The following is a 72,089-nucleotide window of genomic DNA, read 5'->3' on the forward strand; positions in this document are numbered from 1 at the left end:
GGGGTAGAAGTGGGAACAGGGGGAGGGAAGAGGGCTTATGGGACTTTCCGGGAGTGGGGAGCCAGAAAAAAAGGATATAATTTAAAATGTAAATAAAGAATATATTGAATAAAAATAAAAAATAAAAAAACCAGTTGAATAAAGAGGAAAAAAGAAATGGCAGAAAATGAGTGGGGATTTAGGTTCATTTTTTATTTTTTATTTATTTTTTTATTTTCTAAATTCTTTGTTTGCATTCCAAATGTTTTCCCCTTTCCCGGTTCCCCCCTCCCCATATGTCCCATAAGCCTTATTCTCTCCACCCATTCTCCAATCACCTCCCTTCTTTTTCTCTGTCCTGATACTCCCCTACAATGCTAGATCAAGCCTTTCCAGCATCAGGGCCCTCTCCTTACTTCTTCATGGGAGTCATTTGATGTGCTAATTGTGTCTTGGGTTTCAGAGCTTCTGGGCTAATTCATATCCACTTATCAGTGATTGCATTCTATGTGTATCTTTTGTGATTGGGTTACCTCACTTAGGACAATATTTTCCAGTTCCAACCATTTGCCTAAACATTTCATGAATTCATTGTTTTTAATTGCAGAGTAGTATTCCATTGTGTAAATATACCACATTTTCTGTATCCATTCCTCTTTTGAGGGACATCTGGGTTCTTTCCAGCTTCTGGCTATTATAAATAAGGCTTCTATGAACATAGTGGAGCATGTGTCTTTATTGCATGCCGGGGAATCCTCTGGGTATATGCCCAGGAGTGGTATAGCAGGGTCCTCCAGAAGTGTCATGTTCAGTTTTCTGAGTAAATGCCAGACTGATTTCCATAGTAGTTGTATCATCTTGCAATCCCACCAGCAGTGGAGGAGTGTTCCTCTTTCTCCACATCCTCGTCAACACCTGCTGTCTCCCGAGTTTTTAACCTTAGCCATTCTGACTGGTGTGTGGTAAAATCTCAGGGTTGTTTTGATTTGCATTTCCCTAGTGGCTAATGATGTTGAGAATTTCTTAAGGTGCTTCTCGGCCATTCCAATTTCTTCAGGGGAAAATTCTTTGTTTAGGTCTGTACCCCATTTTTAATACGGTTATTTGGTTCCCTGGGTTCTACCTTCTTTAGTTCTTTGTATATATGAATTATTAGCCCTCTATCGGATGTAGGGTTGGAGAAGATCTTTTCCCAATTTGTTAGTTGCCATTTTGTCCTTTTGACAGTGTCCTTTGCCTTACAGAAACTTTGTAATTTTATGAGGCCCCATTTGTCAATTCTTGATCTCAGAGCATGAGCTTTTGGTGTTCTGTTCAGGAACTTTTCCCCTGTGCCCATGTCCTCAAGGTTTTCTCCAGTTTCTTTTCTATTAGTTTAAGTCTGTCTGGTTTTACGTGGAGGTCCTTGATCCACTTGGAGTTGAACTTAGTACAAGGAGATATGAATGGATCAATTCGCTTCTTCTGCATGCTGACCTCCAGTTGAACCAGCACCATTTGTTGAAAAGGCTATCTTTTTTCCACTGGATGTTTTCAGCTCCTTTGGCAAAGATCAAGTGACTATAGGTGTGTGGCTTCATTTCTGGGTCTTCAATTCTATTCCATTGGTCCAATTGACTGTCACTGTGCCAATATCATGCAGTTTTTAACACTGTTTCTCTATAGTATTGCTTGAGGTCTGGGATACTGATTCTATACGATTTTCTTTTTTTTTATTCGATATATTTTTTATTTACATTTCAAAAGATTTCCACTTTTCTGGTTCCCCACTCCCTGAAAGTCACATAAGCCCCCTTCCCTCCCTCTGTCCTCCCACCCATCCCCTCCCACTTCCCTGTTCTGGTTTTGTCTTATACTGCTACACTGGATCTTTCCAGAACTAGGGGCAGTTTTCTATTATACCTAGAGCATAAATGAGTGTAGTTGGATCTATTAATTTCTTAATGATTGCTCAATCCATATCCTCACTTGTGCAGGATCCCTTCTATACAAAGCAGATTCTCTTGATACTAGCAAAGTATATTAGGCTTCTGGTGAGGATTCATGATATCAGAAAACAAGTAACGATCTACCTGCAAACAAGTGGATATGGGAATAACCTGAGGATTCTCGTGGGAAACATTAGCTTCAGTTAAAAAAATGTCAGAAGTATGTGTCCTGGGACAAACATGAGAAAAGTTGAAATGAAGCAACGTCCTGGGCAATTACAGAATCTGAATGACATATTGCTGGTTTCCTCGAAGGACTTGTTATCAGCATAATTTTGCAAGAGTGAAATAATAGTGAAAAAGCACTCCATAGAAATGTGCACAATGAGTTCCTTGTTCTCCCCTTGACGGCTCCAATACACATGCGACTACAAAATCAATTTAGAACTTAAATTGTCCCAAAGGAAACATGAAAACCCTTTCCTAACTTCTGCTCAGGTACTCATAACATCTAACAAACTCCTAGACATCATCACTAAACACCAGAAAGTAAAAATGGAGATTGCTCTGGGGATAAATGATTTTCCTTCATCAGAGGTATCCCAAAGTCACCATGCAGACAAATAAACTGACAACACAGATGACACAATAAAAACCTTTTTGAAGGATGCCATGTCCAGGTACCCTACTATTCTATGAGACTATAAACCTGGAATTTGTTGGCTTACCTTCACAGCATTGAATAGAGATTTAAAACCATTCTGAAAATTTTTGCAATCTTTCTCAGGCAAAGAGTGCAACTTCTTCAATGAAAAAGGCACTACAATATATGCCTCTATAGGAGCTGTGTTCCTGAGCTGGCCATCAGATGAGCATCTTCTTCCTGTGTCTCAGAAGGTAGGATTCTTGCAACCATAGACTTCTTAACATTCTCTTCTCCCTTCTTCAGTGTACATTGTCATCTAAACCAACACAAATCATTAACTCTTTTTGAAGTTAATGCAGTTTAACTCGAATAGGTTGTTTTACCTCAAAGAAATGTCTGTTTTCTGGTTTCACACTTAGCTGAAAACAGCATTCAATGTAACATGAGATGTTAAATTTTATCTAATGGACTTAGGCCCTGGTGTTCCTTTAGAAAACATATAAACAAGTAAAATGAAGAAAAAACATCAGCTTGCAAAGGGTGTAATATTGATTCTGTTAATTTTGGAGGGAAGCTGGAGATGATGCAGGGAAGATGCTGGCACCTGACTTTTTAGAACAAAAATTAAAATTGGAAAATAACATGAATAAATGAAACTTGTTAGCAAGTGGTTTTTTTCACATGGAGGACAAATAGGTAAATGTATGTTCATCTTTGTGATCAAAATACAGATGACTTTACCAGAAGTATTTTGTATTTTATTGTGTGGTCAAGTATATGAAAATTTCTCAAAAGCCCACAACTTAATATTTTCACATTTGAATTCAGTTACAAAACCTTATTGATTATCATATGTAATCATACATCTTATTAATGTACACATTGTTTTTTAACATGTTACATAATATGAGGAAATTGTATTAATTATTTTTATGGTGCATTTTTCTTTTCTTTTCTTTTTTTATTGACCAAGTTATTTTACTGAGTAAGATACATTGCACTTACAGCCTCCTCTCCCTCCTAATTATATTGAATCCTGATGACAAAATCTGGTGAAGGACTCTTTACTTTATTACTGATTAAGTGATTATACTGATTAATATACATTTGATTTGCAGTCTCTCCTCCCTATTAATTGTATTGAATTTTGATGATGGAATCAGATGCTCATACTAGTTAGTCTCCTGTCTTTATTTGTATGCAAAGCCCAATGTGTGTTAAAATGTATGTTATTGTGTATGTTTTTGCCCTAGATGACCATAAAGATATAATTGCAATAAAAATTTATCTCGAGGCAGGAGTACTTCAAAAGGTATAAACTATCATTCTGAGTTACTGTCCATGCATTGTTCTACAGGTAACGTTCCTATATTGTGATAGAATAGTGTCTCAATTATCAAGAAATTATTCCAAATCACTTGTAAGCGTGAACAATAGAACAGAGTCCTGAAGACAGTAGTGTTCCACCTAACCATCACTCCAGGGCTGAGTAAGGGCCTCTCCATGTCTGCTCATGGTAAATCCCTGAAAACCATTGAGGAAGTGGCTCTTCAGATCCTCTTGCTTTGCCAGTTTGTGGTTGGAAGTTTGGCCAATGTCTTTCTGTTTTTTTATAATTTTTCTCCAGTCTTGACTGGTTTTCAACGGAGGCCCAGGCAGGTGATTTTAAGCCATATAGCTGTGGCCAATGCCTTGATTCTTGTCATCACTATATTTCCAAACAACATGATGGCTTTTGCTCCAAGAAGTCCTCAAACCGACCTCAAATGTAAATTAGAGTTCTTCATTCGCATGGTGGCAAGAAGCACAAACTTATGTTCAACCTGTGTTCTGAGTATCCATCAGTTTGTCACCCTTGTTCCTGTGAAAAGAGGAAAACTTATACTCAGAGCAAGTATCCCAAATTTAGCTAGTTATTCTTGTTACAGTTGTTGGTTCTTCAGTGTCTTAAATAACATCTACATTCCAATTAAGATCACTGGTCCGCAGAAAATAGACAATAACAATGACTCTAAAAGCAAGTTGTTCTGTTCAACTTCTGGATTCAATTTAGGCATTGTCTTCTTGCGTTTTGCCCATGATGCCACATTTGTAAGCATCATGGTCTGGACCAGTGTCTCTATGGTGCTTCTCCTCCACAGACATCGCCAGCGAATGCAGCACATCCACACTCCCAATCAGAACCCCAGAGGCCAAGCTGAGACCAGAGCAACCCACACTATCCTGATGCTGGTGGTCACATTTGTCAGCTTTTATCTTCTAAATTTTATTTGTATCACCTTTCAAACCTTTTTAATATATTCTCATCAATTCCTGAGGCATTGCAGTGAAATTTTGGTTGCAGGTTTTCCCACTGTTTCTCCTTTACTATTGATCTTCAGAGAACCTAATCATCCTTGTTCTTTATGCTTCAACTGTTAAAATCCAGAGTCACTAAAAATTACAGACACAGAAGACAGCTTTACTAATATTATTAAATACTCCATTCCATAAATATGTTTTCAATTTTTGTATGAACAAGGTATGGCACTCACTGCTGTAATTGTTAAAAAGTAAGGTTATAATCATTTGTTGATGTGAGTAGATTTCTGGTTGGAATCTGACTGACACAGTGAGTTTTTCACCATTCTCTATTTTCTTGTATATAATTTCACTCTGCTGCAGGCTGGTCTAAAACAGATGAAAACCATTTTCCCTAAAAAGTTTAATGTGCTATAAGGTCCTGATCAAAATCTTCTTTTCCTTTTAACTTAACACATTAAACTTCAGATAAGAACAAAAATCACTCTCTATATTTCTCCATTTGAACAAATAAGAATATATTGTTATGATTAAGTGTTTTTAAAGATTAACTGTTTGTTAATTTTTCATATATTGCATGTCATTCCATTTTAGTTAGGAATATGCTTTGTTCTTTTGGACTCCACTGGGGTGATAGTCAATCTTGAACCTCATCCTTTCGTGCTCTCTTGAGCAGTGCAAGATGCTCAAAACATCAAGAGTAAAGAGAAAAATAGGCAACAGCAGTTCATGTTCAGGAACTTTAAGTGGTTTAGGACTCAGGATCAGGGAGGATACCAGGATCCAAATTGGACATTTTCTCCTGAAAGTTCTTGGCAATGCCCTCACTCTGGCCCGTGGTGAAATTGTGTTTCCAATCATTAGAATCACCTGCCCATCAGACAGGAGACAAGAGGTGTCAGTGGCTTCCTCAGTCACAAAATTATTTTCTTAGATGATCATAGTCAACCATTTAACCTTTGTGCTGCAAGACAATGTCCAAAGGTAGCAGAGCTCACACGATAATTTTTTTGGAGTAGTTGTAGCTGTCAGTATGATGAAACCCAAAAATCTGACTTGTCCTAATTACATCTGTGAACAAAGAAATATTTTACAATTTTTAATGTGTATCCAATTAGTATATATTTATAGGGACTCCCTCACCTTATTAAGAGTAGGTGCTACAGATTGAGAAAAAACTCGGTACTAATCCCAGATCTGACAGAGGGGTAATATGCCAAATATATTAAGAACTCAAGAAGATAAACTCCAAAAATAATTACAAACATCACAGTTGAAAATGAAGTATGGAACTAAACAGATTATTTCCAACAGAGGAATCTTGAGTGACCGAGGAACACTTAAAGAAATGCTCCAAACCTTAGTGATCAGAGAAATGCATCTCAAAAGATACTGATTCTATTTTATACCAATCAGAGTGGCTAAGATCAAATACTCAGGTAACCGAACATGTTACCTGATGTGTAGAAAGATGTGTAGAAAGACAAACATTCTTACATTGCTAGAGGGATTGCAAATTGGTAGAACCATTCTGGAAATCAGTCTGGAGATTTCTCAGAAAATTGGAAATAGATCTATCTGAAGACCCTGCTATCATACTCTTTGGCTTATACCCAAAAATGTTCCACCAAGCCACATGGGAATGGGCTGCCCTATGTTAATAGCATCCTTATCTGTGATAGCCAGAAGGTGGAAACCACCAAGATGTCCCACAAAAGGAGAACAGATAAAGAAAATGTGGTTTATTTACACAATGTTATACTATTCAACTTTTAGAAATAAAGAAATGAGTTTCACATCAAATGGATAGAGCTAAAACTTATCATCCTGAGTGAAGTAACTCAGTCTCAAAAGGACTAGAATGGTATGTAGTCACTAATATGTGTATATCAGCCAAAAAAAATTACAGTATATCCAGATTAAAATCAACAAAACTAAGGAAGTTTAACAAGTCAAAGGGCATAAATGAGGATGCTTCAATTGTGCTTGGGAGGGAGAATAAAGAGATCACTGGAGGCAGAGGGAGGGAAGGGAAATGGGGAAAGTTATCAGGTATTCAGAGGTAGAGGAACAAGAGAGAAGACCTGAGGTCCAGTAAAATGAGTAGAAATATGCAACTTCAGGGAGTAAGAGCTGGCTGGATCCTCTAGAAGGTATCAGAGATCTGAGAGGTGATACACCTTCTGGAATCAAAGGGAGGGACCACAGATGAAACGCCCAACAGTGGGGAGAGGGGAATTTGTAGAGTCCTTTGTAGAGTATAAACAAAGAACATCAAGTGCAGAGATGGGATTGCCAAATCCCAGAAAAGATAACCCAACTCTGACCCTGAATTTTTCCTGTCTAAAAGAACTACAAAGACAAAACTGAAAAAGAGACTGAGGGAAAAGAGGTACAGTGACCCATCCAACTTGGGATCCATCTCAATGAGAGACTCAAAGGCGTGGCACTATTACTGTGGCTGTGGTGTGCTTGCATACATGATTATAGCCTAGCTGTCTTCTGAGAGGCTCCACAAGCAGATGACTGAGACTGATGCAGATAATTATACCCAACCAGTGGTCTGAAGTCAAGTAACCCTGTGGTTAAATTAGGGGAAAGGCTAGAAGAAGCTTAGGAGGAGGACAAGTAGTCTCAACTAGTACAGACTCCTGACATCTCTCAGCCAATGAGCTATCAACCAAGCAACATATGCTAGCTGCACTCTTCCTGTCTAAAAGAGCTGCACAGACAAAAATGAAGAGAGACTGAAGAAAGGAGTCTATCATGACTATCCTCTGAGAGGCTCTACCAACAGCTGGCTGAAACATACATAGAAACTTAAACCTAACCATTGGACTGAACTTATTGACCACTGTGGTTGAATTAGTGGAAGAATTGAAGAAGAGGAAGGGGAAGGTGACCCCATAGGAAAACCAGCAGTCTCAACTAACCTGGACTCCAGGGAGTTCCTAGAGATTGCCAAGGAGTTAGGCAGCATACACAGGCTGGTTAGAAACCCCCAGTACATAATATAGCTGAAGTTTGCTTGTTCTGGTCTTAGTGGGAGATGTGCTTAATTCTTGAGAGGCCCCAGGAAAACTTGAGGCCTGCTGAGGGGAGCATACTCCAGGAGTCAAGGAGGCAGAGAGGTGGGATGAGCAACAGCAGGAAAGGAGACTGGGAAGTGGGGCAATGGCTAGAAGGTAAATAAAATGATAATAATAATAATAATAATAATAATAATAATAATAAAAGAAAAATGGATATCATATGTCTAGAGCTGGAGTTACAGAGTTATGCCTACAAATACAGTTTCTATGAATCAACTTCTGATCCTCTGTAAAAGTGGCCATGGATCTAATCTGCTGAGCCGTCTCTAGCCCCATCTGAAATTTGTCTGAACCATTTTATTTTTCATTTCCAATCTGGCGGGAAAGTCACTGCAAACACCTTTAGTAAAAGAGCTTGAAATAATTGAACAGGAAACAACAGATTGTACATTCTATACTGAGGAATAGAATCACACTGAGTTACAAATTGATACTGAAGCTTCAAGTACCTTTTCATAGACTTGCACCAATATTAAAACTGACAAAACTATATCACCATATCTTGGTCATAACATTGGCAATAATAAGAGGCTATAAGACAGCTCAGCAGGTAAGGCACTCAACTTAGAATTGATTACCTGAGTTCAAGCTCTAGGGCCTATACTCTGAAAAGCAGTCTTGCAATTACTCAGAAAATTGCAAATACTTCTACCTGTGGACCCAGCAATACCACTCCTGGGCATATACCCAAAAGATGCTCCAATGTATAGCAAGAACACATGCTCTACTATGTTCATATCAACGTTATTCATAAAGGCCAGAAGTTGGAAACAACAAAGATGTGGATGTAGAAAATGTGGTACATTTACACAATGGAGTACTACTCAGCTATGACAACGACTTCATGAAATTTACAGGCAAATGGATGGAACTAGAAAATAACATCCTGAGGGAGGTAACCCAGACACAATAGAACACTCATAGTATGTTCACACTGATATCTGAATTTTAGGCCAAAAGCTCAGAAGAGCCACAATACAACCCAAAACCCATATGCAGCTTAAGAAGAATAAAAACCAGAATATAGATGTTTCAGTCCTACATAGATCGGGGAACAAAATAATCACAAAAGCTAGAGAGACTTGGGGGGAAGAAAGGAGGGGCAGGGAAAAGGAGGGCAGGAACATGCATTAGAAGGGACAGGAGAGACGTATAGAAGGTCAGAAATTTGAATAGAAATGTGTAGCCGTGGGGGATGGGATACTTGGTGTTGCCACTACAATGTCCCAGACTCTAGGGAAGGGAATGGATCCTGAGAACCAATGGCTATGAAATTAGCTGCAATGCCAAACAAAGGGGAGATTCAATATGTAGAGACCACCTCCAGTAGATAAACACGGCACCTGGTTAAGTTATGGGGTCCACCCATCTCAAAATTTTTACTCCAGCAATGTTTCTGTCCAAAGAAAAAACAGGGACAAAAAATGCAAGAGACTGAAGAAAAGGCCATACAGAGACGACACCATATAGGGATCCATCTCATCTGCAGAAAACAAACCCCCATACTCTTGCTGATGACAAGAAGCCTGATTTGGCTGTTCCCTGAGAGGTTCTATCAGCACCTGACCCATACAGATGCAGGTACAGATACTCACATCCAACCATTGGACTGAGCATGTGAACCCCAAAGGAGAGCTAAGGGAAAGACTGAAGGAGCTGAAAGGGATTGCAACCCCATAAAAAGAACAATATCATCTAACTGGAGCGTGCAGAGCTCCCAGGGATTAAACCACAATCAAAGAGTATCATAGATGCTGCCAGGACTCCAGACACATATGTAGCAGAGGATGGCCTTCTCTGACATGAAGAGGATGGAAACTTGATGACAAAGGTTAGGGGGATGCTAGAGCAGTGAGGCAGGTGTAGGTGAGTGGGTGAAAGATCAATCTCATAGAGGTAAATATGAGAGGGGAGAAGGAGGCAAATGGGGGGTTGAGGAAAGGTAACTGGGAAGTGGAATATCATTTAAAGTGTAGATAATAAAAGTGATTAATAAAACAGTTTTTTAATAAAAATATTTTTAAAAATCTGGTACATCTATACAATGGAATAATATTCAGGTATTACAAACCAAGGCACTATGAATTTTTCAGGCAAATGAATGGAACCTGGGACTATCACACTGAGTCAGGTAACCCAGTCCCAAATGGACATCATGTTTTCCTTTTGGTTTTTTGATAGTGGGTTTTCAGTGTACCTACAGTTCTCATTAAGCTGAATCTGTAGGACAGGCTGACTGAATCAAGATCCACCTGCCTCTGACTCCCTACTGCTGGGTCTAAATAAAGGCATGTATAACTACAGCCCTGCTCCATCTGATATATATGTACAAATTCGACATGTTTCAGTTGTACTCAGCAATAATATATTCAACTTTTTTCAGCAGTGTTAGACTGATAGATGTCCGTTCACATTCTGTTTCCATCTCCGTCTCTGCCTCTGTCTGTTTCTCTCTCTGTCTCTGTCTCTGTCCCCCCTCCCTCTAAATGAGTTGAATGTTCATCTGTCCTTGATGACTGTAAAGTACCTGTTTTTAATATGGATGAATTCACTTCACTCTCTTTTCTGGATTCAAATGATTGCCAAGAACTTGACCCATCTTTTGCAAAATTTAACTTGTGTCCTGGAGGGAAGGGATAAAAGAGTATTAAAACCTAGTGCTAATAAAAATTGTTGAAGTATGTAAGTGTTTCCATGCAAATCAGGTTCCAAAACTTTCTGACTTCATGATCCTTGCCAGTCTCAAAAGCTGACAACCAAACCCCAGTGTTCAAAGATAAAATGGATGTGATAAAATACCTAGTTCATAAGTCGGTTTCCTTTGTCCAAAGAATTTTATTTTTGAATGTACATGTGAGTTTCTGACTATAGATCTTTACACATGAATACAGTGCCTAAGAAAGCAAGAAGAGTGAGTTGAATGTCTAGGACCTAGAGTTACAGACATCTGTGAACCATCTGGTGCTGGAAACCAAACTCAAGTCCTCTAGAAGAGTAGTACATGCTCTTAACAGTTGGGCTATCTCCGCATCCCCCAAGAAACTGTTTTACAAGATTTTCTAGAGGAACTTCTGTAAGATGTTAGAAAAGGAAACCTTCCTTGGGTAACTACCATTTCTATTATCTGTTCTTATTCACACACAAGTTGGTGTTGATGTTGCTACTTATGTACATTTTAATATCTTCTGTCCTTTTTTGGCTGCATCCTTGATCATGTAGGCTCACCTTACTCTATTCCTTTGTATATGAAGAAAAACAGAAGAGAAATCCCCCCTTTCTGTACTGTGGGCTTCTCGACCTCTGGAATGCTTATTAGTCAGTATTTTGAATTGCAAAATGAAACAGAGCAGTAAAATATCTGCGTGAGTTCCCCAGCCATTATGAACAATACATGAATTCACAGATATTACAGAATGTATTACTTAAAGATAAAGTGGTCATTAATGAAACAGAATGAAATTAGAAAAGTTCAATGAACTGAATGAAAAAATTAAAATACAGACAACTTTGGGGTACAACGAAGATAGTTCTAATGCAGAAGCTGAAAAAGAAACAGACAACTTTTTTATTTGTATTAGGCTCATGGGTATTCAGGTTGACCCATATTTCTATAGTACCAGGGTGAGAAACAGTCCTCAAATGTGGTAAGACCTGTAGTAACTTGGGAATATTTATATTCACAGAGGCATTGGGAGAAGCTAAGGACTGGGACTGGATCTTACTCTTGTGAAGGCTCACAGGAATGTAGAGAATTCTAGAACACATAGTAAAAGTTTTCAGATATTGCAGGTAGCCTGGGCTCAAAATGGACAGTGTCAGCCCTCCCAGTCAGGCTCATTTAAATTGGTGTGCCCATAGAACAAGAAATCAGAAAGCGATTATGGAGTGAAGAGATTCTAAGGAAGCAGTGATGGGACATGGATGGTATCAAGGAGTGAAGAGGAATAATGAAATAGGAATGAGGGGATTTTGTAGAGGGTAAGAGGGCACAGTAGAGAAGGAATTAAGAGAAGAAATAATACTAAAGAACTTGAAAATGACATATAGAAACCTACTACTACAGAAGGTTTTATATATGTGTGTATGTGTGTGTGGAGAGAGAGACACAGATAGAGGGGTAGGGAAGGAGAGAGAGAGAGAGAAGGAGAGAGAGAGAGAGAGAGAGAGAGAGAGAGAGAGAGAGAGAGAGAGAGAATGAACCCTGGCTTGCTCATTAAGAGCACTTGACAGTCTTGTAGAATGCTCAGATTAATTTCTCAGCATCTACATAGGTGACTCAGAACAACCTATAATTCCAATTACAAAAGATTAAATGCTCTCCTCTGGCCTTACAGGCTTATTAGTACTCTTAGGCACATGCATATACATATAAAATATCTTTTCCAATGTATATATGCATATAATTATGTAAAAAGACTTAAAGTTGACTTACCTCATACTGGAATGGAACAAAATAGCACAGCAACACACTATAGGCCAGTGATAGGTATGAGTTATCTCTTTTTGTTGATCAAGGGAAACTCATAAAGTTACCCAAATGTGATGGCTATTCTCAGTTTTCTTCATTACCCTCCAGGACTTTAAAGTAAGATCTTATCCTTCTAGTTATAGGACAGAGAAATCTAGTTAGTACTGATCTAGAAGCACCTTCACTTTTGGCTAAATATGGCAATGCCAGAAGATTCTACTTACACTCTAGGGAGAGAAAGGCATTCAACAATCTTATACAACTGAGATCACTATAAGCTACAATAATACCTGTTCTGACAAGATTTGGCCTCTCATGCAACAATATCATGAAAGTTATTTGAGTAATCAACCACTTTTTGTTTTTAGTTAAAACCCAGAACACAAGTTAGGATGTTGAGAAAAGAGGAACATCTATTCGCTGTTAGTACAAGTTTAAACTGGCCCACCCACTATGAAAATTAGCTTGTAGGCTTTCAAAAGCAAAAAATGACAGTGCTACATGGCCTGTAATGTGCCTAACAGATTGTATATCTGAGACACGATTTTGTGTTCTAATATCTAAGAAACCAATGAAGGTGTCTATTATAAAGGATGGATTAATGGGCAGAAGGATAGTGGAAATGTGATATTTCCACATTTATCACATTTGAATTTTGTACATACTAAAAAATAATACTTTTGTAAAAATGGATAGACTGTAAAATATAATATAAGCCATATTAAGACACACCCAGAAATACACACTATGCTCCCTTTCACATATAGATCCTAGCTTCAATTCTTTTTTATATTTCTGTGCTTAACTTATAGCATCCATATAAGTAAAGTAAGAAAGTCATCATGACAGATGGGGTGAAAAGAAGTACTGCAGGTGTAGTAGTCAGTAAAATTTATATGTTATGGGTGAATATTAGCTATAAATAGGGATGGTGTTAGGACATAGAAGAAAGGTAGGGTTTGTTGTGGTGTCAATGAAACCTAAAATTATATAAAAGGCTATTGAAATGGAAATTTCTGGCTCTGTTGGACAGCCAGATGTATTATTTTTTATTTTTTTTATTTACATTGCAAATGATTTCCCCTTTTCTGGGTCCCTACTCCCCGCAAGTCCCATAAGCCCTCTTCCGTCCCACTATTCTTCCATCCCCCCTTCCCACTTCCCTGTTCTGGAATCCCCCTATACTCTTGCACTGAGTCTTTCCAGAACCAGGGGCCACTCCTCCATACTTTTTGGACATCATTTAATATGTGGATTATATCTTGGGTATTCCAAGTTTCTAGGCTAATATCCACTTATCAGTGAGTACATACCATGATTGAACTTTTGAGACTGGGTTACCTCACTTAGTATAATGTTCTCCAGCTCCATCCATTTGCCTAAGAATTTCATGAATTCATTGTTTCTAATGGCTGAATAGTACTCCATTGTGTAAATATACCACATTTTTTGTATCCATTCCTCCGTTGAAGGACACCTAGGTTCTTTCCAGCTTCTGGTTACAACAAATAGGGCTGCTATGAACATAGTTGAGCGTGTGTCCTTATTGCATGCTGAAGAATCCTCTGGATATATGCCCAGTAGTGGTTTAACAGGGTCCTCAGGAAGTGACATGCCCAGTTTTCTGAGGAACCGCCAGACTGATTTCCAAAGTGGTTGCACCATCTTATAATACCACGAGCAGTGGAAGAGTGTTCTTCTTTCTCCACATCCTCGCCAACACCTGCTATCTCCTGAGTTTTTGACCTTAGTCATTCTGACTGGTGTGAGGTGAAATATCAGGGTTGTTTTAATTTGCATTTCCCTAATGATTAATGATGTTGAACATTTCCTAAGGTGTTTCTCAACTCTCTGAAGTTCTTCATGTGAAAATTCTTTGTTTAGCTCCGTACCCCACTTTTTAATGGGGTTATTTGTTTCTCTGGGTTCTACTTTCTTGAGTTCTTTGTTTATATTAGATATTAGCCCTCTGTCGGATTTAGGGTTGGTGAAGATCCTTTCCCAGTCTGTTGGTTGACATTTTGTCCTTTTGACGGTGTCCTTTGCCTTACAGAAACTTTGTAGTTTTATGAGGTCCCATTTGTCAATTCTTGATCTTAGAGCATAAGCTATTGGTGTTCTATTCAGGAACTTTCCCCCTGTGCCCATGTCCTCCAGGGTCTTCCCCAGTTTCTTTTCGATTAGTTTCAGTGTGTCAGGTTTTATGTGGAGGTCCTTGATCCATTTGGAGTTGAGCTTGGTACAAGGAGATAAGAATGGATCGATGCGCATTCTTCTGCATGCTGACCTCCAATTGAACCAGCACCATTTGTTGAAAAGACTATCTTTTTTCCACTGCATTCTTTCAGCTCCTTTGTTGAAGACCAAGTGACCATAGGTGTGTTGGTTCATTTCTGGGTCTTCAATCCTATTCCATTGATCCGCATGCCTGATATTGTACCAATACCATACAGTTTTTATCACTATTGCTCTGTAGTAGAGTTTAAAGTCTGGGATATTGAATCCCCCTGAAGTTCTTTTACTGTTGAGAACAGTTTTAGCTATCCTGGATTTTTTGTTATTCCAGTTGAATTTGAGAATTGCTCTTTCTAGCTCTATGAAGAACTGGGTTGGGATTTTTATGGGAATAGCATTGAATCTGTAGATTGCCTTTGGCAAGATGGCCATTTTAACTATATTAATCCTGCCAATCCACGAGCATGGAAGGTTTTTCCATTTTCTGAGATCTTTGATTCCCTTCTTCAGAGATCTGAAGTTCTTGTCATATAGGTCTTTCACTTGTTTGGTTAGAGTCACCCCAAGATACTTTATGCTGTTTGTAGCTATTGTGAAGGGGGTCATTTCCCTAATTTCTTTCTCACTCTGTTTATCCTTTGAATATATAAAGGCTATAGATTTGCTTGCGTTGATTTTGTAGCCAGCCACTTTGCTGAAGTTGTTTATCAGCTGTAGGCGTTCTCTAGTAGAGTTTTTAGGGTCACTTAAGTATACGATCATATCATCTGCAAATAGTGATAGTTTGACTTCTTCCTTTCTAATTTGTATCCCTTTGACTCCTTCTGTTGTCTAATTGCTCTAGCTAGGACTTCAAGAACTATATTGAAAAGATATGGAGAGAGGGGGCAGCCATGTCTAGTCCCTGATTTTAGTGGGATTGCTTCAAGTTTCTCTCCATTTAGTTTGATGTTGACTACCGGTTTGCTGTATATTGCTTTTACTATGTTTAGATATGGGCCTTGAATTCCTGTCCTTTCCAAGACGTTTAGCATGAAAGGATGCTGAATTTTGTCAAATGCTTTTCAGCATCTAATGAAATGACCATGTGACTTTTTTCTTTGAGTTTGTTTATGTAGTGGATAGCATTTATGGGTTTCCTTATATTGAACCATCCCTGCATCCCTGGGATGAAGCCTACTTGATCATGGTGGATGATCGTTTTGATGTGTTCTTAGATTTGTTGGGCAAGAATTTTATTTAGTGTTTTTGCATCGATATTCATAAGGGAAATTGGCCTGAAATTCTCTTTCTTAGTTGGATCTTTGTGTGGTTTTGGTATCAGCGTAATAGTGGCTTCAAAGAAGGAGTTGGGTAGTGTTCCTTCTGTTTCTATTTGGTGGAAAAGTTTGAAGAGTATTGGTGTTAAGTCTTCTTTGAAGGTCTGATTTCCTTATATTGAACCATCCCTGCATCCCTGGGATGAAGCCTACTTGATCATGGTGGATGATTGTTTTGATGTGTTCTTGGATTCAGTGGGCAAGAATTTTATTGAGTATTTTGCATCGATATTCATAAAGGAAATTGGCCTGAAATTCTCTTTCTTAGTTGGATCTTTGTGTGGTTTTGGTATCAGCATAACAGTGGCTTCAAAGAAGGAGTTTGGTAGTGTTCCTTCTGTTTCTATTTGGTGGAAAAGTTTGAAGAGTATTGGTGTTAAGTCTTCTTTGAAGGTCTGATAGAATTCTGCACTGAAACCATCTGATCCTGTGCTTTTTTTTTGGTTGGAAGCCTATCTATGACCCCTTCTATTTCTTTAGGGGTTATGGGTCTGTTTAGATGGTCTCTTTGATCCTGGTTTAATTTTGGTAATTGGTATCTGTCTAAGAAAATGTCCATTTCCTCCAGATTCTCCAGTTGTGTTGAGTACAGGTTTTTGTAGTAGGATCTGATGATTTTTTGAATTTCCTCAGTTTCTGTTGTAATATCTCCGTTTTCATTTCTAATTTTGTTAATTTGGATACTTTCTCTGTGCCCTTTGGTTAGTCTGGCTAAGGGTTTATCTATCTTGTTGATTTTTTCAAAGAACCAGCTTTTGGTCTTGTTGATTCTTTGTATGGTTGTCTTGGTTTCTACTTGATTGATTTCAGCCCTGAGTTTGATGATTTCCTGTCTTCTCCTCCTCCTGGGTGAATTAGCTTCTTCTTGTTCCAGGGTTTTCAGTTGTTCCGTTAATCTTCTAGTGTAAGCTCTCTCAAATTTCTTTTTGGAGGCACTCAAAGCTATGAGTTTTCCTCTTAGCACTGCTTTCATTGTGTCCCATAGATTTGTGTATGTTGTGCCTTCATTTTCATTAAATTCTAAGAAATCTTTGATTTCTTTCTTTATTTCTTCCTTGACCAAGGTATCATTGAGTAGAGTATTGTTCAGTTTCCATGTGTATGTGGGCTTTCTGTTGTTTTTACTGTTACTAAAGACCACTTTTCTTCCATAGTGATCTGATAGGAGGCATGGGATTATTTCAATTTTCTTATATTTGTTGAGGTCTGTCTTGTGACCAACTATATGGTCTACTTTGGAGAAGGTACCATGAGGTGCTGAGAAAAAGGTATATTCTTTTGCTTTGGGATAAAAAGTTATATATATATATATATATATATATATATATATATATATATATATATATATATTATTAACTCCAATTGGTTCAAAGCTTCAATTAGTTTCATTGTCTCCCTGTTTAGTTTCTGTTTTCCTGATTGGTCCATTGGTGAAAGTGGAGTGTTGAAGTCACCCACAATTATTGTGTTAGGTGCAATGTGTACTTTGAGCTTTAGTAAAGTTTCTTTTATGAATCAGGGCGCCTTTGTATTTGGGGCATAGATGTTTAGTATTGAGAGTTCTTGTTGGATTTTTTCTTTGACCAGCAAGTAGTGACCTTCCATGTCTCTTTTGATGACATTAGGTTGAAAGTCAATTTTATCTGAAATTAGAATGGCAACTCCGGCTTGTTTCTTAGGACCATTTGCTTGTAGAATTGTCTTCCAGCCTTTTATTCTAAGGTAGTTTTTGTCTTTGACATTGAGGTGTGTTTCCTGTATGCAGCAAAATGCAGGGTCCTGTTTACATAACCAGTCTGTTATTCTATGTCTTTTTATTGGGGAACTGAGTCCATTGATGTTAAGAGATATCAAGGAGTAGTGGTTAGTACTTCCTAACATTTTTTATTTTAATTTTATACATGTGTGGTTATCCTCTTTGGGTTTGATGAAAGAAGCTTTATATCCTGCTCTTTCCAGGGTATAGTTTCCCTCATTGTACTGGTGCTTTCCCCTATTATCCTTTGTAAGGCTGGGTTTGTAGAAAGATATTGTATAAATTTGGTTTTGTCATGGAATATCTTGGTTTCTCCATCTATAGTAATTGAGAGTTTCTCTGGGTATAGTAGTCTCGGCTGGCATTTGTGTTCTCTTAGAGTCTGCATGAGCTCTGCCCAGGATCTTCTAGCTTTCATGGTCTCTGGTGAGAAATCTGGTGAAATTCTGATAGGTCTTCCTTTATATGTTACTTGCCCTTTTGCTCTTACTGCCCTAAGTATTCTTTCTTTGTTTAGTACATTTGGGGTTTTGATTATTATGTGACAGGAGGTATTTCTGTTCTGGTCCAGTCTGTTTGGAGTTCTGTAGGCTTCTTGTATATTCATGGGCATCTCTCTCTTTAGGTTAGGGAAGTTTTCTTCCATAATTTTCTTGAAGATATTTGCTGGCCCTTTAAGTTGTAAATCTTCACTCTCATAAATACCTATAATCCTTAGATTTGGCTTTCTCATTGTGTCCTGGATTTCCTGGATATTTTGGGTTACAAGCTTTTTGCATTTTGCATTTTCTTTAACTGTTGAGTCCATGGTTTCTATGGTATCTTCAGCATCTGAGATTCTGTCTTCTATCTCTTGTATTCTGTTGTTGATATTTGGGTCTATGGTCCCTGATTTCTTCCCAAGGTTTTCTATCTCCAAAGTTGTCTCCCTTTGTGCTTTCTTAGTTGTTTCTACTTCTGTTTTTAGATCCTGGAAATTTTTGCTCAGTTCTTCCATTTGCTTGTTTGTGTTTTCCTCTAATTCTTTAAGAGATTTTTGTGTTTCCTCTTTCATGACTTCTGCCTGTTGATCAAGGTTCTCCTGTATTTCTTTAAGTTATTTTTGCATTTCCTCCTTATTGGCTTTTGTATTCTCCTGAATTTCTTTCAATGATTTTTGTGTTTCCCTTGTAAGGGCTTCTAATTTTTGATCCATTTTCTCCTGAATTTCTTTAAGTATGTCCTTCATGTGTTCCTGTACTAGCATCATGACCAGTGATTTTAAATCCAAATCTTCTTTTTCTGGTGTGTTGGGGTATCTAGGACTTGCTAATGTTAGAGAATTGGGTTCAGATGCTGCCATAATGCCTTGGTTTCTGTTAGTAATGTTCCTACGTTTGCCTTTAGCCATCTGGTTCTCCCAGGAGTTAGATGGTCTTATTGTCACTGGCTGGTGCTTCAACCTACTGTGGATCTTTAAGATTATCTCTGCACCACTGGATGACTGGGTTTCTTCTGGCACAGATTACTGATATGATGACTTCCTCTTTTGTGCCTTTGGAGCCCTTCTCAGTCTTGCCTCAAGCAATGTTATACTTAGGTTGTCAAGGTCAACCAGGTGTTCTCTGTCTGCTCTATTATGGAGGGAAGAAGTTGTGGTGGGGGTCACCCCCTCTGTTGATTCTCACATAGGACACAGGTCCTGGGATGGACTGGCTTGCAAATGAACCACCTATGTGCTCAGTTCCTGAGTGCAGGCAGACACCTGGTGTTTTGCACCACCAGAAATCTCAAGCTCAGGGTGATACAGTACCTAGTGATCCTTTTGTGTCCCTGCAGGCAGCGAGTATGGCTGCAGGGCTTCTTTCCTCCGACAGCTCCCTGGGAAGGACTCCTCCCTGGGAAGGACTCCGGCCCTGAGCCAGGCGGCGGGCTGGCAGACAAAAGCCCCACCCAGATGTATTATATGATGTTTTTCTTGAAAGTGTCTTGTGGGAAGATGTTTTACTAAAGCAGACAGCAGACACATGTGAGCCTCTTTTGCTGAGAACACATGGTTTTGTTCTGGAAGCTGTGTGGTGAAAGGACACGTGAGGTTTGCAGTAGCAGATGCATGAGTGGACACGTGGCATTTGAAAAGAGTTGAATTTCAACCGAATGGACAGTAGATGATCCTTGTCCTACTACCCATCTTCCTCCAAGACCTTTAGTTGTTGAGCTATAAGGGGAGTTGAATCATTTAAGAACCCTTAATAAAGTTGCTTTTGAAAAATATAAAACTCCAAGTTATATTATAACCCATTATTGTATAAGCTAAATTTTGAAGGTTAGAAATTTTTTAATGTTTTACAACATATGTGGATATTGCTTATCTAATAAGCCATCTGTGTCTAAATAAAAATCCTAATGCCAACCTCTTATATAAAATGTTGAACTGAGAATGTTCAGAGGCTTCCAATGTAAACACTATTACCATTGGTCCTTGTCATCCACTAAAGGACATGATAAATCCTTACTGCTGAAGAAAGCACACACTGGTTGATTGACAGGCAGTCAAATCACTAAAATGTCAAATACTGCATGGACATGACTAATAAAAGTGGCATTTCCAAAGTTTCCAGTTTACCTTGTGAACAGATGAATCAGAGTACATCTTCCCTATATAAATGTTTACTCTGTCCATAAACTTGGGACAGGAGCTTTGGAACTTCTCATTTTTTAATTTCTAGGGTACTGAAGTTTCATAAATTTTCAGAGTCTTGAGAGTCTCATTACTTTCCCTTTTCTTAGGAGCCCTCCTTACCCCTCCATTGAAAAATATTACAATCTGAAGGATATAATTAAACAAGTACAAAACAAAATCAATGAACAAAAATCAATACACATCTACACACCCGTATTGACTCCTTTGAGGATGAAGTCATGAAAAAAAATCCCTTTCAAAATATCTTACAAAATAACCAGAGGAAGTAGAAAGATGTATTGATCGCTAAGATTAGTTGCTGCTGTGCCAGAGGACTTACATTCAAATCCAAGAATTCACATCAGCTTCAAAGGATCCCTTAAGTTCTTCTGGCCCCATGTGCTTCCACATACGCATGGGTACAGACAGTCCCATGAACAAACACAAATAAACGAATTTTTTCAATGCCTATAAATACATAATAAAGGAAATTAAATAATTCTGCAAAAGAACATTTAAAACACTGGCAAAGTAAATTGAAAATGACCCTAATATATATAAAGATGCCTATGGTATTGGGTTCACAGACTAAAAGTATGAAAGCCAGTATAATTTAAAAGTAGTCTCCCTTACTCCAATGACTTTCTTCACTTAAAAAAATTCTAGAATTTCATGTACCTACAAATCAGAAGAACAAAACATGCCCAAATTCAAATCAAGACAGGAGACAAAGACACCACATTACAAATTATGCACTATCTAATTTCAAATTACACTTCAGCATGGTACTCTCACGAAAAATTCAGACACAGAGATTTATGAAGGAGAACCTAAGACCTGGAAATATACTTAATTATAACAATGTGCCTTTTTCTTCCGTGTATTTATTTATTTTATGTATATAAGTATTTTCCCTATAGGTGTGTATGTGTACCACATGGATTCATGGTGCCATCAGATGTCAGAAGAAGGTATCTGATCCACTAGAACTGGAGTTTACATGCTTGTGAATCTCTATGTAGGTACTTGGTATTAAACCTGGATCCTCTGCAAGAATAATAAATACTCTTAATCATAAAGCAATCTCTCCCCCAACTTGCTGTCTACCTTTTGACAATCATTCCAAAAACCACTTGTTAGAATAAAGAGAGAATCTTCAAGAAAAATTACTAGAAAACTGGAAATCCATGAGCAGGATAATGAAATTAGATTGCCATTTCTCATTCTGTGCAAAAATCAATTCAAAACAGAAATAATACCTTACTGCAAGGTTTAAATTGCAGAAATTAATAAGCCATAGATGCACAGAGTGATCCACACAGGGCACCTGTGCACTCAGAATGTAAAGGTCATTGCCCTAATTGACCCAAAAGTTTATTGACACAGCACCCAGTACCCTAAAGCTACCAAACCTCACTGCGTGTACATGCATTAATGGAGACAGAAACACAAGCCTATGATAGGCCACTCCAACATAAAAATACCTTATATGTCAAAGCCCTGATTTCACTGTACCCAAAACTCTGATAGGTACAGAACTTCAAGAATCTTACTCACAACTGAAGGTAGTGATTTATAACATTGCTGAACCTGACACCAATCCCAGCCTCTGCAGAACCACATGAAAAACTCAAATAGAAATCAGGTCAGGAGCTAGCAACTATGATGATCCAAGTATCTACAAATGCACCACAAACCACCAGTCAACCTTAGAACCCCATTGCAAAAATCTACAGTTCTCACTCCTCAGATCACAGTACTGTGTTTCCAACAAATGAGGCACCACTTTCTTTTGCAGAAGGATGTAAAGCACCCCCCCACAGTCCTGAAATCAAAAAGTTTGAGTCCAGAATATATAAAGAAAACAAAACACTGAATGCCACAAAAACAAATAACTTGTATTAGTTTGGGTTCTCCAGAGTCACAGAACGTATGGATAGTCTTTATATAGTTAGGAACTTTACCAATGACTTACAGTCTATAGTCCAACTCCCCAACAATGATCAGCAGCAGCTGTGGATGGAAGTCCAAGGATCTAGCAGTTTCTCAGTCCCACGAAGTAAGCAGGCAAGGAAGAGTGAGAGCAAGTCTTCCTTCTTCCAATGTCCTTATATATCTCCAGCAGAGGGTGTAGCCCAGATTAAAGGATGTGGATCTCCAGCAGAGGGTGTGGCCCGGATTAAAGGTGTGTGCTTCCATACCTTTAATCCCAAATGATCTTGAACTCGGAGATCTCCTTGTCTTAGCCACTATACTTCAAGGTCTCCATGCCAAGATCCAGGTCAGAAACTTATATCTCTGAGCCTCCAAATTAGGATCATAGGTGAGCCTTCAAATTCTAGACTGTAGTTCATTCCAGATATAGTCAAGTTGACAACCAGGAACAGCCACTACATAACTCAAATAAAATTGTGGCATGTAACTAAATAGAGGGGTCTGGAAAGATAAAATATGAATATTTTTAAATGTACAAAGTTCTTTCTTATCACAAAAATGCAAGATAAAGTAACTTTAAGCATGTATTTTTCCTAAGTAAGAATTGTGAAGAGTATTAAAACAAATGGCAGCAAATACTCGTGCCAACTGGCACCATCACTACGGAAAGCAGTGTGGAAGTTTCTCTCAAAATCCTGAAGATAGATCTTCCAAAAATTTACTATCTCACTGTACACACATGCCTAACTTGGCCTACTACAGAGACACTTGTTACACACTGCAGATCTATAATAGCTAGAAATTGGGAACAGCCTAGATTTCTATTTACTTACTGATGAGTAGACAATTAAAATGTGGCACATTTACATAATAGATTGTTTCTCACCTGAAGAGAAAAAGAAAATTTAGAGGCAAATGATAGATCTACAAAATTTATGCAAAGTTTGGCAACCCAGGACCAGGAAGAAAGTATTGCATTTTTCCTTCTAATGTGAATGCTTTTGTGCTTTACACCTGTGTGCTTCATTTACAATACTGAAATAGTATAGGTAAAAGGGAGTATGGGAAGAGAGTGATGATCCAAGGAAGAAAAAATAAAAAATTTTGTTGGAAAGGGATAAAAATAGAATAGGATTATTAAATGGGAAGTGGGAAGTGAGGACAAGATAAATGAGGGAATGTGTGGAGAGAAGTGTAACACTAAAGGCCTTCAAAAAAGTTATTTCAAAACCTACTACTCTAGAAGATTCCCACTATATATGTATAGTATATATATTAATTTTATGTAATGTATTAATATGATATATCAATATATAATATATATTAACATATGTATATCTTAATATATACATGCATATATATGTTATGTGTATATGTATGTATGTGTGTGTGTATATATATATACACATATATACACAATAAGAATACAAGTAAAGTTGCGAAATAATGGGGGGTTGCAAAACGCCAACTAGACATCATAGAGTACCACATAAAGTCCCAGCACCAAAAATGGCTTACATCTTTTAAATTGTTTGCCAAAAGGATCTCAGACACATACACCCAAATACATGCTGCTGATTATGCTCCACAATTTTATAGCAAGATCATATTACTAAAGATACCTGTGGTGGCTTGAATGAGAATGGCCTCAGTATGCTCATAAACTTGAATGCTTAAGGAATGGCACAATTTCCAAGGATTAGGAGGTGTGGCATTGTTGGTGTAGATGTGGCCTTGTTGGAGGAAATTTGTAACTTAGAGTGAGCTTTGGGGTATCCAAAGCCCATCTTAGGACCAGTGTTTCTTACCTCCTGCTGCCAGTGCAAGAAAAGATCAAATAAAAGGATGTTAATAAAATTTTAAAATGGCATGAATAAAAATGAGATATCTTTAGAATAAGGTAAAAATAAGAAGGTTAGATTTCAAGAGAACATGTGCAGAGGAAGAGAGGAAGAAATAGACTTTCTAGGCTCCATCTTTAGTTCCAAACCTCCACCTGCAATCTTGGATTTATACTGCCCTTCCTGCCTACCTTCCATGATTTTGAGTCCTTCACAGCCATGAAAGTGATGGTTTGATATGATCTCAACCCTAGGACAGAGCCAGCAGGGCATGGGCCTCCACAAGTGTTGATAATTATCAGGCAGTATTCTCTCTGGCAAGGTTATTGGAGAATGTCCTCTCTGCCAAAGTTAATGACGCCTAGGAGGTAAGAGCATGTCTATGTCCTTAGCAAAATGGTAACTGCTGTGACCTTAAGAACATGTCTTAAGACAGTAGGAAAGAACACTGACGAATTCAAGAATAAAAACAGGATTTCTCGCCTATTTAAAATATTAGGCTGTAGTATGAATTATATGAAAGACTACATGTACCAAAAAGAACAGAAACAGCTGCACTATGAACAAGCTTGTCAAAAAGATACAAAGGCAGTCTGATACAAAGGCAGGGCAGAATCCTGAATTCAAGTTCATCCTTGGATGAAGAGAATTTAGACCTAAACATGTGGGAGCAGTGATCTCAGTGCAGGCTCCTACCCAGCTAACTTATTGTCTCTGCTTTCAAAGGCAGGCAGACAGATCTCTGTATTTATTTGCAATATTAAGAAAAAGATGTGCTTTCTGTCTTTTCCTAGAGTCAAGGGGTCTAGTTAAAAAAAAATTTACTCATGGGATAATCAAAAGGGAACCTGGAATGGATGATTGAATTGGCATATAAATAAAAAAATGGACTTTGGTCTGTTACAGCTGAGCAAGAAAGTAATATTCTTTGAAAAAACCCAAAATAAGAGAGCCACAGAAGCATAAAAATAACGTAAAAAATAACAGGAAGCAACAATCGCTTTTCCTCAATATCTTTTAATATCAATGGAATCAGTTCCACAATAAAAAGACATAGACTGGATATGTAAACAAGATCCAGTATTTTGCTACATACAAGAAACACACCTCAGTGTCAAAGACAGGCGCTATGTCAGAGTAAAGGGCTGGAAAATAATTTTCCAAGCAAATGATCCCATGAAACAAACTGTAGTAGCCATTCTAATATCAGATAAAATCGACTTTCAACACAAAGTTACCAAAAAGGATAAGGATGATATTTTCCAGACCAAACCATCACAAAAGAATACACATAGAATGCAATCTCTGATAAGTGGATATTAATTAGCTCAGAAGCCCTGAATACCCAAGGCACAAATTGCATAACAAATGACTCCCATGAAGAAGTATGGAGAGGGTCCTGATCCTGGAAAGGATTGATCTAGCATTAGTGGGGAATATATAAGGACAGAGAAAAAGGAGGGAGGTGATTGGAGAATGGATGGAGAGAAGAAGGTTTATGGGACATATGGGGAGGGGGGATCTGGGAAATGGGAAATCATTTGAAATGTAAACAAAGAATATAGAAAATAAAAATATTTAAAAAAGAATAAAAAAAAAACAAAAAGGATAAGGAAAAATACTTCATACTCATCAAAGGAAAACTCTACAAAGAACTGTCAATTCTGAACATCTATGCTCCAAACGCAAGGACATCCGCATTCATAAAGGAAACTTTACTAAGGCTCAAAGCACACATTGTACCTCACACAACAATAGCGGGAGACTTCAACACCTCTCTTTCAATAGACAGATCGTGGAAACACAAGCAGAACAAAGACACAGTGAAACTAACTGAAGTGTGGACAAAGTGTATTTAACGATACACTTTAACAGATATATATATCTATAGAATATTTCATATTAAATCAAAACAATATACATTCTTCTCAGAAACTCATGGTATGTTCTCCAGTTTGACCATATAATCAATCACAAAACAAGCCTTAACCAATACAAGAATATGAACATAATCCCATTTATCTTGACAGATTACCATGGACTAAGACTGGTCTTCATTAAGAGCAAAAACAACAGAAAGCCCACATGCACTTGGATATCTACACAATGATAACTTAGTGAAGAAATAAAGACAAAAATTAAAGACATTTTAGAAATTAAGGAACATAAAGACAGAATATACCCAAATCCCTGGGATGCAAAGAAAGCTAGAGAAAGTGTACACTAGCAGATTAACAGCACATCTGAAAGCTCTAAAAAAAAAGATACTTTTGTGCACAAGAAGAAGCAGAAAGCAGTAAATAAACTCAGTGCTGAAAACCAAGTAGAAACAAAAAGAACTCTAAAAAGAATCAACAAAAATTGGAAGCTGGTTCTTTGAGAAAATCAACAAAATAGATAAACCCTTAGCTAGACTAACCAGAAGACACAGAGAGAGTATCCAAATTAACAGAATCAGAAATTAAAAGGGAGTTATAACAACAGAAACTGAGAAAATTCAAAAAACATCAGATCCTACTACAAAAGCTTTCAAACAAAAATCCTGTCAACAAAACTTGAAAATCTGGATGAAATGGACAATTTTCTAGACAAATACCAAATACCAAAGCTAAATCAAGATGAGATGACCATCAAAAGAGTCCTATAATTCCTAAAGAATAGAAACAGTCATTAAAAGTCTCCCAGCCAAAAAAGCCTAGGTCCAGATGGTTTTAGTGCAGGATTTAAACAGAACTTCAGAGAAGGCCTAATACCAATACTCTTCAAACTATTCCATAAAATATAAACAGAAGGAATACTACTCAATTCGTTCTATGAAGCCGTAGCTACACTGATATTAAAACCTCACAAAGACCCAAGAAAGTAAGAGAACTTCAGACCAATTTCCCTTACAGAAATACATCAATGTAATTCATTATATAAACTCAAAGAAAAACACCACATGGCCAGCTCATTAGATGATGGCAAAGTATTTGACAAAATACACCCCTTAACGTTGGAAAGATCAGTAATTCAAGGCATATACCTAAATATAATAAAAGAAATATACAACAAACCAATAGTCAACATAATACGAAATGGAAAGAAACTTGAAGCAACCCCACTAAAATCAGGGACAGGACAAGGCTGCCCACACTCTCCCTATTTATTAAATATCATACTCAAAGCTCTATCCAGAGCAAAAAGACAACAAAAGGAATTCAAAAGGATACAAATTGGGAAGGAAGATGTTAACATATGACTATATGCAGATACTAGGATAGTATACATAAGTGGCCCCCAAAATTCTACCAGAGGATTCCTACTGCTGATAAAAAAACTTCAGCCAAGTAGTTGGATATAAAATTAACTAACTCAAATCAGTAGCCTTCCTCTACTCAAAGGAGCAACAGGTTGAGAACGAAATTAGAAAAATGACACGATTCAGAATAGTTACAAGGTCAAAAACTCAGGAGACAGCAGGTGTTGGTGAGGATGTGGAGAAAGAGGAACACTCCTGTACTGCTGGTGGGGCTGTAAGATGGTACAACCACTTTGGAAATCAGTCTGGCGGTTCCTCAGAAAACTGGACACTTCCGGAGGACCCTGCTATACCTCTCCTGGGCATATATCCAAAGAATTCCCCGGGCATGCAATAAAGATACATGCTCCATTATGTTCATAGCAGCCTTATTTATAATAGCCAGAAGCTGGAAAGAACCCAGATGTCCCTCAAAGAAGGAATGGATACAGAAAATGTGGTATATTTACACAATGGAATACTACTCAGCAATTAGAAACAATGAATTCACAAAAATTTTAGGCAAATGGTTTGATCTGGAAAATATCATCCTAAGTGAGGTAACCCAATCACAAAAGAATACACATGGAATGTAATCTCTGATAAGTGGATATTAATTAGCCCAGAAGCTCTGAATGCCCAAGGCACAAATCGCATAACAAATGACTCCCATGAAGAACTATGGAGAGGGTCCTGATCCTGGAAAGGAATGACCTAGCATTGGAGGGGAATATAAGGACAGAGAAAAAGGAGGGAGGTGATTGGAGAATGGATGGAGAGAAGAAAGTTTATAGGACATATAGGGAAGGGGAGATCTGGGAAAGTGGAAATCATTTGGAATGTAAACAAATAATATAGAAAATAAAAATATTTTTTTTAAAAAAAGAAAATAAAGACAAACCTTAACCAAAAAATGGGGTACCAGTGCTAAACAAATAATTCTCAGCTGAGTAATTTCAAATGGCTGAGAAGCACCTAAAGACATGTTCAACATCCTTAGTCATCAGGGAAATGCAAATCAAAACAACCCTGAGATTCAATCTCACACCAGCCAGAATGGTTAAGATCAAAAATTCAGGAGACTGCAGAAGCTAGCAAGGATGTGGATAAAGAGGAACACTTCTCCATTGCTGCTGGGATGGAATGCCTGTATACCAACTCTGGAAATCAATCTGGTGGTTTCCCAGAATATTGGAAATAGTTCTAGTGGAACTAGTTCCAGCTATACCACTCTTGGGCATATATCCAAAATATACTCCAACATATAACAAGTAAATATGCTCCAATATGTTCATAGCAGGCTTTTTTTTTTAATAGCCAGAAGCTAGAAACAACCCAGATGTCCGTCAAAGGAAGAATGAATACGGAATATGTGATACATTTACACAGTGAAATATTACTCAGCTATTATAAACTATGAATTCATGAAATTCTCATGGAAATGGATAGAACTAAAAATATCATCCAGCGGGAGGTAACTCAGACAAAAAGAAGACAGATGGTAGGTACTCACTGATAAGTGGCTATTAGCCCAAAAGATCAAAATACCCACAATACAACTCACAGACCATATGAAACTTATGAGAAAGAAGATCAAGTTTGGATGCTTCAATCCTAATTAGAAGGGTGAACAAAATAATCCTTAGAGACAGATGGAGGGAGGGACCTGGGAAGGATTGAGGAGGGGAGGGGAAGGAAAAAAGAGGGAACAGAAGCAGGTATGGAAAGAAAGAGGAGATAAGTACAGAGGAACAGGAAATGAACAGAAATATGTACTAGTGGAGGATTAGGAACTGGGGATAGCAACTAGAAACTCCTAGACACCAGGGAAACAAGAGGTTCCCACGACCCAATGGGGGTGACATTAGCTAAAATAACAAAGGGGAAATAGAACCTCTAGAGACATTCTTCGCGAGGGAGACACAGCCCTGGTTGAGGGATTCAGACACCAACCCATCTCAGTAGCTTTAACCCAGAATTGTTCTATCTAAAGGAAATGCAGAGACAGTAAATGGAGCAGAGTCTGAAGGAAAGGATATCCAGAATCTGCCCTACTTAGGGATCCATCCCACCTGCAGACACCAAACCCAGACACTATTGCTGATGACAAGAAGCATCTTGCTGACAGATGCCTGGTGTAACTGTCCTCTGAGAGGCTCTGACAGCATCTAACTAATACAGATGCATATGTAGATACTCACAGCCAAACATTGCACTGAGCCCAGAGACTCCAATATAAGAGTTAGGGGAAGGACTGAAGGAGCTGAAGGGGATTACAATCCCATAAGAAGAACAACAACATTAACAATCCTGATGACTCAGAGCTCCCAGGGACTAAACTACCAAACAAAGAGCACACATGGAAGGATCAATTGCTACAGCTACATACATAGCAGATGATTGCCTTATCTGACATCACTGGGTATTCACTTGGTCATGTGGATACCGGATGCATGAAGTGGATACTAGAGCAGTGAGTTGGGACTGGGGTTTGAACCACTGCCAAAATAAATTAAAAAATCAAAGTAAAAATTTAAAATTGGGACAGTTCAATATACTACAGATTATCATACATTTGGAATAATATGAAACTATGTATCTGTGAAGATGGATGAAAATTTCTAAGCTAGACTTGGTGGCACATGTCTGTAACTCAAGTCTTTGAAGGGCATAGACAGAAAGATCAGAACTTGCAAGAATTTGATCACACTGCAATATTGTTTACTGAAAAAACATATCTGGTTGTGGTGTGACTTACCCCAAGTATACAACTTTAATCTGAAAGTATTGCAGAATATTTAAACACACAGTGAGATTGAGTACTGGATAAACTTTTTCTAATTCTGTTGTGTCTCAATTGTATTATACACCTTAATCCGAGAGCTTTCTGTTTCTTGTAAACAATATTGAATAAAGACAACCACAGGTCAAGAGATGGAGGAAGCAACCAGTTGACAGGATGTGAACCTAGGAAGAAAACATAGTGAATGTAAAGAAGTCAGGAGGATGGATAGAGAGACACCCAAGAAGTAGAAAGGAGAACCATTCAGTTGGAAGGGTATTCAGTTGTGTGAAGAAGGTGAACTGGTTTTTCCCTACTAGGAGCTAGGTTGAAGAAGATGGTATTCCCGTCTACTGGGGCATCCAGCCTTCTAGGGACCAAGGGCCCCTCTTCCCTTTGATATCCAACAATGCCATTCTCTGCTCTATATGCAGCTGGAGACTTGAGTCCCTCCATGTGTACTCTTTGGTTGGTGGTTTAGTCCCTGGGAGCTCTGGAAACACAGGATGGTTCATATTGTTGTTCCTCCTATGGAGCTCCAAACTCCTTCACCTTCTTTGGTCCTTTCTTTAGCTCCCCCATTGTGAACCTTGAGCACAGTCCAATGGTTGGCTGAGAGCATCCGTATCTGTATTTGTAAGATACTGGTAGAGCCTCTCAGGAGACAGCAATATCAGGTTTCTGTCAGCAAGTGCTGGTTGGTTTCCACAATAGTGTCTGGGTTTGGTGACTGTATATGGGATGGATCCCAAGGTGGGACAGTCTTTCCTTCAGTCTCTCTCCATTTTGTATCTCCTCCCATGGGTATTTTGATCCCCCCTTTAAGAAAGACCAAAATATCCATACTTTGGTCTTCCTTCTTCTTGAGCTTTGTTTGGGCTATGAATTGTGTATTGGGTATTCCAAGCTTCTGAGCTAATATCCACTTATCAGTGAGAGCATTCCATGTGTGTTCTTTTGCAATTGGGTTACCTCACTCAGGGTGATATTTTCTAGTTCCACCCATTTGCCTAAGAGTTTCATAAATTCATTTATTTAATGGCCAAGTAGTACTCCATTGTGTAAATGTACCACATTTTCTGTATCCCTCTCTGTGTTCAGGGACATTTGGGTTCTTTCCAGTTTATGGCTATTATAATATAATAATAAGACTGCTATGAACATATTGGAGCCTATGTCCATATGACATGTTGGAGAATCCTCTGGGTATATGCCCAGGAGTGGTAGAGCTGGGTCCTCAGATAATACTTTGTCCAATTTTCTGAGGAACTGCCAAACTGATTTCCAGAGTGGTTGTACCAGCTTGCAATCCCACCAGCATTGGAGGAGTGTTCCTCCTTCTCCACATCCTCTCGAACACCTGCTGTCACCTGAGTTTTTTATTTTAGCCATTCTGACTGGTGTTGGGTGGAATCTCAGGGTTGTTTTGATTTCCCTTTCGTTGATAAGTAAAGATGTTGAACGTTTATTTAGGCGCTTCCTCAGCCATTTGAGATTCCTCTCTTGAGAATTGTTTGTTTAGCTCTCTAGGCCATTTTTAATTGGATTATTTGGTTCTCTGTATCCTAAATTCCTCAGTTCTTTGCATATATTGGATATTAGCCTCTATCGGATGTAGGCTTAGTAAAGATTTTTTCCGAGTTCTTTGGTTGTCATTTTGCCCTATTGACAGTGACATTTGCCTTACAGAAGCTTTGTAATTTTATGATGTCACATTTGTCAATTCTTGATCTTAGGCATAAGCTATTGGTGTGTGGGAAAATTTCCCTTGTGCTCATTTGCTTGAGACTCTTCCCCCACTTTCTTATCTATTAGTTTCAGTGTATCTGGTTTCATGTGGAGATCCTTGATGTACTTGGACTTGAGTTTTGTACAAGGAGATAAGAATGGATTGGTTTGCATACTTCTGCATGCTAACTGCCGGTTGAACCAGCACCATTTGTTGAAAAGACTATCTTTTTTCCACTGGATGATTTTAGCTCCTTGATCAAAGATCAAGTGACCATAGGTATAAGGGGTTCATTTCTGGGTCTTCCATTCTATTCCACTGATCTACCTGCCTGTAATTATATCAATACCATGCAGTCTTTATCACTATTGCTCTGTAGTGCAGCATGATTTCCAGGAAGCTGATTACCTCTGAAGTTCTTTTATTGGTGAGAATAGTTTTCAATGTACAGGGATTTTATTATTCCAGGTGAATTTGAGAATTGCTCTTTCTAACTCTATGAAGGATTGGGTTGGAATTGTGATGGGAATTACATTGAAAATGTAGATTGCATTCAGAAAGATGTCTACTTTCACTATATTAATCCTGCTAATCCATGAGCACAGGAGATCTTTACATCTTCTGAGAACTTCTTTGATTTCTTTCTTCAGAGACTTAAAGTTCTTGTCATACAGATCTTTCACTTGCTTGGTTTGTGTCACACCAAGGTTTAGAGTATTAAGGTTTAGTCTATTGTGAAGGGTGTCATTTCCCTTCTTTGTCAGCCTATTTATCCTTTGAGTAGAGGAATGCTACTGATTTGTCTGAGGTAATTTTATATCCAGCCATTTTGCTGAAGTTGTTTACCTGCTTTAGGAGTTATCTGGTGGAGTTTTGGGTGTCAGTTAAGTATATTATATTTCATCTGCAAATAGTGATAGTTTAGCTCTTCCTTTTGTATCCATTTGACTTGCTTTTGTTTTGTAATTGCTCTACCTAGAACTTTAAGTACTATATTGAATAGATAGGGAGAGGACAGCCTTGTCTAGAACCTGATTTTAGTGGGATTGCTTAAGTTTCTCTCCACTTAGTTTGATGTTGGTTGCTGGTTTGCTGGATATTGCTTTTATACTGTTAAGGTATGAGCTTTGTATTCTTGATCTTTCCAAGATTTTTAATATGAAGTGATGCTGAATTTTGTCAAATGCTTTTTCAGCATCTAATGAAATGACCATGTGTTTTTGTCTTTGAGTTTGTTTATATAGTAGATTACAACGGTGGGATTGTTTATGTTGAACCATCCCTGCATCCCTGGTATGAAGTCTACTTGATCATGTTGAATGATCATTTTGATGTATTCTTGGATTCGGTCGGCAAGAATTTTATTGAATATTTTTGCATCAATTTCCATAAGGGAACTTGTTCTGAAGTCCTCCTTCATTGTTGGATCTTTGTGTGGTTTTGGTATCAGCATAATTGTGGCTTCATAGAATGGATTGGGTAATGTTACTTCTGTTTCTATTTTGTAAAATAGTTTCAAGAATATTGGTATTAGGTCTTCTTTGATGAACTGATGTAATTCTGCACTAAATTCTGGTCCAGGGCTTATTTTGGTTGGGAGACTTTTAATGAGTGATTCTATTTCTTTAGTGGTTATGGAACTCTTTAGATGGTTTATCTGATCCTGATTTAACTTTGATATTTGGTATGTGTCTAGAAAATTGTCTAGTTCATCCAGATTTTCCAGTTGTATTTTGTAGTAGGCTTTTGTAGTAGGATCTAATGATTTTTTTGGATGTCATCAGTTTTTGTTGATATATCTCCCTTTACATTTCTGATTTTGTTAATTTGGATACTGTCTCTGTGACCTCTGATTAGTCTTGCCTAATTGGTTTATCTATCTTGTTTATTTTCTCAAAGAACCAGCTCCTGGTTTGGTATAATTCTTTTTGTTTCTACTTGATTGGTTGCAGATCTGATTTTTATTATTTCCTGCCATCTATTCTTCTTGGGTGTATTTGCTTCTTTTTTGTATTTTCTTTTTTTCTTTTTTGTTTTATAGCTTTTAGATGTGCTGTTAAATTGTTAGTGTATGCTCTCTCCAGTTTCCTTTTGGAGGCACTCAGGGCTATGAGTTTTCTTCTTAGACCTGCATGCATTGTATCCCATAAGTTTGAGTATGCTGTAGTTTCATTTTCATTCAATTCTAAAATGTCTTTAATTTCTTTCTTTATTTCAATCCTAGTTAGGATTGAGCAGAGCATTGTTCAGCTTCTATATGTATGTGGCCTTTCTGATGTTTTTGTTGCTATTGAACAACAGTCTTAATCTGTAGTGATCTGATAGGAGGCATGGTATTATTTTCATCTTCTTATATCTGTTGATATCAGTTTGTGGCTGATCATATAGTCAGTTTTGGAGAAGGTACCATGAATTGCTGAAAAAAAGGTATATTCTTCTGATTTAGGATGAAATTTTATATAGATATCTGTTACATCCTTTCAATCCATAACTTCTGTTTGTTTCACTGTATCTCTGTTTGTGTTTCCCTGATCTATCTATTGATGAGAGTGGGGTATTGAAATCCCCCACAATTAATCTGTGAGGTATAATGTGTGCTTTTAACTCTAATAAAGTTTCTTTTATGAGTATGGGTGCCCTTGCATTTGGAGCATAGATGTTCAGAATTGAGAGTTCTTCTTGGTAGATTTTTCCTTTAATGAGTGGGAAGTGTCATCCCTTATATTTTTTGATGGCTTTTGGTTGAAAGTGGATTTTATCCAGTATTACAATGGCTACTGAGACCATTTGCTTAGAAAATTATTTTCCAGCCCTTTATTCTGAGGTAGTGTTTGTCTTTGACACTGAGGTATGTTTCCTGTATGCAGCAAAATGCTGCATCCTGTTTACATATCCAGTATGTTAGTCTATGTATTTTTATTGGGTAATTGATTCCATTGGTGTTACGAGATATTAAGGAATATTGATTGCTGCTTCCTGTTAATTTTGATTTTTTTTTTTATGTTTGTGTGCTTATCCTCTTTTGGGTTTGTTGAAAGAAGATTACTGTCTTGCTTTTCCTAGGGTGTAGTTTCCCTCCTTTTGTTGGCATTTTCTTATCCTGTTATCCTTAGGTTTGGTCTTCACTTTGTGTCCTGGATTTCCTGTATCTTTAGGTTAGGAACTTTTTGCATTTGCATTTTCTTTGACTGTTGTGTCAATGTTTTTTTATGGCATCTTCCCCACCTGTGATTGTCTCATCTATCTCTTATATTTTGTTGATGATGCTTGCATCGATGACTCTTGATCTCTTTCCCAGTTTTTCTATATCCAGTGTTGTATACCTTTGTGATTTCTTTATTGTTTCTATTTTCATTTTTAGATCCTGAATGGTTTGTTCAGTTCCTTCAACCATTTGGTTGTGTTTTCCTATAAATCTTTAAGGGATTTTTTTTTGTTTCCTCTTTAAGGCCTTCTAACTGCTTACATGTGTTCTCTTGTATTTCTTTAAGGTGGTTATTTATGTCCTTCTTAAAGTTTTCTATCATTATCACGAGGTGTGATTTTTAAATCAGTCTTGCCTTTTCGGGTGTGTTGGGGTAACCAGGGCTTGCTGTGGTGGGAGATCTGGGATTTGATGATGCTGAGTAGACTTTGGTTTCTGTTGCTTATGTTCTTTTGCTAGCCTTTTGCCATCTGGTTATATCTGGTGTTAGCTGGTCTTCCTATCTCTGACTGTGGCTTTTCCATCCTGCAAACCTGTATGTCAGTACTCGTATGAGACCAGTTCTCTACAGGAGGAATTTAGGTATGGAAGCTGTGCTACAATGTCGGTTCTGGGGTGCAGACTGAAACCAGAAGGATCCTATCCCCAGCTGATCCTTGGTTCCTGTGTCTTGATGGCTCTGAGTGGGTCCCTCTTGGGCCAGGACTTTAAAGAGAGTTGGTGGTCTTACCTGTGCTCAAAGGTATGTAGGCCTTCCTGGGAGGCCAGCTCTCTCCTGGCAGCATTAGCGTATGTTGCAGAGCTCTGAATGCAGACTGAAATCAGAAGACTCCTATCCCGGGCAGAACTTTGGTTCCTGTGTCCTGTGGGTTCCGGGCAGGTTTCTCTGAGCAGCAGTGATGGTCCTACCTGCACTCAGAAGCCTGTATGCACTCCTGGGAGGATTGCTCTCTTCTGGCACTATTTGAGTATGGAGCCATTTGGCAGAGGATGGTCTCCAGTCACAGACAAAAACCAGAATGCTCTCATCCCAGGCTACCGCTGGGTTCCTGTGACAGAGGGTTCTGGACTCCTTCCTCTGAACAGCAGTAAAGGCCCCACCTGCTCTCACAGGCCTGTCGGCACTTCTGGGAGGATATCTATCTCCCTGTGCCACCTGGTTTTGGAGCCCTGTGCCAGAGGATAAACACTTGATTTTAAAACAACAGTTAAATACTGAATTTGTGGCCAGCACAGGGTTCAAGAGATGTTGTCTCAGTCAATAAAACCTTACCATAGTCGCCTCAGATATTACAGAGACACGCCTGGAAAACCTCAATAAAAAATCTTCCTGTCCTACAGTGGCCTGGAGGCACATCTATGGGGCACTTTTTAAATTGCTAATTGGTCTACAATGGTCTTGCCTTTTTCCTGTGGGTAATGTGATCCCTAGGTAAGTGGCCCCTTGTATAAGGAAGTTAGAACACAGAGGCAGCAAGAAAGAGAACAGCCTTCATCTGTGGTTTGGGCTCCATTTCCTATCTCTAGGTTTCTGCTGTGGCTTTATTTTTTACAGGTGGTAAAATGTAAGGGAAAAGAAGCCCTTTCCTCACAAGTCAGTTTTGGTCTTGGTGTTTATCACAGCAACAGAAACCTAACTGAGGAAAGGCCTAAATAAGACTAGATAACACTCAGGCCTCATTCCCTTGAATGAACCTTCCATTGGTTTACACAATAAAGACCAATGTTTCAAGAAGGTCTAATTCTCTGCAGGAATGATGCTGCCCTAAACAGATTTTTGCCATGAATTTTCTAAGATTAACCCTATTTGGTAGTCATTGAAGGTGGCCAGGATTTGTTGTGAGTCCAGCTTGCCTTGAGATCAAAGCACCCCTGTTACCACACTAGACAGGCTCAGCAGAGCCATCCACCATGGCATGGCATCTGAATGACACATCATCCCTAACAGATAAGCAGACTGAAAACACTGACAAGAGTCAAAGGTCATCCTCTAGAACTTCCTCCACAGGTGGGAATGGGCATCTGGTCTTACTGTTTGATCATCAGGTCCTAAGATGGCAGGGTCTCTATGAGTCTCTCTAGAAATTCAGCATGTGGAGCTGCTGGGACAGGATTCTTCCGATCGCCGTTTGCACCAGGGAGCCAGGCAACTCCATGGCCTTCTGTGCATAGACTCTGCCAGAAGATTGATAGTCTCCAAAGAGTATGGACATAGGGTTACAGGCCCACAGGAGGGACAAGTTCCAGTCAGAGACTGCAAGACCAGCTAACACCAGAGATAACCACATGGACAAAAAGCAAGCACAAGAACCCCACTAATGGAAACCAAGGCTACTTGGCAACATCAGAACCCAGTTCTCCCACCACAGCAAGTCCTGGATACCCCAACACACCAGAAAGGAAAGAGTCAGATTTAAAATTGTATCTCATGATGCTGATAGAGGACTTCAAGAAGGACATAAATAATCCCCTTAAAGAAATACAGGATAACATAAGCCAACAGGTAAAAGACCTTAAAGAGAAAACACAAAAATCCCTTAAAGAATTATAGTAAAACACAATCAAGTGTAGGAACTGAACAAAACCATCCAGGATCTAAAAATTGAAGTAGAAACAATGAAGAAATCACAAAGGGAGACAACCCTGGAGATAGAAAACCTTGGAAAGAAATCAGGAGTCATAGATGCAGGCATCACCAACAGAATACAAGAGATAGAAGAAAGAATCTCAGGTGCTGAAGATACCATAGAAAGCATTGACAGGACAGTCAACGAAAATGCAAATGCAAAAGGCTTGTAACCCAACACATCCAGGAAATCCATGACGCAATGAGAAGACCAAATCTAAGGAATATAGGTATAGAAGGGAGCAAAAATTTACAACTTAAAGGACCAGCAAATATGTTCAACAAACTTATAGAAGAAAACTACCCTAATCTAAAGAGAGAGATGCCCATGAACATACAAGAAGCCTACAGAATTCCAAACAGACTGAACCAGAACAGAAAGTCCTCCTATCACATAATAATCAAAACTCCAAATGCACTAAACAAACAAACAAAGAATATTAAAAGCAGTAAGGGGAAAAGGTCAAGTTATAAGGTAGACTTCTCATTGGATATGATGAAAGCTAGAAGATCCTGGGAAGATCTTGAACAGACCCTAAGAGAAAAACAAATGCCAGCCCAGGCTACTATGCCCATCAAAACTCTCAATCACTATAGATGGAGAAAACAAGATATCCCATGACAAAACCAAATTTACACAATATCTTTCAACAAATCCAGCCCTACAAAGGATAGTAGATGGAAAACGCCAACACAAGGAGGGAAACTACACCCTAGAAAGAGCAAGAAAGTAATCATCTTCCAACAAACCCAAAATGTAACTGCATGCAATTACATCAAACAGGTTAGCTGGAAGGGAAGCTGGGGATGTATGGGAAGGAGGAGAAAAGAGATGGAGACTCTCAGCTACTCAAAGTTTAATGGAGGGCTCAGAATTTTAAGGTTTCAGGCAAGACCCTTCCCCAAACTTCCAGGGTATATTCCTGGAAACTTGTCTGGCTGTTCTCTGAGCATTGGCTCCTCTGCTCAGGGGTCAGGTCACCTGCTTAATTCAGGAATTTGTAGATCTGGAGGAACAATGAATTTCACCTTGGTCTAAGTGCTCCACCCTAGGTGGCTGGGATTATGACCAACAAAGGAATCTCAGCTCAAAGGCTGGGAGAGGAACTTCACCTTGGTCAATGTCACATTCTTGCCAAGTAGTTTGGCACCCCAATAAAGCTCTCTACATATTCTCCCTTTTTATTAGTTTTAAGATGAGAAGGAAACAACCAAGTGGACAGACATCCATCTCAGGGTGTGGGCATTAGCTACGGAGGGGAAATGCTGACCTGGTCCTCCTAAATACTTTATGGTTTAGTTTTATGGAGGGGAGGGTCTAGGCTTCCTTGTTGTAATTCTAAGGAACGCCTTTAAACACCAACCTCTATGCAACCAGGTTTGCTTCACAGGGGACTCAGAGGCAGAAAACATGGTCTTGCCCTTGCAGTTCTTTGCCTTGCAACTCACACTGGTGCCCATGTCTGCTCATAAGCAGACACACATAGATCAGAGTTCTATGTGGTTCCTGTACGAGATCCACTTGTATAGGTTTTGATGCGAAGGAGTTGATTTGTTGCCAAACATCCTGCAAGTGTCTTTAACAGACATGCCAGTTTTCAATCTAGGTGAGCCTGGGTGGAGACAGCCAGTCTGCTTAAAATACAAAGTCAAGAGTTAGAAACAAAACAGGATTAACTTTTCTTTGGATGGCCCAAGGTATCCAATTCAGTTGCAAATTAGCAGGTATCATACACAAAGTTTGGCTTCCCAGTGTGGGGGAAGTGGCTTTGAGAATCAACAGAGAGACTGTTTTTTCAGGTAAGAGCCAGGTAAGCCAGTTTATCAAGTTTTTTAGCCATCTTTTTGTGATTGGAATCATACTTACTAGAAGATCCAGTCTGATGAGAAACTGGAAGAAAAATTTTTGGTGAAAATGTAACAAAGTTTTCTCTTCTCAACCACATAAATGGTAGTCACTTACCCTGGAGTGTCGTGGGAAACAGAGCCTTGTGTCACAGTATCCCAGTGTCAGTTAGAAGCTATCATTTTATTCTTTGACCCATTCAGCAGGTCCAGTTATTCAGGGTTCTGAAGGGGTGCTACCTGAGGGTCAAAGGGGGGAGGGAGAAAGGAGACCAGGCAAGGGGGGTTCAATTGTCGAGGTCTTGTTTAATTTTCCGGGGTACACAGGTTTTAAGCTGTCAGAGGAAGGGCTCACCTCAAGGCAAGAACAAAGGAGGGAGGGGCATTCTTGGCAGTATCAGCAGGAAAAAATAAGGGTCCTCTGGTGGAGACTTCTGATGTTTGCATAGTCTGGAGTATCCCTCAGTTATCTCAAGGATCCCTTTGACCAGCAGTTCATGGGGAGAGCCTCTTCTTTGTTTTACTCAAGACCTTTGCCCTGCCAGCCCTCCAGGCTGTTAGTGAGGGTCCATTATGGCTTCCCACAATTCTTATTACTATGAATCTTAAAAATGGATCTTATTTACTTGAGTATGAATAAAGCAGGTTCTATTAACCAATACTTATTACAGAATGTTTGTGTCCAAGGGAAAAATAAACCATATTATCCATTCACTAACATATGAATGAATGTTAGTGTATGCCAATTAGTTATTGGAAACTTGACATAAGCTGGAGAAATCTGGGGAGGAATAAGGAACTCAAGAAGTTAGACCCCAGAAAACCAAATAACCCTATTAAAAATGGGGTACAGAGCTAAACAAAGAATTTTTACCCGAAGAACTTTGCATGACTGGGAAGTATCTTAAAACATGCTCAGCTTCATTAGTCATTAGGGAAATGCAAATCAAAACAACCCTGAGATTTTACCTTACACCAGTCAGAATGGCTAAGATTAAAAGTTCAGGAGACAGCAGGTGTTGGCAAGGATATGGAGAAAGAGGAACATCGCTCCACTGCTGGTGGGGTTGCAAATTGGTGCAACCACCCTGGAAATCAGTCTGGTGGTTCCTCAGAAAACTGGGCACCTCACTTCCAGAGGATCTTGCTATACCACTCCTGGGCATATACCCAGAGGATTCGCCAGCATGTAATAAGGATACGTGCTCCACTATGTTCATAGCAGCCCTATTTATAGTAGCCAGAACCTGGAAAGAACCCAGGTATCCCTCAACAGAAGAATGGATGAAAAATATATACACAATGGAGTACTATTCAGCCATTAGAAACAATGAATTCATGAAATTCTTAGACAAATGGATGGAGCTGGAGAACATCATACTAAGTGAGCTAACCCAGTCTTAAAAGATCAATCATGGTATGCACTCACTAATAAGTGGATATTAGCCTAGAAAATTGGAATACCCAAAACCTAATCCACACCTCAAATGAGGTACAAGAAGAACTGAGGAGTGGCCTGGTTCTGTAAAGACTCAGTGTAGCAGTATAGGGCAAAACCAGAACAGGGAAGTGGGAAGGGGTGAATGGGAGAACAGGGGGATGGAAGAGGGCTTATGGGACTTTTGGGGAGTGGGGGGCCAGAAAAGGGAAAATCATTTGAAATGTAAATAAAAATATATCGAATTTAAAAAAAGAAAAATTATTTTTAAAAAAAAGAAGGAAATTAGTTGGCTTGTAGGTAAGTCTATGGGGGAGCATTGTAATTGCATGATGCCCTTGGGTATGAGAATAAATATATATATAATATACATATAATATACATAATATGCATATAATATATATTTATATATTTTATATAGATATAAATATACATATAAAATATATATGTAATATATGTACATTTATATACATATATATGTATATTATACACACACATGTATATATATATGCTCAGTCGAGGAAAGCAAGCCAGTAAGCAGCTTTATTTCATGGTATCTGCCTTATTTCTTGCATCATGAGTCCTGTCTTGAGTTCCTGCCTTGACTTACACTTATGGTAGGCTGGATTGGGAAGTGAAAGCCAAAAAATCCTTATCTTCCCCAAACTGTGGTTGTGATGTTTGGAATCCCAGAAAGCACAGTAATACAGTAAGCATGCCCAGTGAAGGATAATGGTCTGCATCCTGTTGTAAATCAAGTGATTTCAGGTAGTATTATTAAATTAGAAAGTTTCTTTATTGAGTTTGGATATTAACTATCTAAAAAAGGGTCATGTGTTTGAACATGGGCCCTGTTTGGCACTGTTGTACAAAAGCTGGGAAATATAACCTGGTAGATACAAATTGGTTATAGGCGATCTAGGAACTGCTAACTGGGTATAACCATCTTCCTCAGGACTCCAGTGCCCTACTGACCAGCCTTTCCTGTCCTGAGAACAGAATGTGAAGGAAACCAGAGGGTTATGTCCTGCCATCCTTGGTCCATTTCAACTCTGATCTTCAAAAGGAACCATTGTGAGGTCATTGACCTGCCCACTTACATCTCTAGCTGAGGCTGCCTCTTGTCCTTACAGTGACTACTGTTGCTGTTGGTTAGTTGAAGAGCATTTGGATTTCTAGGGTGCTGAGACACTGCACTTGGTGCTTCATGTATTGTTGAATCTGAAAACAGTGAGTTTTTTCTACATTCCTATGTTTCAGTTTCTGATACCTGATTTTAAAAAACCCTCTTCCTGTCCATTCATGGTTTGAAGTATGATTCAGAGAAATTTTATTTTCTTTGTTATTTAGTTGTTTGATTTTTTATTTAAAATGTCCTATTTTACATTATTTAACTCCTGTCACTATTTTGGGACACACATTTATCTTAACTACATAACATGCTCATTCTTAGTGATATTTCCATACATGGAAACGAAGACCTTTGATTATCTTCTCCTCCCTGATCACACATTTACTTGCCTTTCAAATCCCTCAATGTTTCCCTGTTTTGTTCACACCCTTAATTTCCAAGTACAGGCCAAGTTACATCAAGTCCTCCTGGTCAGAGGACTGACAGGCAGTATTGGATAATCTCCTAAGCAATGGCACCAATGTGTCTCTGTGCTTTAGCAAAAAAAGTCCTCCTAGATGGTTATCTGAGGATCTACCTGGCAGTTCAAATGTCAGGACTTCATGCAAGGGTCAAAGACAATGCTCAGTTGCTATTCTTTTGATGCTAATATGGAAGTAGGTAGCTGAAATGAATCCAAGAAATGAATAGATATAACTCTAAAAGAGGGAGATTTACACTTCCTTGAAGAATGTCCCTTGCTGGGACATACCATAGTTTTTCCCTCTGCCAACTTGGGTCCCTCTGTTTGCAGGTATCATTCCATGATGTATCTTCTGTCATAAGGATGGTGAATGCGGCAGTAAAACTAGTGTGTCATCAGGCATGGGAGGTGGGGGCAATAATGATTTTGAATCAAATGACTAAGTCTTGATGTCCTTGACTTTTGCTGGCCAAATAACTCAAAGAGGAACAAAAATTGCCTGATACTGGAGTGGTCTGTCTAGCACTTCACAGAACTTCTCCCTCACAAACTTCTGTCCCTTTGGAAAAAACACCACAGTGTTGTGATTATCTCTGAATCCTAACCTTTGTTAATAAGCATCATGCCTTATGGGGAATACGGAATGAATGGTGCCATCTCCCTCTAGGTCCCACAGGTGTTTGTGTCAAGCCCTAGGGCACCATGGAAAACAGTATTTTCTCTTAACTACCAATCTAGTGAATAGATCCTTTAGTATCCATCAATATGTATTTAATAAATAATTCAATACATTGACTGTAGACATGAATTATTTCAAAGTTATCATAAAGTCTGGTGTCTAAGTGAAAAGCTGAACACTGTCCATTTTGTAGGCAATGAATATCAGAGTCCACACCTAAGGAAAGATCAATGTTCTGGAGCCCAGCATCATTATTAGGATTCCTTGTTGTCAAGGAAAGTATCGTTCTTAAATTTAGGGTGTCAAAATTTCAACAGTATGTCAAATTTTGGGGCATTGTTCCCAAGAGGTGACAACATTTGAAGAAAATTATAGGCCTTAAGCAGTAGACCTCCCAGGAAGAAGTGGGTCACTGGGCAACATTGGGGATAGACATTTTAGTGTAACCACCTCTCTATTGCCCCACTGACCAAGGCTTCCTCTCTTTCAAGACAGAATGTGAGGAAAACCAGTGGGCTGTGCCTAAACATCATTGGTCCATTTCTTGCTCTGACCTCACAAGGGTCATTTTAGGGAATGAAAGAAACATGTCCACTTACAGTTCTGCATGAGGTTACCTCATGTCCTCACACTACAGAACCTATAAGTGGCTTGGAAAACAATTGGAGTTCGATGCTTCTAAGAGATTATATTTGGACTTCAGGAGTTTTGGATCTTGAAAGACAGTTTCTCTCTACCTTGGTGAAGATGATTTTCTTTTTTTTAGGTATTGGTTTGTGTGTTTTCTGTCTTGATTTATGTATTTACTTTTCCATGTTCTTTATTATCTTTCATTTTATCTTTTATTATTTTCAGTTATGTTTTATGAGTTAGAATATTTTTATGTTTTCATTTATGTATATGAGTATTTTGCCTCCATGTGTATCTCACTCAGCACCACCTCCTTGCTCCCTGCTGTGAATAGAGGGAGTAAGATATTCGGGATTTGGAGACAGATGGTTGTGAGCCTCTTGTCACTCAGCCGGAAAAGATTAAAATATTCATATAACATGATATAGATTTAAAACGTTCCAAAATTCTCACTACAATTGTTTGTAGTTTTAAGTGATGTATACAAGTGTTGGTGTGCTGTATGGGTGTCCTTAGAGGCCACAGGTATAGTATGGACTTATAGGAGTTGTGAACCACCTGACCTGGGTCCTCAGAACCAAATGCATGTCCTCTGTAGGACTAGCTTACATTCTGGACTCCAGAGCCAGCTCTTCAACATGAACACTGTGGATTTCAGAGTGCCTGTCGTCTTATCCACTGCTCTTGAACCTGATTTTCTTGGTGCATTTGCTCACAGTGTGTGCTGAGATCAGGGAGAGGATGGTTGTCCTTTCCAATGAGCAGCGCTTACTGTATGTGATCCTCTGTTTTGTTCTTTTGATTTGCAGTTGTTCTCTGTCAACATGATCTATGTCATAGTTTGTGTCTACTGCTTTAGAAGGTTCTTTGTTCTTCTTTTGCCAAGAATTCAAAGGTCCTGACTAGGTTGTCTGACATGTTTCTGACCTTTTTCTTAAATTTGGAGGTAGGAATTTGTAGCTGGAAAAATTCTCTTTGGTCTGATTTTCATTTTTTTTTTAAATTTCTCACTGGAATTTTGGTTCTAGCCAAATGATGGAGGGACTGATTATGGAGCAGTATTTGACGGCCTGCTATACAATCGAGGAAAAGTTCTCCACTAACTATAAGATGCAGACCACTCTGCATGCAGGAAAATTTTGGTGGTAAAACTGGCTTTCCATGACCTCACATTTACTTCTCTGGATGTAAAAATTCTGAAAAACACCAAGAAGTAAGCCTTGGTCATCTGCAGGGAAGCCAGAATTATGAAATCTCTGAGACATCCTAATATCATCAAGCTGTTTCACATGGTCTAGAGAAGAGAGACAACCTACCTGGTGGTGGAGTATGCCTCAGAGGGAGAACTACTAGACCACATCATCAAAGTGGGGTGTTTATAGGAGAGTGAGACTTGAAGGATGTATGTCCAGATAGTCCATGCTGTGCAGTACTGCCATGACCATCACACTGTCCATAGAGACATAAAGGCCAGCAACATTTTGATTGACTACAGTAGGAACCACAACCTGTGTGAGTTTGGCCTGGTTGCTAAAGTGATTCCTGGGCAGAAGCTGACTGGTTTCTGTGGCACACTGCCCTACCATGTCCCAGAACTCTTGCAAGCAGAGGATTATGAGGACAACCCTGTGAATATATGGACTTAAGGGGTCATCCTGTTCCTCATGATGAAATAGAACTTGCCTTTCCAAGGCAGGTCTTTTGAGAAGGAAGATCATTGCTACAAACATCATCATTCCTCCTCATGTTTCCATTGATATTTTCAACATTATAGTGGAAATGCTGATAAAGTTCCTGGCAGGAGACCCAACATCCACTGAATCATGAGGCATCTGATGATGAGGAACACTGAGGCATGTTTACCACCTACTTCCTCACAGACTTTCACAGGTACCCTGAGGCCCAGCATTGTCAGGACCATGAGAGTCATCACATATAATCCTGTCAGGAATATGTCCTCCTGCAGTCCCCACAGGAACTCTCTGGATCTCTGCAGATGCTAAAAAGTAATACCCACATGGGCTCCTCCTCTGGGGATACCTTGAAGAAAGAGACCCTCATGGAGAGAAAGAACATTCCTCAGAAAGAAGCCATGGCACAGGAATATGTTAGTAGCAATAGTATTGCTATGGTGATTTTAGTGTTCACATTGGGTCAAGCAGGGGGAATGGAACTCAGGGCATATCCCATACTACCTTTTACTTCCTGTGGATACTGCTGCCTCAGTTCCTCCTTGGATGCACTGTAGTGCTGTTGCATTTGTGGTTTACTCCAGGAATCCTGTGTCCCAACAGACTACCTTTATAGCCAAAGATGACCTTGAGCAGAATCTTCATATTCCTGTCTCAGCATCCCCAATGCACTAGCATTCACTTTGAGCTACTCTTCCCGGTCTAGTATCTAAATATCAAATCCAGTATAGGAAAGAGTAAGTTCCAGGATGTGTGGTATCCGATTTGTAACAGGACATGAACATTCTAAATATATGGAACTATCAGATTTATTGTCTGGGTCTGGGGAGTTGTGTATATAGTAAACTGTCACAGTGCAACAAAAGGATCCTGTTGAAAATGAGATGAGGCAGCATACTTGAGGAAAGCATTTTCCCCATTGTGGTTGATCTTCACAGAAAACTCTATCTTCTATCCTATTGACAAAGAACTAACAATAATGGATGGGCTCAATCTTTTACAGGTATTGTGAATCTTTATGGATCAATATTTCTGTTCCTCCCCTGATGTATCCAGAAAACATTGTTTCATTGATTTTATCAACTACCTCTGGCTCTAAAATTCCTCTAATTCCATGTTCTATGAAGATGCTTAAGGCTTGGTGGGAGAGCTATGATATATCCATTCTAGGTCTGAAAGCATAGCAAACCCATATCATTGCACAATGAGTAGTTGAGAATTCCTGTGTTAACATCCAAGAAGCTTCTCTGATGAGGGCTGAGAGATGCACTGATCTACACGTGTAGCAATATGTCATCAAGAAATGTTTCAGTTCTCTTTCCATTAAGAAGAACATTATTAGTATTGAGTTCTCTGCTAGGACCCATATGCCCACAGACAATATAAACAATGTCATTTATGAATTCTAGCTCATAGATAGGGCCTTAGGTCAAATAAGAAACTAGTTGTTTTCCCCCATAACATTTATGACAGTCTTGAATCAATGAGTGTATCTCATCAAGCCAGTAATTGCAGTACACAGAAGGATGGAATTTATGACTACTGTTCTCCTCCAGTACTGTGCATCACACCTTTTAAGAATGTCTTCCATGTAATTTTTCAGCATCCTTTGTTATACCACCTGTGGACACATGGGTGGCATACAAATCTTTATAGTAAGCTCCGGTTTGATTTCTGCATGTTCTGTGTCTCTAGTCTGTGGTGTCTTCAATCACCTAGCTTTGGGGAATATCCAGCACTGTTAGTAATAGCCTGGGATATTGGGGGGTGGGGTATATAGTGCTTTAGGTGTTGATTGGCACCCAGCTAGAAAAAGTCACCTAAGCATGGAATAGAATTTTGTTTATATTATTCAACATGAGATGTCTATTTGTTAGGCTATGCACCTAATACAGCAGAGGCTGTTTATTAAAACTCCTTTGAAACATGCAAGTGAATACATTACAGAATGCTTCAAAAGCTATATGTTTTTCTCCAGTTTTTCAAAATACACTTAATGTTAGTTATTCCTTTTGTTATTTACTTATCTGCTTTCTGTCTTACACACATCCAAATTTAAATCATCATGTTCTAATATCACCCTTTAATACTTTATAACATTATATCCAATCATCTATTTTTTTCAACATGCTATGACTCTTATAAAATCCTGACATATATATATATATATATATACATTCTTATATGAAGCTAATAACCCATTTGTAACTGTCAATTGGCCAACATACATTTCACAGTTGAAATCATGGATGTGAATGCTTGTCCCAGACAAACATATGGTATTTCATCAATAAATGGCAAGTTATTTCCACATACATCCCTTCTAAATTCTGTTATTTTTATTAGTAAAACTGTGGTGCAATTACATCTTGTTCTCATACATCCTAATACATGTATTTTAACTGTGCTTAAGACAGTCTTCCTGCAAGTGTAAATATCAATAAAGGTTTCAAACCTACAATTATTACATTTACAGGCTGATTTTTATATTTGCATCATTACTAATCAAAACTAAGTCCCCAGTTTTCTATTATACCTGGAGCATAAATGAGTGTGGTTGAATCTATTTATTTCTTAATGATTGCTCAATCCATATGTTCACTTTACAGAGCAGATTCTTTTGATACGAGGAAATTATATTAGGCTTCTGATGAGGATTCATGTGTATATCAGAAAACAGGTAACAATCTGTCTACAAACAACTGGATATGGGATTAACCTGAGGATTCAGGTGGGAAACACAAGTTTCAGTTAATAAATTTGTCGTAAGTATTTGTCCTGGGACACACATAGGAAAAGTTGGAATGAAGCAAAGTCTGGAGAATTACAGAATCTGAATGACGTGATTCCCATTGTCTGGAAGGACTTGTTATCTGCATAATTTTGGAGGTCTGAAATAACCGTGATAAAGTATTCCATAGAAATGTGCATAATGATTTTTTGTTCTACCCTTGAGGGCTCTTATTCACATCTGATTACAAGATCAATTCAGAGTTTAGATTGTCCCAAAGGAAATATGAAAACCCTTTTTTAACTTCTTTCCAGGTACTCATTAACATCTAACAAACTCTTAGATATCATTATTATTCATCTGAATGCAAAAATGGAGATTTGCTCTGGGGATAAATAATTTTCCTTCATCAGAAGTATCCCAAAGGCAACGTACAGACAAATACACTGACACAACGGATGATACAATAATAACCTCTCTGAAGGGTGTCATGTCCAGGTACCCTACTAGCCTATGAGACTATAAACCTGGACTTTGTTGGCTTACCTTCACAGCATTGAATAGAGATTAAAAAAACTTCTGATTTTCCTTGCATTCTTTCTCAGACAATGAGTCACACAGACAACTTCTTCAGTGTAAAAGACACTACAATATTTGCCTCTATAGGAGCTGTGTTCCTGAGCTGGCCATCAGATGAGCATCTTCATCCTGTGTCTCAGAATGTGGGATTCTTGCAACCACAGACTTCTTAACATTCTCTTCTCCCTTCTTCAGTGTGCATTGTCATCTAAAGCCAACATGAATAATTAATTCTTTGTAAAGATTGAAGTTTAACTCAAATAAGTTAATATATTCCTTTTACCTCAAAGAAATGTCTGTTTTCTGGATTTGCACATAGCAGAAAACAGCATTCAGTGTAGCATCTGTACATAAGATGTTGAATTTTATCTGGTGGATAGAAGCCGTGTTCCTTTCAAAACATATAAACAAGTAAGATAGAGAATAAGCATCAGCTTGCACAGGGGATAATAGTGATTGTGTTAATAAATTTGGAGGGAAACTAGAGATAACACAGGGAAGACTCTGGCACCTGACTTTTTAAAATAAAAATTAAGGTTTGGAAATATATGAATAAATGAAACTTGTTAGCAAGTGGTTTTTTTCACATGGAGGATAAGTAGGTAAACATATATTCATCTGTGTGATCAAAATACTTGTGGCTTTACCAGAAATATTTTGTATTTTATTGTGTGGATGAATAGTATGAAAATTCCTCAAAAGCCTACAACTTAATTTTTTACATCTGAATTCAGTTACAAAACCTTATTATTACATGTAATCATACTTCTTATTAATGTCCATATTGTTTTTAACAATGTTACTATAACATGAGGAAATCGCATTAATTATTTTATGGTGCATTTTGTCCTTTTTCTTTTTTTTATTGATTAAGTTACGTTCCATTTGCAACTTCCTCTCTCTCCTAATTATATTAAATTCTGACAACAAAATCTAATGAAGGATACTTTCATTTATTATTGATTAAGTGATTTTATTGATTAAGATGCATTCCATTTGCAGCCTCCTTGTCTTTCTTATTGTATTGAATACTGATGATGAAATCAGATACTTATATAGGATCTTTCCTGTCTTTATTCATATGCAAAGCCCATGGTGTGTTAAAATGAATATTATTGTGTAGGATATTTACCTAGGTGATCATGAAGATGTTGTTGCAATGCGAAATTTATCAAAGCTGGAGTAATGCAATTAGTATAAAATTTTATTCTGTGTTACTGTCCATTCATTGTTCTCCTGTCAAAGTTCCTGTATCTTGTTAGAATAGTTTCTCACTTATCCAGAAATTATCCCAAATTACTTGATAAGCATGAACAATAGAACAGAGTTCTGAAGACAGCAGTGTTCTACCTAATCATTACTCCAGGGTCAAGTAAAGCTCTTTCCATGTCTCCTTATGTTAAATCCCTGAAAACCATTGAAGAACTGGCTCTTCAGATCCTCTTGCTTTGCCAGTTTGGGGTTGGGACTGTGGCCAATGTACTTCTCTTTGTCTATAATTTCACTCCAGTTTTGACTGGTTTTCAGCAGAGGCCCAGGCAGGTGATTTTAAGCCACATGGCTGTGGCCAATGCCTTGATTCTCTTCATCACTACATTTCCAAACAACATGATGGCTTTTGCTCAAAGAAGTTCTCGAACTGAACTCAAATGTAAATTAGAATACTTCACTCAAGTGGTTGCAAGATGTGCACATTTATGTTCTACCTGTGTCCTGAGTACCCATCAGTTTGTCACTCTTGTTCCTGTTAATAGAGGTAAACTTATACTCAGAGCAAGTACCTCAAATTTGGTGAGTTATTCTTGTTACAGTTGTTGGTTCTTCAGTGTCATAATTAACATCTACATTCCAATTAAGATTACTGGTCCACAAATATCAGATAATAACAATGACTCTAAAAGCAAGTTGTTCTGTTCTACTTCTGGATTCAGTTTAGGCATTGTCTTCTTGAGGTTTGCCCATGATACCATATTCATGAGCATCATGGTCTGGACCAGTGTCTCCATGGTACTCCTCCTCCATAGACATCGACAGCAAATGAAGCACATCCTCACTCCCAATCAGAACCCCAGAGGCCAAGCTGAGACCAGAGCAACCCATACAATCCTGATGCTGGTGGTCATCTTTGTTATTTTTTATCTTCTAAATTTTATTTGTATCATCTTTTACACATTTTTCATATATTCTCATCAATTCCTGAGGCATTTCAGTGAAGTTTTGGCTGCAGGATTCCCTACTATTTCTCCTTTATTGTTGATCTTCAGAGATCCTAAGAATCCTTGTTCTGTGTTTTTCAAATGTTGAAAGCCAGAGTCACTAAAAATGCCTAACTAGAAGAGAGCTTGACTAACACCATTAAATACATTATTCCATAAAGACACTTTCAACACATTGTATGAACAATGCATGATAATTACTGCTGTAATTTTAAAAGTGTAAGGTTATCATCATTTGTTGATGTGAAGCAATTTCTGATTGGATTCTGACTGACACGGTGAGTTATTCACCATCCTCCATTCTGTTGAATCTAACTGCGCTCTTCTGCAGGCTGGTCTAAAACAGATAGATGAAACCCATTTTCCCTAAAAAGTTTAATGTGTTATAATGTTCTGATCAAATTATTACTCTCTTCTCCTTTTAACTTAACACATTAAACTAAAGATAAGAACAGAATCACTCTCTATATTTCTCCACCTGAACAAATAAGAATGTGTTGTTATATTTAAATGTGTTCACACATGAAATGCATGTTAATTTTTCATATATTGCATGTCATTCCATTTTAGTTAGGAGAAATATGCTTTGCCATCTTGGACTCCACTCAGGTGATAGTCAATCTTTGGACAACATCATTTGTGCTCTCTCAAGCAGTACAAGGTGCTCATAACATCAAGAGTAAAGAGAAAAATAGGCAACAGCATCTCATGCTCAGGAGCTTTAAGAGGTGTAATGTCTCAGGACCAGGGGGGATACCAAGATTCAAACTGGACATCTTCTCCTGAAAGGGCAATATCTTCATTCTAGGCCATATTGAAATTGTTTTTTCCTATCGAAAGAAACACCTGCCGATCAGACAGGAGACAAAAGGTATCAGAACAAGGAGGAGGGAAAGATATCACTCAGTCAGTGGCTTCCTCAGTCACAAAATTATTTTCTTAGAAGATTATAGTCAAGCATTTAACCCTTTTTGCTGCCAGAGAATGTCCAAACTCAACAGAGCTCATGAGATAAGTAACTGGTGGGTTACAGCTGTCAGTATGATGAAACCCAAAATCTGACTTATGCTAATTACAGCAGTGAACAAAGAAATATTTTATCATTTATTTTTATGTGTATTGAATATCTATGTATTTATGTAGGGCTAATATGCAAAATATATAAAGAAATCAAGAAGCTAACCTCCAAAAATACAAAACAACATGATCAAAAATGGAGTAGAGAACTAAACGGAGAATTCACAACAGAGTAATCCTCAAATGGCTGAGAAGCACTTAAAGAAATGATCACAGTCCTTAGTGATCAGAGAAATGCATATCAAAAGACACTGAAATTCCACCATACATCAATCATACTGCCTAAGATCAAAAATTCAGGTGACAGAACATTTTGGCAAAGATGTGGAGAATGAGATACTTTCCTCCACTGCTGGTGGGATTGCAAACAGGTACACACACACTGGAAATCAGTCCAGATAGTCCTCAGAAAATTGAAAATCCATCTACCTGAAGATACTTATCTTTTCTGCTTTTATGCAAAAGATAGTCCACCAAGCCACATGGACCTGAGATACATTAAGCTCATTGCAGCATTAATTGTGATAACCTGAAGCTAGAAATGATCCAGATGTACAACAACGGAAGAATGGATAAAAGAAATGTGGTTCATTTACACATTGGAATATTATTCATATATTAAGAATGTGTAAATCAGCACTGGAACATTGTCTCAGCAAAGAAGATTGAGGAAATCATGAGTTTCACAGGCAAATGGATGGAGCTAAAAAAAAATCATCCTGAGTGAGATAGCTAATACTCCAAAGTACATTCATGGTATGTATTCATTAATAAGTGGATATTAGATCAAAAAGCACAGCATATCCAGGATAAACGCCACAGAACTCAGGAAATTTAACAAGATGAGAACAAATGATGATGATTCAATTTTGCTTGGGAGGGAGAAGAAAGCAATCACTGGAGGGAGAGGGAGAAAAGAACCAGGATGGAGCATGGGGGAGAGGAGAAGAGGAACATGAGCAGATATTCAGGCATGGGTGATCAGGAATGGAGACCTGAGGGCCAGCAAAATGAATGGAAATATGCAACTTCAGAGAGTGAGAGTTGTCTGGACTCTCTAGAAAGTACCAGAAATCGTGGAGGTGAGAGACTCTCTGGACTCAAGGGGATGGACCATAGATGAAATGTACAACAGTGGAGAGAGGGAACTTGTAGTGTCCACCTCCAGTACAAAGAAAGGACAGCAAGTGGAAGAATGTAGTTGCCAAATCACAGAGGGAAATAAACTAACTCTGACCAGGAATTGTTCCTATCTGAAAAAAAAAAAAACTACAAAGTCAAAAATGTAAAAGAGACTAATGGAAAGGAGGAAACTGCCCCAATTGGGATCCATCTCAAGGGGAGGATCCAAAGGCTCGCACTATTACTGATGCTGTGGTGTGCTTATAGATATGAGCCTAGTATTACTGTCCTCTGAGAGGCACAACAAGCAGCTGACTATGACTGATGAAGATAATTACACCCAGCCAATGGCCTGAAGTCAAGAACCCCTGTGATTAAATTAGGGAAACCTAGAAGAAAATGAGGAAGAAGGTGACCCCGTGGGAAGAAAAGCAGTCTCAACTAACATGGACCCTTGACATCTCTCAGACATTGAGTTATCAACCAGGCAGCATATGATAGCTGCACTGTTCCTGTCTAAAAGAACTGCATGGAAAAAATGAAAAGAGACTGAAGAAAGGAGTCTATCATGACTGTCCTCTGAGAGGCTCTACCAGCATCTGACTGAGATATACACAGATACTCACACCTAACCATTGGACTGAAGCCATTGTCCCCTATGGTTGACATAGGGGAAAGATTGAAGAAGATGAAGAGGAGATGGCCCCATAGAAAAACCAGCAGTCTCAGCTAACCTGGACCCCAGGGAGTTCCTAGAGACTGCCCACTAGTTAGACAGCATACACAAGCTGGTTAGAGGCCCCCAGCACATATAGAGCAGAAACTTGCTTGTTCTGCCTTCCATGGGAGGTGTGCTTAATCCTTGAGAGGTGCCAGGAAAGGTGGAGGCCTGTTGGAGGGAGCACACTCCAGGAGTCAAAGGGGAGGAGGAGTGGGATGAGCAGCCCTGTGACAGGGGACAGTGTGCTGTAGACAGCAAACAATGACAGGGACCGCCTGCAGTAGGCCGGGAAGGAGACATCTCAGAAGACTGCAGCAGCTCTGTGTAGAAGAGGAGGATGTTTGGGACCCTGAGAAGCAGGAGGCACATCTCTCATGGGGACCCACCATCTGAAATAAGGGACTGCCTGCAGTGGGCCTGGAGGGAGACATTTTCGGTAGCCCACAGTAGCTCTTCTTAACAACAGTTGTTCCCATTTCTCCTAACCTTAGCCCTGGACAGCGGCTGTATAGATTTCATTTGTGCATGACTGTTTTTCAATTGGCCTTGGTGTGCATAATTATTCTATTATATCTGACTTTCTTCTTTCTCCTTCTGCTCTGGCAAATTCTGCGAAATTAGATGTTCCCTGATGTAATTATTCTTAAACAATTAAAAATTGAGACATGGGGACCAGCACAGCACAGTCCTAATGGCCCAGGTGGATGCTGTCTGTCCTCATCTTGGAGACAGTTCAAAAACTGCACAATGGTGGTTCCAGATTAATGCTTGACTTGCAAAGAAAGCATGATGAAATTATTAGAAAATGAATTAGAGTCTACATAGGGACCCCAAAGAAAGAAAAAACTATTAAAGTTATGAAATAAGTTTTGCTCAACATTTGAGGGTGGTTCCTGGATAAATAAGTATAGAATATGTTAAATCTTAGATTAGTAAAACTAAGACAAAACACTGGTACTCTTAGGAGAGTAATTGTGTGCAATGTGTAGAAGCAGAAACCTAGGGGAACTACAGAGTCAAGTTCTGATTCTTTCTGGCCACTGTCTGGCAGCGTTGCCCATGTCATTTATCTTTAGAGCTTTACAAGGAAATGTAAGTAGCTGGCCTCAGAGCTCTGAGCTCTGAAGTATAAGAGTTAAAGTTAAAGTTTAAATAATGAGAAGTTTCAAATTACTATTATTTTGTCTATAAGCATGGAAATAGGGAAGCTTGAAGCTTTGGGGAACAATTGTAATGCTTGATTATTCGTGGGACATGGCTATTCTTATGAAATTGATTTGGCAATGACTATATAATGTCTTTTTATCTGCTTTTGGAGTATCAATAAAAGACGGGGCAAGAAGAAGGCAAGAGAGAATAGAGAGGGCTTGTTGAGAGCATGTATAGAGAATATAGAGAAGATGTAGAGAGCGTGTATTGAGCATGTAGAGAGCATGTAGAGAGCATGTAGAGAGCATGTAGAGAGCATGTAGAGAGCATGTAGAGAGCACGTGAAGAGCAAGTGAGACAGTGAATGCAGAGAGCATGAGAAGAGCTTGTGAAGAGTGATTGAAGAGAGAATGTGAGGTGTGTGTGAGTGAAAGGAGAGTGCATGCTGTGTGTGTGTGTGAGATGGGTGTGACAAATGGGTGTGAGTGAAAGGAGAACACGCAGAGGTGTGTATGAGTGTGAGAGTTCAAGAAAGGTGTACAGAAGAAAAGCAGAATGTACATGAGAATGCAGAGTGTGTGCAGCCTCAAGCTGCAAGTGAATGAGCGAGAAAGAGAGCAGAGAATGAGAGAGAAGAGGAACTTTACACCTTGAAAAATTGTCTTTCAGCTTGTACACAGAGTAGTCTGTGCATATTTATTATGTGCCCTCCAGATATCCCTGCTTCCAGTTGAGAACTCCGATCCTGTGTCTAGGCTGGACCCTGGCAACTGTGAAGTGTGGCAACAGCTAAAATGTAAATAAACTAATAATATAAAAAAGATGAATATGTGTCACATGCCTAGAACTGGAGTTACAAATACAAGTAATCCTACAAATACATTTCCTCTGAATCTAGTTCTGATCCTCTGCAAATGTGGCTGAAGCTCTAACCTGCTGAGCCATCTCCAGCCCCAAACTGAAATTTATCTCTTTGACACTTCATTTCCAATTTGGTGGAAAATCACTAGAAATGACTATAGTGAAAGGACTTGCAATAATTGATCAGGAAACAACAGTTTGTTGGTTCTATACTGAGGAAGAGATTCACACCATGTTACAAAATTAATACTGAGGCTTCAAGTAACTTTTCACAGACTTGGACCAGCATTAAAACTGACAAAACTGTATTACCATGTCTTGAATATAACATTGGCAATAATAAGATACAGCAAGACAGCTCAACAGGTAAAGCACTCACCACTTAGAATTGATTATGTGAGTTCAAGCCCCAGGGCCGATACTCTGAAAAGCAGTCTGGCAGTTCCTGAGAGAAGTAGAAATATTTCTACCTGAGGACCCAACAATACCACTCCTCAGCATGCACCCAAAAGATGCTCCAACATTTATCAAGAACACATACTCCACTATGTTCATATCAGCCATATTCACAAAGGGCATAAAGTGGAAACAACCCAGATGTGGATACAGAAAATATGGTACCTTTACACAATGGAATAATACTCAGCTATTAAAAACAATAACTTCATGAAATACACAGGCAAATATGGAACTAGAAAATATCATCCTGAAGGAGGTAACACAGACACAAAAGACCATTCATGGTGTGAACTCACTAAGACATGGATATTAGGCCAAAAGCTCCGAAGAGCCACAATACAACACACAAAACATATGCAGCTAGTGAAAAAGGAAGACCAAAGTATAGATACTTCAATCCTACTTAGAATGGGGAACAAAATAATCACAGGAGCTAGAGGAACTTGGAAGGAACACAGGAAGGACAGGGGAAAAAGAGGGCAGGAACAGGTATTAGAAGGGACAGGAGATAAGTACTGGGAGTCCGGAAATTGAATAGAAACATGTAGCAGTGGGGGATGGGAAACTGGGCATAGCTACTACAAAGTCCCAGACTCTAGGGAAGACAGAGGAGCCTGAGAACCGAGGGCTATTACATTAGCTGAAATACCAAACAAAGCAGAGATTCAATCTGTAGAGACCACCACCAGTAGAGACACACATCATCCAGTGTAATGATGGGGCCCACCCATCACAAAATATTTAACCAAGAAATGTTCTTTCCAAAAAAAGACAGGGACAAAAAAAATGGAACAGAGACTGAAGGAGAGGCCATCCAGAGACTGCCCCACATAGGGATCCATCTCATCTGCAGAAAACAACCCCACACTCTTGGTGGTGCCAGGAAACACTTGCTGACTAGAGCCTGATATGGCTGTTCCCTGAGAGTTTCTAACAACACCTGACCAAGACAGATGCAGATACCCACATACAACCATAGGATATGGCCTGGGGACTGCATCGGAAGTGCTAGTAGAAGGAATGAAGGAGCTGAAAGGGATTGCAACCCCCTAAGTAGGAAAATATCAACTAACTGGACTACCCATAATTCCCAGGGATTAAACCATAACCAAAGAGTATACATGGAGGGTGCCAGGACTCCAAACACTTATATAGCAGTGGATGGCCTTATCTGACATCAATGGGAAGGGTCAGAGAATGGATAACATAGAGTAGGGGGATTCTAGAGCAGTGAGGCAAGAGTAGGTGAGTGGGAGAAAGATAACCCTCATCAAATATGAGGGAGGTGGGGGATGTAAAATGAGGGGTTTTGGAGAGGTAACTGGGAAGTGGAATATCATTTGAAATGTAAATGAGTAGAATGATTAATAAAAATGGCTTTTTAATAAAAAGATTGTTTTTAATAAAATTAGTACATCTACAAAATGGAATACTATTCAGCTATTAAAAACCAAAACACCATGAATTTTTCAGGCAAATGGATGGAACTTGATAATATCATCTTGAGTTAGATAACCCAGTTCCAAAATGACATTCCTATTTTTTCTTGTTTTTTGATAAAGGGTTTTCATTGTACCTCCAATTGTGATTAAACTGACTCTGTAGGCCAAGCTAGCTGAATGAAGATCTACCTGCTTCTAATTCCCTAGAGCTGGGACTAAATAAAGTCATGTAGAACTACAGCACTCTTCCAAGGGATGTATATGTACAAACTGAACATGTTTCAGATGTACTCAGCAATGATATACTCACCTTTTCTCAGCAGTGGTATACTGATAGATGTCCATTCTCTCTCTCTCTCTCTCTCTCTCTCTCTCTCTCTCTCTCTCTCTCTCTCTCTCTCTCTCTCTCTCCTCCTCCTCCTCCTCCTCCTCCTCCTCCTCTCTCTCTCTCCTCTCTAAATGAGTTGAATGTTCATCTGTCCTGGATGACAGAAATGGACCTGTTATTCACTTTAGAAGAACTTCAAAGTGTTTTCTGCATTCAAATGATTGCCAAGAATCCAGTACCTCTTTTGTAAAATTTAATTAGTGGCATGGGGGTTGGGGATAAAGGTGTATTAAAACCCAATGCTTATAAATATCGCTGATGTATATAGGTGCTGCCATGGTAATCAGTTTCCTTTGCTTCTTGTCTTCATGATCCTTGCCATTATCAAAATCTCACAGCAAAACCCCAATGTTCACAGATAAAATGGATGTAATAAAGTATCTAGTGCATAAGTCTATTTTCTTTGTCTTAAGACTTTTATTTTTGAATGTACATGTGGGTTTCTGACTATGGATTTTTACACATGAATACAGTGCCTAAAAGCAAGAAGAGTGAGTCAAATCACTAGGACCTAGAGTTACAGACATCTGTTTCCATCTAGTGCTGGAAACCAAACTCAAGTCCTCTAGAAGAGTAGTACATGCTCTTAGCAGCTGGGGTACCTCCTTGGGCCCCAAGAAGTTGTTTTACAAGATTTTCTAGAGGAACTTCTGTAAGATGTCAGAAAAGGAAACTTTCCTCGGGTAACCACCACTTACATTATCTCTGTCCTTATTCACACACATGCTGGTGTGGATGTTGCTACTCATGTACATTTAAATGTCTTCTGTGTAGGAGATTGCTGGAGTCAGACATGTTTTTCTCAGGCCTGAGCATGGTCAAGGTGAGGGCATCAGTCATGGTCACTCTGGAACTGTTCCTGCTGACTGTACCTCGAACTCTTGATAAGGCAAGGTGTTCTGACACATACTTTAGATTAGATTCTCTGTGAAGGTCAGATTGTTTTTCCGTTGCTGGCTGCTTACCACATCCTGTTTTATTTTTGCTGTCAAATGCTTTACCACATAACCGCTGTGTGAACCTGCGACTTGATCACGAATCAAACAAGACTTGATCACTTTCCTGTCTTGTCCCCATTTCCTGTGTCTCTTGCCCCTAGGTCCTCACTTCATCCCTCAGGAACCTCTTTGAGAATCTGCGGGCAGGTTCACTTCTGTCCTTTTGTGACTCATCATTGATCATGTGTGCTCACCATACTCTATTCCATTGTATATGGAGAAAAAAAACAGAAGAGAATTTCCCCATTTCTGTACCACAGTGCTTTTCAAACTCTGTAATGCTTATTAGTATTATGAAATCCAAAATGAGGCAGAGCAGTAAAAGATCTGTCTGAATTTCCCAGTCATTATGAACAATCCATGAATTCAAGAATATGAAAAGATACATTACTGTAAGATAAAGTTGTCATTAAAGAAATTGAGAATGAAATTAGAAAAGCTCAAAGAACTGAATAAAATATTTTAAAATGCAAACCACTTTGGGATACAATGAAGAGAGTTCTAAAAGGGAAGCTGAAAAAGAAACAAACAAAGCCAGAGAAATGCCAAGTAAATAAATGTCTTAATAATTCACATAAATCTTTGGAGAATTACAGATTTATAATTTAGAGATCACTAATAATTTTTTATTCGATATATTCTTTATTTACATTTCAAGTGATTTTCTCTTTCCTGGAACCCACCTCCCCAAAAGTCCCATAAGCCCTCTTCCCTCCCCCTGTTCCCCAATCCAACACTTCCCATTTCCCTGTTCTGGTATTGCCCTACACTATTGCACTGACCTTTTCCAGGACCAGGGGCCACTCCTTTCTTCTTCTTGGGCATCATTTGATATGTGCATTGTGTCTTGGGTATTCCAAGCTTCTAGGCTAATATCCATTTATCAGTGAGTGCATACCATGAATGTTCTTTTGAGACTTGGTTACCTCACTTAGGATGATGTTCTCCAGTTCCATGCATTTGTCTAAGAATTTCATGAATTCATTGTTTCTAATGGCTGAATAGTACTCCATTGTGTATATATACCACATTTTCTGTATCCATAACTCCATTGAGGGACATCTCGGTTCTTCCCAGCTTCTGGCTATTATAAATAGGGCTGCTATGAACATAGTGGAGCATGTATCCTTATTATTTGTTGGGGAATCCTCTGGGTATATGCCCAGGAGTAGTATAGTGGGGTCCTCTGGAAGTATCATTCCCAGTTTTCTGAGGAACCGCCAGACTGACTTCCAAAGTGGTAGTACCAGCTTGCAATCCCACCAGCAGTGGAGGAGTGTTCCTCTTTCTCCACAGCCTCTTTCTCAACATCCTCACCAGAACTTGTTTTCTCTTGACTATTTATCTTAGCCACTCTGACTGGTATGTGGTGAAATCTCAGGGTTGTTTTACATTTCCCTGATGACTAAGGACGATGAACATTTCTTTAGGTGCTTCTCTGCCATTCGATATTCCTCAGGTGAAAATTCATTGTTTAGCTCTGTACCCCATTTTAAGGGGGGGGGGATATTTTGCTCTTTGGAGTCTACCTTCTTGAGTTCTTTGTATATCTTGGATATAAGCCCTCTGTCGGATGTAGTGTTGGTAAAGATCTTTTCCCAATTTGTTGGTTGCTGTTTTGTCGTTTTGACAGTGTCCTTTGCCTTACAGAAACTTAGCAGTTTTATGAGGTCCCATTTGTCAATTCTTGATCTTAGAGTATAAGCTATTGGTGTTCTGTTGAGGAAAATTTCCCCTGTGCCCATGTCCTCAAAGGTCTTCTCCAGTTCCTTTTCTATTAGTGTCAGTGTGTCTGGTCTTATGTGGAGGTTCTTGATCCACTTGGAGTTGAGCTTAGTACAAGAAGATAAGAATGGATCAATTTGCATTCTTTTGCATGCTGACCTCCAGTTGAACCAGCACCATTTGTTAAAGAGGCTACCTTTTTTCCACTGGATGGTTGTAGCTCCTTTATCAAAGATCAAGTGACCATAATTCTGTGGGTTCATTTCCAGATCTTCAATTCTATTCCATTGATCTACTTGCCTGTTACTGTACCAATACCATGCAGTTTTTAACACCATTGCTCTGTAGTACTGCTTGAGGTCAGGGATACTGATGCCCCCAGAAGTTCTTTTACTGTTGAGAACAGTTTTAGCTATCCTGGATTTTTGGTTATTCCAGATGAATTTGAGAATTGCTCTTTCTAAGTCTATGAAGAATTGAGTTGGGATTTTGACGGGTATTGCATTGAATTTGCAGATTGCTTTTAGCAAAATGGCCATTTTTACTATATTAATCCTGCCAATCCAAGAGCAAGGAAGATTTTTCCATCTTCTGAGGTCTTCAATTTCTTTCTTCAGGAACTTGAAGTTCCTGTCATACAGATCTTTCACTTGTTTGGTTAGAGCCTTCCGGTCTCCACCTCTAGATCGGGAACAGCCTCAGCCACAGCACACCACCTCCAAGCAGTGCAGGAAGCCAGCTATACACCAGCAGCTAGCTAGGAAAAGGCAGCCTTCACAGGTGAGTCCGGGCCTGTAGAGCGGAGGATCCACCTGCACAGACTGCATCCAGACCACAGAGGTACATACCCAAATACAACTACAAGACAGTAGGTCTCGGCTGTCATCTTTGCTTCTGTGACTGTGCAACAGATTGGTAAGCAGGTTCCACCAGAGTAGAGGATCACTTGGGACATACCACACCAGGACTCCACCTGCACCCAGGAACTCTACAGCACTACAGAAATTTGTACCAGGAGAAAACAGCTCACCCAAGGTTGCTGAGATAGGCCTACAGCACACACACAGGAGTGGCAAGCTCCTGCCAGTGACAGCAGGCCCAACTAACACCAGAGATAACCTGATGGCAAAAGGCAAACGTGGGAATGTTGCCAACAGAAGTCAAGGCAATATGGCACCATCCAAACCCAATTTTCCCATAACAGCAAGTCCTGGATACCCCAACACACCAGGAAAGCAAGATTTGGATTTAAAATCACAGGTCATGATGTGATGGAGGGCATCATGAAGGACTTCAAGAAGGACATAAATAACTCCCTTAAAGAAATACAAGAGAACACATGTAAACAGCAAGAAGCCCTCAAAGAACTAAGGGAAAACACAACAAAACAGGTGAAGGAATTAAACAAAGCCACCCAGGATCTAAAGAAGGAGATAGAAACAATAACAAAATCACAAAGGGAGACAACTCGGGACATAGAAAACCCAGAAAAGAAGTCAGGAGTCATGGATCCAAGAATCAACAACAGAATACAAGAGATGGAAGAGAGAATCTCCTCAGATGCAGAAGATACCATAGGAAGCATTGATACAATAGTCAAAGAAAATGAAAAATGCAAAAGGCTCCTGACCCAAAATATCCAGGAAATCCAGGACAAAATGAGACCAAACCTAAAGATTATAGGCATAGAAGAGAGTGAAGATCTCCAACTGAAAGGGCCAGTAAATGTCTTCAATAAAATTATGGAAGAAAACTTCCCTAACCTAAAGAATGAGATGCCCATGAACATACAAGAAGCCTACAGAACTCCAAATAGATTCGACCAGAAAAGAAATTCATCCCATCATATAATAATTAAAACACCCAATGTACTAAACAAAGGATATTAAAAGCAGTAAGGGAAAAAGATCAAGTAACATATAAAGGTAGACCTATCACGATTACACCGGATTTCTCACCAGAGACTATGAAAGCCAGAAGAGCCTGGGCAGACGTCATGCAGACCCTAAGGGAGCACAAATGCCAACCCAAACTGCTATATCCAGAAAATCTTTCAATTACCATGAATGGAGAAACCAAGGTTTTTCATGACAAAAACAAATTTACACAGTATCTTTCCACAAGCCCAGTCCTTCAAAGGATAATGAAAGGAAAACACCAAAAAAGGGAGGGAAACTACACACAAGAAAATGCAAGAAAGTAATCTCCTTTCACCGAACCCAAAAGAAGATAACCACACAAACATAAAAATTACATCAAAAACAGCAGGAAGCAACAATCGTTATTCCTTAATATCTCTTAACATCAATGGACTCAATTCCCCAATAAAAAGACAGACTAACTGACTGGATTCATAAACAAGACCCAACATTTTGCTGCATACAGGAAATGCATCTCAGTGTCAAAGACAAACCCTACCTAAGAGTAAAAGGCTGGAAAACAGTTCTCCAAGCAAATGGTCCCAGGAAACAAGCTGGAGTAACCATTCTAATATCAGATAAAATAGACTTTCAATCCAAAGTCATCAAAAAAGATACAGAAGGCCACTTTATACTCATCAAAGTAAAAATCTACCAGGAAGAACTCTCAATTTTGAACATCTATGCCCCAAATACAAGAGCACCTGCATTCGTAGTGGAAACCTTACTAAAGCTTAAAGCATACATTTCACCCTACACAATAATTGTGGGGGAGTTAAACACCCCACTCTCTCCAATGGACAGATCAGGGAAACTCAAACTAACACTGTCACAGTAAAACTAACAGAAGTTTTGGACCAAATAGACTTAATAGATATCTATAGAACATTTCATCCTTAATCAAAAGGATATACCTTCTTCTCAGCACCGCATGGTACCTGCTCCAAAATTGACCATATAATTGGTCACAAAACAGACCTCAACAGATATAAGACGATCAAACTAATTCCATGCCTCCTATCAGATCACTATGGAATAAGGATTATCTTCAATAGCAACAAAAACAACAAAAAGCCCACATACAAAGGGAAGCTTAACAATTCTCTGCTCAATGATACCTTGGTTAAGGAAGAAATAAGGAAAGAAATCAAAGACTTTTTTAGAACTTAATGAAAATGAAGGCACAGCATACCCAAAGTTATGGGACACAATGAAAGCAGTGCTAAGAGGAAAAGCTCTGAGTGCCTATAAAAAGAAGCTGGAGAGAGCATACATTAGCAGATTAACAGAACACCTGAAAGCTTTAGAACAAAAAGAAGCTAATACACCCAAGAGGAGTAGGAGGCAGGAAACCATGAAACTCAGGGCTGAAATCAACCAAGTTGAAACAAAAAGTATTATATAAAATCAACAAAAGTAGGAGCTCGTTCTTTGAGAAAATCAACATGATAGATAAACCTTTAGCCAGACTAACCAGAGGGCACAGAGACAGTACCCAAATTAACAAAATCAGAAATGAAAATGGTGATATAACCACAGAAACTGAGAAAATCCAAAAAAATTATCATATCCTACTACAAAAGCCTATACTGGAAAATCTGGATAAAATGGACTATTTCCTAGACAAATACCAATTACCAAAATTTAATCAGGATTAGATAGACCATCTAAATGGACCCATAACCCCTAAAGAAATAGAAGTGGTCATTGACAGTCTCCCAACCAAAAAAAGCATAGGACCTGATGGCTTTAGTGCAGAATTCTATCAGACATTCAAAGGAGATCTAATGCCAATACTCTTCAAACTATTCCACAAAATAGAAACAGAAGGAACATTATCCAAATCCTTCTATGAAGCCACAATTTCGCTGATACCAAAACCACACAAAGATCCAACAAAAAAAGAACCTTAGACCAATTTCCCTTATGAATATCGATGCAAAAATCCTCAATAAAAGTCTTGCCAACTGAATCCAAGAACACATTAAAACAATCATTTACCATGATCAAATAGACTTCATCCCAGGATTGCAGGGATGGTTCAATATATGGAAATCCATCAATGTAGTCCACTACGTAAACAAACTGAAAGAAAAAAAATCACATAGTCATTACATAATATGCTGAAAAAGCATTTGATAAAATTCAGCATCCTTTCATGTTAAAGGTTTTGGAAAAAACAGGAATTAAAGGCCCATGCCTAAACATAACAAAAGCAATTACAGCAAACCAGTAGCCAACATCAAACTAAATGGAGAGAAACCTGAAGCAATCCCACTAAAATCAGGGACTAGACAAGGCTCCCCCCTCTCTCCATATCTTTTCAATATAGTTCTTGAAGTCCTAGCTAGAGCAATTAGGGAACATAAGGAGGTCACAGGCATACAAATTGGAAAGGAAGAAATCAAACTATCACTATTTGCAGATGGTATGATAGTATACTTAAGTGACCCAAAAAACTCTACCAGAGAACTCCTACAGCTGATAAACAACTTCAGCAAAGTGGCTGGTTACAAAATCAACTCAAGCAAATCAGTAGCCTTTCTATACTCAAAGAATAAGCAAACTGAGAAAGAAATTAGGGAAATGACACCCTCCACAATAGCCACAAACAGCATAAAGTATCTTGGGGTGAGTCTAACAAAACAAGTGAAAGATCTGTATGAGAACTTTAGGTCTCTGAAGAAGGAAATTGAAGAAGACCTCAGAAAATGGAAAAAATCTTCCATGCAGGATTAATATAGTTAAAATGGCCATCTTGCCAAAAGCAATCTACAGATTCAATGCAATCCCTATGAAAATCCTGACTCAGTTCTTCATAGAGCTAGAAAGAGCAATTCTCAAATTCATCTGGAATAACAAAAAACCCAGGATAGCTAAAACTATTCTCAACAGTAAAAGAACTTCTGGGGGGATCAGTATCCCAGAACTCAAACATTACTACAGCTCAATAGTGATAAAAACTGCATAGTATTGGTACAATGTCAGGCAAGTGGATCAATGTAATAGGATTGAAGACCCAGAAATGAACCCACACACCTATGGTCACTTGATCTTCGACAAAGGAGCTGAAACCATCCAGTGGAAAAAAAGATATCCTTTTCAACAAGTGGTGCTGGTTCAACTGGAGGTCAGCATGCAGAAGAATGGGAATCGATCCATTCTTCTCTCCTTGTACTAAGCTCAACTCCAAGTGGATCAAGGACCTCCACATAAAACCTGACATACTGAAACTAATAGAAAAGAAACTGGGGAAGACTCTTGAGGACATGGGGACAGGGGAAAAGTTCCTGAACAGAACACCAATAGCTTATGCTCTAAGATCAAGAATTGACAAATGGGACCTCATAACACTACAAAGTTTCTGTAAGGTAAAGCACACTGTCAGAGGACAAAACATCAACCAACAGATTGGAAAAGGATCTTCACCAACCCTAAATCTGACAGAGGGCTAATATCTAATATATACAAAGAACTCAAGAAGGTAGAACCCAGAGAACCAAATAACCCTATTAAAAAGTGGGGTACAGAGCTAAACAAAGAATTTTCACATGAAGAACTTCGGATGGCTGAGAAGCACCTTAAAAAATGTTCAACATCGGGGCGGGAGCCTTCAGGTGTCTGCTTTGGGAACTGAACAGCTTGGGCCACAGCACTAGGTCTCCAGGAAGTACAAGAGGCCTGCTGTGCACCCAGAGGCAGGCTGGGAGGACACAGCATGCCCCCCCCAGTGGTTTCAGCCCCACAGAGCTTAGGTTCCAGTGCTGAGGCCTCTGGCAGGAGCCTTCAGATCTCCGCTTAGGGATCCGAAACTGCCTGAGCTACAACACAACTCCAGGTCCTGCAAGGGGCCAGAGGGGCACCAGGGAGGCCGGCTGGGAGGAGTAAGTGTGCTCTGGTGAGTCTTGCAGGCCCTGGGTGGGAGCCTTCAGGTGTCTATTTCAGGATTTGAACAGCCTGGGCCACAGCACCCTGTCTCCAGGCAGTACAGGAGGTCAGCTGTGCACCAGAGGCCAGCTGGGAAGGGGTAGCTTGCACTGGTGAGTCCAGCATTGACAACTAACACCAGTGAGAACTAGATGGCAAAAGGCAAACACAGGAACATCACTAACAGAAAGCAAGGCAATAAGGCAGCATATGAACCCAATTCTCCTTTAACAGCATGTCCTGGATATCCCATCACACCAGAAAAACAAGATTTAGATTTAAAATCACTGGTCATGATGCTGGTACAGGAACACATGAAGGACATACTTAAAGAAATTCGGGAGAAAATGGATCAAAAGTTAGAAGCCCTTACAAGGGAAACAAAATATCATTGAAAGAAATTCGGGAGAACACAAAAGCCAATAAAGAGAAAATGCAAAAATCACTTAGAAAAATACAGGACAACATTGGTCAACAGGCTGAGGTCATGAAAGAGGAAACACAAAAATCTCTTAAAGAATTACAGGAAAACACAAACAAGCAAGTGAAGGAGCTAAGCAAAGCCATCCAGGATCTAAAATCAGAAGTAGAAACAACTAAGGAAACTCAAAGGGAAAAAACTTTGGAGATAGAAAACCTTGGGAAGAAATCAGGGGGCATAGATGCAAATATCAACAACAGAATACAAGAGATAGAAAAGAGAATCTCAGATGCTGAAGATACCATAGAAACCATAAACTCAACAGTTAAAGAAAATGCAAAATGTAAAAAGCTTGTAACCCAAAACATCCAGGAAATCCAGGACACAATGAGAAGAGCAAACCTAAGGATTATAGGTATAGATGAGAGTGAAGATTTACAACTTAAAGGGCCAGCAAATATCTTCAAGAAAATTATGGAAGAAAACTTCCCTAACCTAAAGAGAGAGATGCCCATGAATATACAAGAAGCCTACAGAACTCCAAACACACTGGACCAGAACAGAAATACTTCTTGTCACATAATAATCAAAACCCCAAATGTACTAAACAAAGAAAGAATATTAAAGGCAGTAAGAGAAAAAGGCCAAGTAGCATATAAAGGAAGATCTATCAGAATCACAGCAGACTTCTCATCTGAGACTATGAAAGCTAGAAGATCCTGAGCAGATCTCATGCAGACTCTAAGAGAACACAAATGCCAGCCAAAACTACTATACCCAGCAAAACTCTCAATCACCATGGATGGAGAAACTAAGATATTCCATGACAAAACCAAGTTTACCCAATATCTATCCACAAACCCAGCCCTACAAAGGATAATAAGAGGAAAACATCAATACAAGGAGGGAAACTTCACCCTGGAAAATGCAAGATAGTAACCTTCTTTCATCAAACCTAAATGAAGATAACCAATCAAATTTAAAAAAATAACATCAAAAAATGACAGGAAGTAATAATCACTATTCCTTAATATCTCTTAACATCAATGGGCTCAATGCCCCAATAAAAATACATAGACTAACTGACTGGATATGTAAACAGGACCCTACATTTTGCTGCATATAGGAAAAACACCTCAGTGTCAAAGACAAACACTACCTTAGAGTAAAAGGCTTGAAGACAATTTTATATGCAAATGGTCTCAGGAAACAAGCTGGAGTAGCCATTCTAATATCAGATAAAATAGACTTTCAACCCAAAGTCATCAAAAGAGACTCTGAGGGATACTTCTTGCTGGTCAAAGAAAAAATACAACAAGAAGAACTCTCAATCCTGAACATCTATGCTCCAAATGCAAGGGAACCCTAATTCATAAAAGAAATTTTACAAAAGCTCAAAGCACATATTGCACCTAACACAATAATTGTGGGTGACTTCAACGCTGCACTTTCCTCAATGGACTGATCAGGAAAACAAAAACTGGACAGGGACACAGTGAAAGTAATTGAAACGTTGGACCAATTAGATTTAACAGATATATAGAGAACATTTTATCCTAAAGCAAAAGAATATACCTTTTCCTCAGCACCTCATGGTACCTTCTCCAAAATCGATCATATAATTGGTCACAAGACAGACCTCAACAAATTTAAGAAGATCGAACTAATCCCATGCCTCCTATCAGATTACTATGGAGTAAAAGTGGTCTTCAATAGCAACAAAAACAACAGAAAACCGACATACACATGGAAACTTGATAATATTCTACTCAATGATACCTTGGTCAAGGAAGAAATAAAGAAAGAAATTAAAGACTTTTTAGAATTTAATGAAAATGAAGACACAACATACCCAAATCTATGGGCCACAATGAAAGCAGTGCTAAGAGGAAACACATAGCCCTGAGTGCCTCCAAAAAGAAAATGGAGAGAGCATACACTAACAGCTTAATGACACACCAGAAAGTCCTAGAACAAAAAGAATCTATTTCACCCAGGAGGAGTAGAAGGCAGGAAATCATCAAACTCAGGGCTGAAATCAGTCAAGTAGAAACAAAGAGAACCATACAAAGAATCAACAAAACAAGGAGCTGGTTCTTTGAGAAAATCAACAAGATAGATAAACCCTTAGCCAGGCTAACCAAAGGGCACAGAGAAAGTATCCAAATTAACAAACTTAGAAATGAAAAGGGAGATAAAACAACAGAAACTGAGGAAATATAAAAAAATCATTAGATCCTATACTCAACACAACTGGAGAAACTGGAGGAAATGGACAGTTTCCTAGACAGATATCAGACACCAAAACTAAATCAGGATCAAATAGATCATCTAAACAGTCCCATAACACCTGAAGAAATAAAAAGGGTCATAGAAAGTCTCCCAACCAAAAAAAGCAGAGGATCAGATGGCCTCAGTGCAGAATTCTATCAGACATTCATAGAAGACTTCACACCAATACTCTTCAAACTATTCCACAAAATAGAAACAGAAGAAACTCTACCCAACTCATTCTATGAAGCCACAATTACGCTGATATCAAAACCACACAAAGATCCAACAAAGAAAGAGAAGTTCAGGCCAATTTCCCTTATGAATATTGATGCAAAAATACTTAATAAAATTCTTGTGAATCCAAGAACACATCAAAACGATCATCCACCATGATCAAGTAGGCTTCATCCCAGGGATGCAGGGATGGTTCAATATAAGGAAATCCATCAATGCTATCCACTACATAAACAAACTCAAAGAAAAAAACCATATGATCATCTCATTAGATGCAGAAAAAGCATTTGACAAAATTCAGCATCCTTTCATGCTAAAAGTCTTGGAAAGAACAGGAATTCAAGGCCCATACCTAAACATCGTTAAAGCAATATACAGCAAACCGGTAGCCAACATCAAACCAAATGTAGAGAAACTTGAAGCTATCCCACTAAAATCAGGGACTAGACAAGGCTGTCCTCTCTCTCCATATCTTTTCAATATAGTACTTGAAGTTCTAGCTGGAGCAATTAGACAACATAAGGAGGTCAAAGGGATACAAATTGGAAAGGAAGAAGTCAAATTATCACTATTTGCAGATGACATGATAGTCTACTTAAGTGACCTGAAAACCTCCACCAGAGAACTTCTACAGGTGATAAACAACTTCAGCAAAGTGGCTGGTTATAAAATCAACTCAAGCAAATCACTTGCCTTCCTATACTCAAAGGATAAGCAGGTGGAGAAAGAAGTTAGGGAAATGACACCCTTCACAATAGCCACAAATAATATAAAGTATCTTGGTGTGACTCTAACCAAACAAGTGAAAGATCTATATGACAAGAACTTCAGATCTCTGAAGAAGGAAATCGAAGAAGACCTCAGAAAATGGAAAAATCTGCCATGCTCGTGGATTGGCAGGATTAATATAGTTAAAATGGCCATCTTGCCAAAAGCAATCTACAGATTCAACGCAATCCCCATCAAAATCCCAACTCAGTTCTTCACAGAGTTAGAAAAAGCAATTCTCAAGTTCATCTGGAATAACAAAAAACCCAGGATAGCTAAAACTATTCTCAACAACAAAAGAAATTCTGGGGGAATCAGTATCCCAGACTTCAAGCAATACTACAGAGCAATAGTGTTAAAAACTGCATGGTATTGGCACAGTAACAGACAAGTGGACCAATGAAATAGAATTGAAGACCCAGAAATGAATCCACACACCTATGGTCACTTGATCTTCGACAAAGGAGCCGAAAACATCCAGTGGAAAAAAGATAGCCTTTTCAACAAATGGTGCTGGTTCAGTTGGAGGTCAGCATGCAGAAGAATGCGAATTGATCCATTCTTGTCTCCATGTACTAAACTCCACTCCAAGTGGATCAAGGACCTCCATGTAAAACCAGACACACTGAAACTAATAGAAAAGAAACTGGGGAAAACCCTTGTGGACATGGGCACAGGGGAAAAGTTCCTGAACAGAACACCAATAACTTATGCTCTAAGATCAAGAATTTACAAATGGGACCTCATAAAATTACAAAGTTTCTGTAAGGCAAAGGACACTGTCAAAAGGACAAAACGGCAACCAACAAATTGGGAAAGGATATTCACCAACCCTACATCCGATAGAGGGCTAATATCCAATATATATAAAGAACTCAAGAAGTTAGACCCCAGGGAACCAAATAATCCTATTAAAAAATGGGGTACAGATCTAAACAAATAATTTTCACCTGAAGAAATTCGGATTGCCGAGAGGCACCTTAAGAAGTGCTCAACATCATTAGTCATTAGGGAAATGCAAATCAAAACAACCCTGAGATTTCACCTTACACCAGTCAGAATGGCTAAGGTCAAAAACTCAGGAGACAGCAGGTGTTGGCGAGGATGTGGAGAAAAAGGAACACTTCTCCACTGCTGGTAGGGCTGTAAGATGGTGCAACCACTTTGGAAATCAGTCTGGCAGTTCCTCAGAAAACTAGACATGACACTTTCGGAGGACCCTGCTATACCTCTCCTGGGCATATACCCAAAGGATTCCCCGGCATGCAATAAAGACACATGCTCCATTATTTTCATAGCAGCCTTTTTTATAATAGCCAGAAGCTGAAAAGAACCCCGATGTCCCTCAAAGGATGAATGGATACAGAAAATGTGGTGTAAATATACTACTCAGCAATACAGAAAATGTGGTGGAAT

The 72,089-nt window shown here is 38.8% G+C and overlaps 2 protein-coding genes and 1 pseudogene across 2 annotated transcripts; all 3 read left to right on the plus strand.

The window, feature by feature from the left end:
- Nucleotides 1–4,056: 4,056 nt before the first annotated feature.
- Nucleotides 4,057–4,974, plus strand: LOC127683186 (vomeronasal type-1 receptor 4-like). Its single transcript, XM_052180230.1, has one exon. The coding sequence runs from the start codon at nucleotides 4,057–4,059 to the stop codon at nucleotides 4,972–4,974; it is 918 nt and encodes a 305-aa protein (XP_052036190.1).
- A 40,029-nt stretch (nucleotides 4,975–45,003) lies between these two features.
- Nucleotides 45,004–45,894, plus strand: LOC127683190 (sperm motility kinase-like; annotated as a pseudogene).
- A 4,425-nt stretch (nucleotides 45,895–50,319) lies between these two features.
- Nucleotides 50,320–51,276, plus strand: LOC127683198 (vomeronasal type-1 receptor 1-like). Its single transcript, XM_052180252.1, has one exon. The coding sequence runs from the start codon at nucleotides 50,359–50,361 to the stop codon at nucleotides 51,274–51,276; it is 918 nt and encodes a 305-aa protein (XP_052036212.1). The 5' UTR covers nucleotides 50,320–50,358.
- Nucleotides 51,277–72,089: the final 20,813 nt, after the last annotated feature.

Source organism: Apodemus sylvaticus, chromosome 1, assembly GCF_947179515.1.
Source record: "Apodemus sylvaticus chromosome 1, mApoSyl1.1, whole genome shotgun sequence".
Classification (NCBI taxonomy): Eukaryota; Metazoa; Chordata; class Mammalia; order Rodentia; family Muridae; genus Apodemus; species Apodemus sylvaticus.

What these genes read in the sequence shown, in the direction of transcription:
- LOC127683186 (XM_052180230.1), top strand. Translation starts at nt 4,057, where the DNA reads ATGTCTGCTCATGGTAAATCCCTGAAAACCATTGAGGAAGTGGCTCTT.
- LOC127683198 (XM_052180252.1), top strand. Translation starts at nt 50,359, where the DNA reads ATGTCTCCTTATGTTAAATCCCTGAAAACCATTGAAGAACTGGCTCTT.